We start from the raw sequence: 71,691 nt of genomic DNA on the forward strand, positions 1-71,691 counted from the left end.
TGCCATTGTACTGATTGTGTGTGTGTGTGTGTACATTTACTTATGTGTGTGTGTACATGTGTTTATATATATATGTGCCAGTGTGTATATCTATTTGCCATGGTACCTATTTCCCTGAGTGTGTGTACATATGTGTGGTGTTCTGTGTGTGTGTGTGTGTGTGTGTGTGTACACCCACGCCCCTCTACCTGGTGTGGTGCCTGTGGGCTCCATGGCGGCGGCGGTGGGCACCCCGGGCCGACCCGCTCACTGTCCTCTGTCGCCCGGGTCTCAGTAACGCACCGCAGACCGCGCCCTGGCCCCGGCCAATCAGTGGCAGCCGCCATCGAGAGCCGTGACTAACTCGGGACCACTGCTGCCAAGGCAGGCGTGGACTGAAGCCATGGCACACACAAATGAATACACACGTAAACACACACAAATACAGACAGACATACCGACACACACAAATATAGATACACACACAAATACAGACAGATTACGACACACACAAATATAGATACACACACATACAGACACACACACACACACACATAAATAGATACGCGCATACATATAGACATAAATACAGACGTACACACATAACTACACACACACACAAGCAAAGGTTGGGAAATGAATACATGGGACGTGCGAGGTAGTGATTTCATATTTCTGGTGTTTATGCATCTGTGCCACTCTCCATTGTAAACAGGAAGTCATGCTTATAGCACTGCAGCCATAACAATACAGTAAAGAGGCTTTATGTAAACGGGCGGGGGGGGGGGGGGGGGGGGGGTGATTGCAGTCGTGGCAGAAGTCTGTCGGGAGGCTACAGGACGGTATAGAAATGTTGGAGATTACCTTTTCATCAAGAGCTCAATTTGTGGTAGGCTTACTAGCACAGATATGCTAGGTAGCCAAGAAGAACACCATAATCCATTGATTTTACATATAAAATATAATTTATATTTGCACTTGTGTGTTCTATGAAGTGGGCAACGAACGTCAATGTTAGATATCTCAAATCCGATGGGTGCATAATGCAATGTCTCTTACAAATGGGGAACATCACTGACGGAATGTCAAAAATAAAGGAAGCTGCCTTCCTTTTCAAAATGTTTGTTTGGGCTGCCAAGGAAACAGTTGACATCTCAACTGACGACTATAGAAGATGTTGTTTTTTCTCAAATCAATCAAAGAAAAACCAACATTTTAACATTGCCCCGGTCTTTGAAGCCCACAAGACGAGGCCCAGCCATGCCGCGGCAGGACCCTCTGGCAGAACGGTCGCACACATCGTTATCCCAAGGCGACCACGTTACGTGTGATATTGGGTAAGAAAGAAGGTTTAAAAAACGTAACGCACCTAGCGTCATGCTACCGTCGCGACGCTAAATGTTTGAGGGCAATTTAGTAGGCTTTTTTATTTTTTTTATATCCGTGTGCAGAGAATTTGAGGAACTCGAACATACGACTGGCGACACCGAGGAGCCGCTGAGCCTGAAGCAGAAGGTCGCCTCACAGTTGGAGCACTACCTGTCCGACGGACACCTGGCCCAGGACGGCTTCCTCCTGAAGCACGTGCAGAGGAACAAGCTGCGCTACGTCAGCCTCAAGCTCCTCACGTCTTTCAGCAAGGTCAGGCGTTGTGTCGGGTCATATGACAATCGCATTTCAAACAATAAGTATTCAACACGATTCCTTTGTGAAAGTTATGTTGAATCACCTTTCAAGCTATATCATGTACAGCCCACATTAGCATTTTTTTTGGTGATGTGTGTAATTGTGTTAATGGCTGAATCAAAGCATATTCCTATTTGAACATGCAAGTGGAGTGTCGTAAATAGGCTTTGGCTAGAAACACTATGATGCAAACATCGGATGACTGTCTCACGCTTGTCCATGTTTCTGTATCTGCCCCCATTCAAATAAAACATAAATAAATACATAATAAGTCATCCATTGAAGCTTTGTCTTAGATCAGGGAGCTGACCAGAGACTGGCGCGTGACGGCCGCCGCCGCCCACGCCTCGCCGCTCCTACAGCTCAACGCCGAAGGAACCAAAGTGCGCCGCGTGGAACCGCCGCCGACGTGGCTGATCGCCGCGCCGACCAGCAGGCTGCTGCTGGCGTGGAACCTCCCCAGCCTGCAGGCCAGAGGAGTCCCGCAGGAACCCCCCCAACCCCAAGAGCCGCCCGGACTCCTGGAGACCGTCCTGGGGGTCTTCGGCGTCTACGGCGACGTCACCTCGGTCCGCGTGCTGCACCCCGGTAAGGCGGTCCCCCTGGACCTGCGGCACCACGCCCGGACCCACCGGGAGCTGGGGCGCGGCCTGTGCGCCGTGGTGGAGTTCCACTCCCTGGAGGGGTCCCGCCGGGCCCACCGCGCGCTGGCGGCGGAGGAGGAGGGGGGAGCGCCCCGCGCCGGGGGGGCGGGGAGGCTTCACGTGGTCGCTCTGGGGAGCCAGGGGAGGTCGGCGATGGACTCGAACCCGGAGGGGAGCGCTGACGACGGGATTCCGACGACGGGAAGCCCGGCGCCTCAGCCTCCGGAGGCCCGTCCGGTAGAGGAGCGGAGGAACCCGGAACGCTCTACCGGGGGCGATCCCGATTCGGGTTCAACGCAACCGCTCAGAAGGCCCAACCCCCGGTTCCCCGGGCAGTTTCCCCAGGGCCCCGCCCAGCGCCCCAAGGCCCCTCTCCTGGGAGACCGGTACCCGGTACAGCGGACCCCCGGCTCCTCTGGGGACACGGGGGCCCCTGCGGTGGTTCCGTGGGTCCAGAGGCGAAAGGTCGCGGCGGGCGACGCCCACGGCGGGAAGGGCGGGAAGAAGGCGGCGCCCCAGAGAACCTTACGTCCTCCCGCGGGCCCCGACGGCACCGCGGGGTTCCTGCGCGGGGGCCGAGGCCGGGGGAGACCCCCTCAAGCGGGATCAGTAGGTCGGCGTCTCCTTCCTGGATCACCCCCGCCAACAGATCAGTTAGAATGGAAGAACACTGCAGGTACATGAGCTGCCTGGACGTCGATGTCGTCTGAATACATTTTAGATTTTCTTATGAGGAAAAAAAACCTATTGTTCCGTGTCTTTTTTGTTTGTTTCGAGGTGACGTTTTTGGGTGTAGTCGTGCCTTACTACCAGTAGGGGGCAGCATTTGGCTGCAGCTTCCACTGTTACGTATAGCGCCTTTCACGGCTGGTGGAATGTAAATACACGTATTAACCTATAACGTGTCTTATGCGGCGTTGAAATTGCTGTACACAACACTTTAATGTGCTGTTTGTGCAGCCACACAAACAAAACTTTGCCGCGTATTGGTGAAAACACCAGTAGGCTTTCCATTCTGTAGGCCCTAACCAGGCGTGTAACATTTGTAAATTGCATTGTATATTTGTACTCGGGCCAAGATGGATTTGTCTGGATTTCGCCTAGAAAGCAGCCTTCACAGCTGAATTCCAACAAAGGCTCAAATGTCATTGGGCATCGTCTGAAAGGCTTGTTTAGAGCTTGGCTCTTTCGGAGAGTAGTTTTCCACTCAGCGAGATGACGTTTGGCGGACGGCTGCTCGGCCAATCAGTGAACTCGCATCTTGTGCAAGACGGGTGTCGCGGCCACATTTTGAGCCTCATTCTCGGTCCTCCTAATGACACCTTGAGTGGGATAGGGTGTTTACAGAGAAACTGATTGAGGGCTTCCTTAAAATCTACCCCTGAACCCAAACAAAATGTGTTTATTCACATTTCCAATGCCATTGGAAAAGAGTCAAGCCTGTGTGTACATGATCCTGGAATATCAAATTGGAAACATACAAACTCACACCGACTTTCTCTCTCTCTCTCTCTCTCTCTCTCTCTCTCTCTCTCTCTCTCTCTCTCTCTCTCTCTCTCTCTCTCTTTCTCTCTCTCTCACACACACACACACACACACACACACATGTGTTTGCTATGGTATCTTCGTTAAATTAACAGAGTCACCTAATTGCATTGGCAGCTGTCGGGTAGAAAAAAAGAGTGTTACTTTAAACATCTGCGAACAATGTGTAAAATGCAGGAACCATCAACCCCGGGGTCCTCAAAGGTTTTTTCCATGCAGATATATCCTTCCCAAGGCCAGGAAAGCGGGATTTCTTCTACAAACGGGAAGTTCCTTATTTATTTGGACAGTATCACCTATCCAATAATTCTGGGTGTTTACTCCAAAGAAAACCCCTCATGGGGAGAAGTCACACATGTTTTTATGTGTGTGTGTGTGTGTGTGTGTGTGTGTGTGTGTGTGTGTGTGTGTGTGTGTGTGTGTGTGGGTGTGTGTGTGGACTTTTTTGCGTCTTTCGCAGGTTTTTTTTTTCTGAAGCTGCACCTGCTCAACCTTCTGGGAATCGACCCTTCGGAGAAGTGTGTGTATCTTGTGCAGAAGGGTATACTGACAACACAAACACACTGCTGGAAGAAGCCTGTTGCCTGAAGCTATTCGAGGACACAGGAATGGGTCGCTGAACATAGGAACCTGATTGGGTGAATCATAATCTAGTTTGTAATATATTCAAATTTGTACTTCATGTGGTTTTAGCTTTATGTTTTATTTGTATTCATTACTCTCTGTGTGTTTTGCAGTCTGAATTCAAAGAATGAAGGCATTTATGTCCCTGTTACCTTAATGATTTAAAACATAAACTTGCGGTAGCTTTACAAGAGACAAACATGGGTCAACCCGCAAGTGCTCAGCGTAGGTATTTAACAAGCTTGGATGATGAAAGAGAGCGCAGTGGGATGACATTCAGTGCATATTCTGCCTTCTTAATGTCACGTGTTTACAAGAGCTGCACAGTGTTTATTCAGGAAACGTTCAGCCTTGAGAAGCTTGAGAAGTTATCGGACAAAAAAATAATCCTCATCATCCTCCTCATTTTCAAACCGCTTATCCGGGGTTGGGTCGCGGGGGCAGCAGCTCTAGCAGGGGCCAAAGACTTCTTTTTCCCAAAAAATCACAACACACCTTGGTAAAGGTACTGTAGGTAAGATTGTACAACTTTTACTATGCATTCAGTGTCATTCTTTAGAAATAGCATCTGCTCATAGTCAACTGCCCTCATAATAATTTCCGGTTGATTGCACGCCTGCTATTGTTAAGAAAATTTCAATTTTAGACCGCTCCCTTGTCATTTCTGACCAATCATGACTTATCTTCCCTGATTGGCTTGGGGAATGCATCTTGCCTGTCAATCACATGTATGTGCTAAAACGTTCTCGCTTAAGCAATCACCTTCATCCAAAGTGAAGCCCACCGCCCACGACACAATCAGCCATTTTGTCTTTAATCTCAATAAATGTGTTCCGTAGAGACCTTTAGTCTTTAGCGTCGAGTTCTGTTATAGGAGGTCAAGAGGAGAGGATCTGGCAACCCGCCGCTTATAAATAACCAAGTGGTTAGGACCTGTATTATCATTATTAAACATAAGTGAACATCGTTTGAATGGAATGGGAATCAAATTGTTCTCACATGGACAAACTCCTGTCTTGATTGAGCCAATGTTTGGAAGGGTGTCATTTTTAACTCAAGTGACAGCTGCGGTAAAAGGGTTACAAAATGTTCTCTATTGTACGGCAATATTACGATGTCAACATATTCTATCTTTTATCAATCCTTGAGCATGTTTTACAAATCACCGACATGCTCATGCATAAGAAAATAAACAGAAAAGTCTTCAGCGAGCTCTTTTCTCCTTAGAGTCTTTGATTTCCTCCAGACCCGGGCTTCCCGAAACCTTTTCATGGTGCGATCCACCAGAGGATTTCTGCATCTATACTTTGTAGCAAAAAAAATGTTTATTGCGGCTATCCATTTTTCCACTTTGTCCCCGGCTGCAACCCACTTATGGGTCGCGACCCGCGGTCCGTTCGACCCGTGGTCTGAACGCCTCTGTTTCAGACTGGAGTGGGGCGGCTCGGATGTCTTCAGGCAGGTTCAGGACTCCAGGTCGCCCCGTGGCCGCAGACTGTTTAGGCCAACGGCTCTGTGATCAAATGAAAATTAGCAGTCTGCGTCATGCGCACCACGTCGGGAGTGCTTTTTCCAGCGTAACGGGACACCGAAGCATCCCATAATCGCATGTAAACGAAGTACAATTGAGTGGAATTAGTCATGGCCCGGGAATGAGACAAAGGGGGTAACAATATCCCTTGTTTTTCACCGTTCAAGCGTTAACCTCAAAGAGCGAGGCTTTTCCACATTTTTGTCCAGATAGATAATGCAACGTAATCCGTTTTAAGGAACTCAACAGCTTGCTTGTAAATTTATTTAACCAGCCGACGTTGGGAAAACGACCTTTGAGCTCAGCAACGTGATTGCGCCGCTGAGTAAACGTGGGGGTCTCCCTGTTTCGTACGAGTGACTCAACACACCTGATTGTGTGTGTGTGTGTGTGTGTGTAGGGGGCGGGGGGCTCGGAGGTATTTGGATTGCAGTTTGGGAGGCCGTGAGGCTTTCCAGGAGACCCAACCATCTGCTACTCGTTTGTGGCTCCGGTGGCCCCCGGGGGCCACGATAGTAGTTTGTATTGGAGGAGGATGTGTGTGAGGTGTGAAGCGGCTCCCATCAGAGGTAACCTCCTCCGCCTTCTCGTCCTCACGTCACTTCTCATGACCCCGCGCCAAACTCCGAAACGTGAAGCAATCACCGACGCCTTGCGTCATGCGTCACTTTCACAGGGATTAGTCTCGCCTTAGTGTCTATTCCTGTTTTGTTTGGTCTGATGGAATGTGTCCACACATCACTTTGTCTGCTTCGCTTTGAGTTCTGTGTTTCTTCTTCTTATTATTCCTCTTATGGGAATCAAGGGATTCTTCCCATTCTTCTTCTTCCCTTCTCTTTCTTCTTCTCCTTCTCCTTCTTTTTCTTCTTCTTTTCCTCCTTCTCTTCCTCTTCCTCTTTCTCTTTCATTTTCTCTTTCTCTTTCTCTTCCTCTTCCTCCTCCTCCTCATGGGTATCAAGGGAGCGCCACATGCCACAGGTGTACCCACTTTTCTAAAACGCCTGGCCGGCCAGACCAGCCTTAAGCCGGCAGACCTGCTTCACACCCCCATTAACCCCCATTATCTCCACCCCCTCCTCCTCCTCCACCACCTCCATCAGCGCTCCTACGGGAGCAGAAGGTACAACATAAATCCTTGCTGAGGCCGAAGCATCCTTTTAGCGAATCCTGTGAAGCCTGAGCCTGGGAGATTATCATGTCAGCGGTAATCCCACGAGCATAACTATGGAGAAGCACCGGGAGGAGGAGGAGGAGGAGCAACAGTTGGGATGGGGGGGTGGGGGGGGTTAGAGAGTGAGAGACAGACAAGACAGACAGGAGGCGGGAGGGGGGTGGGGGGAATCTCTGCTACGCTAAGCGTAAGAAACGCTCATTTCCGTAACGTCGTCCTGCACCGTCCCTCCAGTGCCTCGCTCTTCAGTTGGAGCGCGAACGTTCCCGGAATAAGCAGGCAGGCACAGCAGAGCAGAGATCCCTACCCCGTGGTTATTTACTCCTGCTGCTGGGGCAGAGGGACATAGAGACACAGAGAGAGAGAGAGAGAGAGAGAGAGAGAGAGAGGGAGGGAGGGAGAGAGAGAGAGAGGGGGGGGGGAAGAAGTAAGAAGAAGAGACACATGCTTTTGTGATTTACTGTATGCTGCTAAACATGTTCTGTGCATCTTGTTGAAGGAAGGAATCTGGAAGAATCTTTAAGACTGAACCGGGGGGGTTTTTGGGTTTCAGAGCCGATGGACTAGTCAGTGTCAGGGACAGCTGTGAGATCCACCGTCTGTATCTGTTCCTCGGGTCGGGACCTTACACCTCCTGCCTCAGCCCGCGCTCCATCGTTCAGGCTTTTGCTTCTTAGGAGGGGTGAGGGAGGGGGGGAGGGCGGCGGCGGAGGAAGAAAGTTAACACCGCAAGTTTCGGATGGATGAACGCGGTGAGAGGACTTTGGGTGTTCTTTGTGTTGCCGTCTTTTTTTCCCCTTCTCCTCCAGTGCGTTGCTCGCACACGCCGAGCCACTGGCTCCGCTGAAACACCCAACCCTTCTGTTGTCAATGGATCAAGCCCTGTGTCATCAAGCTTCTACTCGCCTCCAGAAGAGCGTGTGGAGCTCCTCTGCCGTTGCAACATGAGAGACTCGCACACAGGTGCCACCGTGGTACAGGGATAACAAACACAACCAGAGAAAGACGACCAGAAGAAGGACCGCTGTGACAGTGGTACCAAGACCGCCACTGGACCTCCTGCTTACTCCTCCGAAGAGAACCATGCACGGAGCTCCGGCGGTCATTTAAGCGCAAAAAACAACAACCTGAGGGCTCGGACCCTTAACCCTCAACCCAACCTCCCCCTTACCGACTCAATCGCATCCCCCCCCCCTCCCCTGCCCGCCCTTTCCCTTCCCATTCCCATTCCCGTTTTCATCCCATCCCTCCCATGGGCTGTGGGGATGGCGGATTTAGCCAGCCGGCACTTGTCTGTGGAGGTCAGCTGAAGACGACACCGCGCCGCTAAACCTGGATTAGCCGTCCGAACGGTAAGGACACCGCTTCTTCTTTTGTTGGTGTAAGCCGTGGCCGGCTTATTGAATGGGGTGTGAGGGGGGGGGGGGGGGGGGGGGGGGGGGGGGGGGGGGGGGATACTCTGCACTACGAGTATCCCGAAGCACGCGGCAGCGCCGTGCCAGCCACATGTCCGTGCCACCGCCCCCCCCAACGTTCGCCTTTGCAGGAATGTCAGTGGTTGCCCGTGGTTACGAGGTACACAACATCCGCGTGTCGGGCGGAAGTGATTAATAAAGGCCGTTATGTATCACCGCTATGTGCAGTGACACATTCCCACCCGGAGAGATTCAGTTCTCAAGAGATTTGAACCTCAGGGGCACATTTTGCAATTTTTCCGGTCGTCGGTCCAAAGAGATTCCCCGTTGGTAAACATCCTGTAAATATTTGATCTAACTTGTTAATATTATGGGGCGAGGAATGAATGTGGAGCTGGATGCAAGTATCAGAAAAACATGGCATGGTAAAAGTGTCCTCTCCTATGCATACCTTTCTCCTTTTATATAACGTCCCACCTTGTCAATTACCAGGGTGATAATAGCAGTGTATTAAGTCGTTTTACGTCACCCATTCAACTGAAAATAAACTTGTTTCAGACGCGCCAAACCTGCTCTGTTGGCCTCTATCGCATTACTATATCTTATTGTATACAGTATAAGATGTCTTGTGACTCTTCGGTCTTCACCAGCTCAAACAGGGCTTTGCAACGTGCAATTTCAGGCCACATATCCCTCCAAGCAAGCTCCTCTTTTAGTCTTATCAAATCATTTGCAAATACCATCGTCAGCCTCTTTCTGCTGCACTCTTACTAAAAATATTTAGGAAATGTCGGAAGAAAAAAAAAGGCACCCAGGGTCTTCCGAACATTCTTCGTGAAGGACTTGCTAGAGCTTGCTCTTGCAGCATTCAACCGCTGCCAGATGCCCGTCAACCGTTTGTAATTTCAGCATCAGCGTGTTTAACATGGCTATAGGCTTAATAGCACGCTGTTGAGGCAGAAAGGGGTGGGGGGAGGCACTGGCGTGCACAGATTAGCGGGCCGCACTGCGGGGTCACGAACCTCCCCCGACACCCCGCGGGAGAGAGCGTCCTGTCCTCACCTGGACGCGCCAGGGTTTAGCTGCTGCTGGGTCATGTGCCAAGGGCTTCTTTTAAAAGGCAGACGTCAAAACACGATGTGTACCGTCACCGCGAGGTAGAGGTATAGGACAGACATGTCGGGCGAATGACGACACTGCAGCGTCTCAAAATTGGCGTTTCCCCCCCCGCCCGATTGTCGGTTCACACCTCATTACTGCCACTTTGAGGGGCGGTGGCGTTTAGAGTTATGGTGATAACATGTTCAGCTTGGCGGCTCTGGGTCAGTGGATTAGGTGTTTCAACCATAACATAGGGGACAGGTACCGTCTGGCACCATTATCTCTGTTTTGAGCAATCAACGGTTGCATTTCGTTGGAGATTCGATGCTATCTTACTTCCTCACGCCGTGCTTCCCTGTTCCGTGCAGCTGTGCACGTAAACGATCAAAACTCTAAACCCACCATCGTTCTCCACTTAACAGTCCACATTAGAGCGAGCGCATAACTAAAAGCAGGTTGTCTTGTCTTTCTTCTAAGCCCTGTTCGGTTGCATTAAAACCCGGGGCTGGAATTAGAACAGACAATCCCAGGATCAGAACATCCACTTTATTTTTGCGTGCTTTTTAGGACTTCCACCCCCACCCACCCCCTCTTGATTGGTCAAAGCAAACAAAACGTGAAGGTCGTCCCATTTCCTCACTCCCTGGTTCCGATTGAAGGCACCCTTCCCCCTCCTGGTAGCTTTATAAAGGGACCCTGCTGCGGCACTCCGCACTGGGACCTGTTGGCCTTAACCCCTGAAGAAAAGGTGTCTGATGGATTAACACACACACACACACACACACACACACACACACGGTCAGGCCTTGACTCCTTTGCTAGCAGCCAGGTGTTAGCCCACGTGATGACAGATAAAGCCGGCAGGCATTAGTGCTAATCCCGCCCTGATCTTTGGAATATGTCCCTATTACCTTCCCAAGCACTCTCTAGCTGTCCCTTAGGCCTGCCGAAGGCTCGCCTCTACGGGGAGACACCGCGACACGACCCGACCCCTCTGGCGGACTTAAACCCTGGATCAAATGAAACACTTGCTCCTTCTATGACGGCCGGACGGGAAGTTCAGAGACAGTAGGTGACTCTCCCTGCGATTGCTGCTGTCGTTATCTGTCGGGTCCAGCTATTTTTAGCAGTGTGTGTGTCTGCCTGTGTGTGTGTGTGTGTGTGTGTGTGCGCGTGTGTATGTTTGCGTGCGTGTGTGTCTGTGCGCACGTGTGTCTGTGTGTGTGCATGTGTGTGTGCGCTCATGCGTGTGTGCGTGTGTATGTGTGTCTGGTTGTGTGCTCATGTGTTTGTGTGTGCGCATGTGTGTTTGTGTGCGTGCATGTATGTGTCTGTGTGTGTGTGTGTGTGTGTGTCGCGGGAACAGTGGCTCATGTGGTGCAGGAGTTGGCAAACAGAAGGCACGGCTGAGTAAGTAGGTGAGGCTCCTCATGTTGTCTGCTGGCAGATAAGACACAAAGTATCACCGCCGAGCACTGGACACACGTCTGTGTCAAGCTTCAAACATTATGTAAGGCGGATTATCTCGTATTATGGAATGGTGCTGCTTTAAAAGTGTCTGTGTGTGCGTGCGTGTGCGTGCGTGCGTGCGTGCAAGTGGGTGTGTGGACTTTGGGATAAGTCCCAAAGAGGACTGGGTTGGAGGTTTGGGGAAGTGAAACCGCATATCATGCATGTGTGTGGGGGCGTGTGTGTGGGCATGCTGATTCGTGTGCGGGTGTGTATCTGTGTGTGTGTTGGTTTGTGTGTGTGTTTGTGCGCACACATGTGTTTTCTGTGCATTTCTGTATTTGTGTGTGTGTGTGACTGTGTCGTGTGTGTGTGTGTGTCCATGTGTATGTGTAGTATAAATCAGTCAGGCCAATAAAGACCAGCTTGGCCTCTCTTTATATAGCCCATGCCAGGGCCCCAGTGTTTCCGAATATGAGGTCACTAAAGTTGCTATGGAGAGCTGTAAAGCCCAGTATAAAGAAGCTCTTTATGGACTCTTCTGTGTGATCTTCACTGTACTGCGATGATGCCACGGCCATTCAACCCCAATGCAAAGCCGGACACAAGCCATCAAACCTCCCCCCCTCCGCCCAACCCACACACACACACACCCCCCACATACCCCCCTGTGTGCATTTCCGGTCGTCATGCTCAATACAACGCGAACCACTGACGCCATTCATCCATAGTCTAACAGATCAGCGATTCATGTGTGAGCCGTCTGATGCATTCTCCAACGTGTCGTCCCTTGGCATGGCGTTGCGGGCCACACGCACCAACGGCTTGTAATTACATTACCGCCGGCTTAGCTCCGCGATGACCAACCAACCAATTATTCCCTTGGGGGGGGGGGGGGGGGGGGGGGGCACATCCCCCTGCCATTGTGCACGTTTTTTATAGCGCCCATCTTTGAGCTTCATTGAGGGACAGTGGCGCATGCTGCCTCGCCGCGGTGCAAAGCCTCGCTATTTGTGAATGATATAATCCTCTAGGAACACTCGGGAGATTTGGTAAAATTCCACTGCAATACAAACAAAACACACACACACACACACACAGACACACAATCACACACACACACACACAATCACAATCGACTTGCATTATTTGTTTTTGGACAGCTTCCTCCCTGGGGATGGATTTGCTACATTACCCACCGCTAAAACCCCTCCCATGCTGTCAGTGAAGACTTCCATGTGTGCGTGAGTTCCAGCCGCTGTGTGCGCGTCGAGCCCTCAATTGTCCGTCTCCGTGTGAAGGATTTTCTTGCGTTTGCTCAAGGGGGGCCTCGCACGTTCCCCGGGCATTAAAAACAACACAGGCGGCAGCGTGCTCGGGCACATCGGCCGAGACCGGGGGCCCCTGAGAGTCACACACATGCCGCGGCTCCTGCGAGGGGAAGTGTTTTACGGTTGTCTTCTGCAGCTCGTATGTTTTGTAGCGTCTTGTGTTCCCTGGAATGGCTTCTCCGTCTGCTGCTGCGGGGGTGCGGTCTCTGAGGTGTGTGTGTCTGTGTGTGTGTGTGTGTGTGTGTGTGTGTGTGTGTGTGTGTGTGTGGCGAGGTCCATTCCTTGTGTAGCGGTGTGCCTCAGCGCTCCTGGTCTCCTGAAGACAACAGCACCTGCGCCCTTCCAAGGGAGACCGCCGGTCGCTACTCTTCCTGGACCTCCTTCTGACGGATCGGCGAATAAACAGCAGCTCTGTCACCTCTTAGCCCCCCCCCTCCATCCCCAACAACACCATCCCCTCCGCAGCACCACACACACTCACACACACACCTCTAACATCTGTTTATTTATGTCTACGTCAGTGATAGGTATTAAATGTCCCACACTGATTAGACGACCATCGCTTCACACTTCCCCCCCCCCTTCAGAGGGGGGGGGAAGTCTGCAGCTGTGAGCCCCCCCCCCTCCCCCTGTTTCCCGAGTCCAGGGCAATTATAGGACCTATCAACGGAGCCGCCTTAGCGGAGGAGCCTTCTTTGTCGTCGCGGCGATTGGCTCACATCCTCCCCTCCGCTGTCTGTGCGTTTGGAGGGCTGCCCTCGCTTGATGGCGGCTAATTGTTTTATCAAGATGAGCAGCGAGGGCTGCGGGGGCGGGGGATTCTGACGTAGGGGCCTCCCTCTCTCGCTAACCCCGCCGCTGAGTAATTGTTTTAAAGTGACCCGTCTTAATTGCGTAGGAAAAGCAATGATCTCACCCGTACATCATGGCCACTTGTCTCTGAAATTCATTTAGAGCGTTATATGTAATCACGAAGCGCAGGGGATCAGTAATAACCGCGGAGACAGGCGTTGGTGGTGAACCAAGACAAACAAAACAGGAGTTTCCACTTTGGAGCGCGTTCCATCATCCAGCCGGCGAATGGAACGGCGTGCGACTGAACTCTAGGCGGGAACCCGGCGTGTCGGTGATCCATCAAACATGATCCCGCACCACTCACGGGGAAGACGTGAGCGTAATATATGGTTGTCTGCATTAAAACTCTCATTTTCCTAAGCTTAAGGGCTTGACTTTCGCTCGGAGACCCCTTCATCAAAAGAGCGAGCCGTCGTGCTCCTCACAAGGCTTTCGCAAGGGCATACCCCTTGCACAACGAACAAGTTAAGTATCAACTTGCCCGACTGGTTATGTGTTTACATTCCGGATCGCGCCGTGATGCCAGAGACGTTGGTTCGATGACATTTTGTTCGGTTAACAAGACAAATACACAGCGGCACTTACACATGCAGTCGGCAAACCTGGTCTGTCAAAACACTTACAGGGGCCGGTCTGGATTTGCCGTTAAGAGACAACATGCCTGCATCGTTTCCGGGTCTAGGGACCTATTTTGGCCCTGTGTGTGTCGTGTTATGAATAATGTGGGGCGGGAGAGAGAAAAAAAATCTCTTGAAGAATTGTGGCATTACAACAAAGCATGGCACAAATCCAGTGGTATTACCTTTTGTACTTCCAGTTCATGAACTGACTTGACAACCTGTGTGTTAGTAAGAGTAAAGAAAGGGCGTGCATAAACCACACGCGTTCTAGGCCACGGCAGCATAACACGGCATAAAGGTGTGGTTAGCATATGACATGAGGAGGTTCATTGAAGAATAGTTGTGCTTTACTTTCCCTTCAAATCAACAGCTGCTCCCTGAGACAAAACAAACATGATCAAGATTTCTAGGAATAGAGAAAACTATACAGGATATAATTTAAATTCTTTCAGCGAATGCTTTCACCTGAATGTTTTATTTGCTTTCATTTAATGATGGGCTCCTCCAATAAAGGTAAGCAGAAGACCCGATCACCCAATGCATTCACTGGCTTTGGCGCTATTATCTGTTTACAAACCCACTTAGTCCGACAATGAGCTGGCAGCAGTCTCCTTGCTGCATTTAGAAATGTATACCGCCACTGACTTGTGAGGGAACCTCCGCGGTTGGGAGAAAGTTGCTTTTCCCAGCGGCAGTTCGTCACAATGTTAGTACGAGGAGCAGGGCAACGACCCAGCCATTGTTCTGCACCTCACTACGTTCTGGGGCCCACGGCAACACGATAGTATGGAATCTCTCTCCGTGGTTACTGTCAATTCTTACTGTTTGCATTTCATGTTTATAAGCTTCATGTGCGTTGTAGGCGGCCTGTGATCGCCCTGAAGTAAATACGTGGTTATGATGAATTAGTAGAACACACTGTTTTAATTATCTTGATGTTTAACGGTCTCTCTCTCTCTCTCTTTCTCTCTCTCTCTCTCTCTCTCTCTCTCTCTCTCTCCCCACCACAGAGTTTCAATGCTCCTCCACGTTCTAAGATGAAGTTATGGAAAGGTGCTACTTTTGCCTTCATGCTCTGTGGTGCAGCGCTGTCCGTCCTCCTCACTAGAAACATGGCTCCCGTCAGGCAGTCCAAGCCCAGGACTAAATACCCCAGCATGTCGTCGTCCTCCTCCTCCTCTTCCTCGCGTGGAACGCCGTCCGTACTGCCGTCCACGCGGGCCAGCCCGGCGCTGGCGCCCTACTCTTCCTCGTCGGCCCTTTCGTCCTCCAAGACGGCGTCCGGCGAAGCGCTGGACCGGAGGGCCCGCTCGGCCGACAGCGGACGCTCACTCCTCTCTGAGTGTAAGACACCCTTTTTCCTGTTTCCTGTTGCGTTTAAAGGCTTTGGTTTGGGTTGCTTTCGCTCTTACAGAGATTCACCTGGATGCGGAGGTTTGGTAAATGACAAAAGGACTGCATTTATATAGCGCTTTTATCCAAAGCGCTTTACGATATTGCCTGACATTCACCCATTCATGCACACATTCACACACCGACGGCCGAGTCAGCCACGCAAGGCGACAGCCGGCTCGTCGGGAGCAGTTAGGGTTAGGTGCCTTGCTCAGGGACACCTCGAAACCCGCTCTATCTCCTGAGCTACTGCCGAGCTTTGAATAAGCCGGGGCGTTTGGGTCCGGTCTTTGTAACTCACTTAACATCTTAGGGGTCGCATGTTCCCGTGAGGCAAAAGGTGAGAGGGCGGGGCCAGTTAAAGACGAGGTGAAAAGACATTCAGATCACGTCCCACTTTTTTACGACGGAGCGGAATTTTCCCTGGAAGCTGGTAATTAGCCCGGGTGGAAAACCATAGAAGGAATGTGATATGATCCTTTGGGATTTTATCGGAACGTGTGGAAGAGCCAAAAACACGCTAGCCAGCTGTGTACGATAGGCCGATGCATGAAGACGCGAAGGATAGCAGAAACATGTTACGATATCATCGGATGACATGTTGGTTCAACCAGCAGACAGGTAGGAGTCCCACACACAGGAATTCTGATAAATACTTGTCACATATATTACAGGAGGTACAATATGTTGCATTTATTTATTATTTTTACTGGAATAATGCCAATAATGCCAAGGCATCAGCCCTCAATTCCTGGTAAATTCAAGTTGCCAGGTGAGCTTGATGGAGGCTTTCTTCCCTGAAGGAACACAGTTGAATTCTGGCGTAACAAGCGGCGCCTTGTCGTTTTTCTATCATCCGCATCGTATTGAGGGGTCCTTGTTAAGGCCTGTCAGCGGGAAGACCCTGAGATATTGCACAAAGTAAACACAAAACCTTGAAAAACAAACGCCTCCATCTGTTCAAACTTGATATCTCATTGTTTTCAGTTGCGTTTTGTTTGTTTAAAATGTCCCCTGGTAGGGCTGGGGGCCCCCAGCCATCCAGGCCCGATGCCACCAGAGCCCCGGTTAGAACCAACGCGCATGTGTGGCACATCTCGACGTGTAACCCATAACCCATATCTCTCTCTCTCTCTCTCTCTCTCTCTCTCTCTCTCTCTCTCTCTCTCCCTTTCTCTCTCCCTTTCTCCCTCTCTCTCCCTCTCTCTCCCTTTCTCTCTCCCTCTCTCGCCCTCTGTCTCTCCCTCTCTCGCCCTCTGTCTCTCCCTCTCTCGCCCTCTCTCTCGCCCTCTCTCCCCCCCAGTCTCCAGGCTGTTCCAGAGCTTCACCGAGGGTGAGCTGCGGCAGGTCGTGGGCACCCTGCTGGACCGTAAGGACCGCCGGAGCCGGCGCCTGGAGCAGAACCAGGCCCGGCGGACCAAGCGGGCGCGGCGACCCAAGCCCTGCTCCCTGCGCGAGCTGGAGCTCACCGTGAGCGAGCTGGGCCTGGGCTACGAGAGCGACGAGACCCTGCTGTTCCGCTACTGCAGCGGCAAGTGCCTGGACCACCGGCGCAACTACGACATCACCCTGGAGCACATGCGGCGCTCGGGCTTCAGCAAGAAGGGCCGCAGGGACAAGGTGAGCAACGGGCCCTGCTGCCGGCCGGTGGCCTACGAGGAGGACATGTCCTTCCTGGACAACAACAGCCGCTACCACACCATACAGGAAGTGTCGGCGCAGGCGTGCGGCTGCGTATGACCCGCCGCCCCCCCCCCCCGCCGCTGGTTTCTCCCGTCCGCCAGGCTCCGCCCACGTGGTCGTGGGCGGAGCCTTGGGAAACCCCACCACAACGACCACAGCGACCTCCGGAGGCACACGCACTCTGACGCTGCATGAAGACTTTAATGAGGACGTTGACGAATGACCGACGGCTGTGTGGAATACAAACTCAGAGGAGGAAGCGCAATGAAACAGATTTGTGGCTGTTCCCTAATGGACGATGCCTTTATATATTTTTTAACAGCAAGACATTCCATAGAGGGAGTGGAACGTCCCAAGCTGGGACCAAACCTTGTTCACATGGCATGTGTTGGATATAATATCACGTAACATTACAGAAAAGACTATTTATACCCCAAATAAACATTGTTTTTTTTTTTTAATCTAACTATGTAGTGACACTGTGAATTGTAGTGTAAGGACAATTCAGCGACAGGACTGGTTGATATAGTATCCGTGCTCGATAGTCACCCAAAAAAGGCCGGAACACAAGTACGATCGATAGGAATAGGGGTGATTCCTACCGCACAGGGTGAGGAAGAATGCGGCCCTGCTCCACGACGCTTAGTCCTCATCTCTCGACGTCGAACTCTTTGCAGAAGCCATATGCTGAGGAAGAGATTCACGCTCCATTACAAACTGTATGCATCAGTGCAGGACACTTTGGCAACCGATAACGAAACCGGTCGACTAATGTACTTCTGTCTGTCTGTCTCCCACCAGGAACCGTTGATACCATGCTATACCAAGTGATTGTTTTACCATATTGAAGTTGACTCCACATGTATGCATAGTTCTTTGTTTTTGTTACTGAAGCAGTTGCCATGTTATTTCCAGGTATGAGAAGAGGAGTTTGGACAAGAAGCTAAAGATTAAAGAAAACAGAAATGCGTTTCCATAGCTTCAGGAATCATGTTAAGTGACCATTGTGTATCATTCCTCAGTGTTGTGTAGGTAATTTAGGCCCACCTTATCCTTACAGTAGCCATTTCTTAATCAGCTCAGTTTGAAATAATTATACACTCTGCTCTCCAAGAAATGAAATGCTTAGATCATTTTTCTGAATTTTTATCATCATAGCCTTTGGGTATGTGCTACCAAATGTCTGCATGTTATGACCACTTATAACCCGATGGAAGTTTTTTCCCCTCCTAAAAAGCATTGCCAAAGCACAGCGAGTCAAACCCCGAGTGTAATCATAGTTCTTACCGGCATAGCTTTACAAACACATTTCAAGTTGCAGGTGACAACAAGTCCTGAAACATGTATCGGGGCCTGGGTGTAGCATGATAAACGTTGAGCTCACCCAGCCGGTGGTTTTGTGTAATTATTAGAAGCAAATGCGAGCGCGAGAATCATTATAATCTTTTTAAGCAGTGGCATGTTTTTCAGACGGAAAGAGAGCCGACTACTTTGTCAGGTTTGCAATTAAGAGTTCTGTGTTGGTGCCCATCCCTAACAAATCCATAAATTACTATGATCCACCAGGCCACAGTACAGCCTTGTCTTGCCTCCTCTTTTTGTATTGCCTCGCACAATCAAACAGGAAAAATGAGCTGCTGAGATGAACGATGATACATATTTTTCAAATTATTCTCACCCTCGCCCGCCACTTGGTTTGGTTTGAACCCATTGCAACTGTTTTGCCTGAAGTATGATAAATTATATACTTTTTCATTTTGTTTTTGTTTTATTTGTACGTGTGTCATGACGAGGACGTGACGCAAGGTGCCGGCGTCACGCGCCTCGTTTGTTTGTGGATTTTTATGTGTATATTTATTCAGGGCGTAAATTATGGTTTTGCATATTTATTTAGACGACCACACAGAAACAGGACAGCTTGATAACCGTTGAGCAATTGTGCCAAAAAAATGTTATATCTAACATTCTATAAGGACTGCTGAATAAACGTAAACAATTTCAGAGGTATCATTGTTCGCCATTTTGTGTCTCCAACACTCACTGTAAGTGTATGTTATGCTTTGCCGAACTGACAACAATAACTGCCTGTTAACACTCAGTGTCTGACGACAAGAAATTAGTAAGGGAGTCACCTTTACTGAGACCAAACTTGGTTATCGCCTTGAGGAGTTTGGACCTAATCCAGCACTAGATTATCAAAAATAGATGAAAATATGACAACTTCACCCACGTAGAACCTTTTGGCGAAATGAAAGGTTCGCTAGGGTATCCTGGCTAATCGAGCTCCTTGCTTCTTAGAATAAAAGGATCCCTCTCACATGCCACTTATCATCCCCGCCCTGTGAAACGAGCCATTCATATTTTAAGCCCCTTTAAGGTGTTCCTAGCCACATTAGCAGTTCACAGCCGTGACGCGATACTTCAAAGAGGAGACATCTCTCCACCTAAGCGAGGGCCACTAGCTGCAGACACCTTCAAGGTCAATATTGCTGCATGACATAATAAATTGTCAAAGTGCATAAACAAGGAAAATCGAATTTGCAGTTATCTAAGAAGGGTTAGCAGTAACCTACAACTATGCTCACTCATTTATATACTGTATAGATTGTGTTAATAGATAGGCCTTAATTATATTATATTCACCTCACCCTATTATTTATGAGAAAAAAAAATATGGATGCATTTATTCAAATTCAATCAGTCTAAAATGTCATGGTTTAACATTTAATGTTACAATATTATAGTATATTATAACTGGATAATGAGTATAGCGTATACGGTTACAATATAGGTAGCAGGCTACGGCTAATGCTCTTAGCTAATGCCTGATTTAGGCTCTAGGTTGACCCCAGTAAAGGATCTTGTAGTATTTAGACTGTGAGCGTGGCTGGGATTTGTATCTAAATAGGGAACATGTGTTTTGAAGGTACAATCCCATGGTACTTACAAGTGCTTACAGGATAAAAGTGTTGCCTAAATGTTAATCATATTATCATCCTCGTCAGTTTTAGGTAATCCGATGGGAAGACTGCTAGGCCTAAACAAAATGTGTCACTTTTTTAAATCCTCTTACTAGATATAAAAAGCTGTCGTTGTGCCGCGGTGTCTACTAAGGCAAACCGTGGACAGCAGTCCTCACTGTGATACCATTTGGCTTGTATTGCTTGCCCCTGTGTCTTGCACCTGTGTATGTTTTCTTAAGCCTCCCTGTATGGTGCGGTTTCTGGAAGTTGTTCTTGTCCTATTCCAGTGAAGTGCCGATGTGACAGATGATGGCTGGCTAGTTCGAATAGGATAGGAAAGAAAGTGTTCTGTGAGATCAGTAAGGGCCGGAAAGTACATCTTGTTTGCACGATTGTTTTGGAGCTTAGTGCCATGGGCTTATGTGGGCAGAAATCAATGAATGCAGTATTAATGCAGATAATTTGCCATGAATGGACGCCATCGATAACACAGCTACACAATATCTCATTAAAGTGAAAGGTTTGGCATGCAACATGATGTAATATATGTATATATTACCTAACTTATAGTTTAATCTTTTTTATATATATATTCTACTAGAATAAAACAAATTTTGTAAAGTCTGATCACTGAAACCTCTACTTTCATTTAACCATTCGATACGTATTTCACGTTAAAGTAAAATTGCCAACTTACATTGGACTGGGAACAGGTTAATGTGTATCTGCTGTGAAAACTTCTGTTTCCACACCTGTGGTTTGGATTCAGCTCACGTTTTAAACCTCTCAACAGGGGAGTGTATTCAAGATAACTCACAATCTCCCCGTAGTCATTGTATTAATTTACCGCCAGAGTATTGTCATTTCAACAGGGTAATGCCAACGTTGCAATAACAACTCTTCTGCTTTCCCAGCCCTCAGACCAAATGAGCGTTGCATCAGTGGCCGCAGGAGAAAAAATGGAACCTAAACGCAGCCATTTTGTTCTGCTATAAACATATATTTCCACCCCTTGTCACAGCAGCCTGAAAGAAATGGCCTTGGAGGGAGAGATGGTTTACACAGAGAGGCAGAGAGAGAGAGAGAGTGCGAGAGCGAGAGACCGAGATGGAGATGGAGAAAGAAAAAGAGGGGCTGGGAGGGAGAGAGCGAGAGAGAATGAGGGTCTAGGACATTCAGAGAGAACAAATGGGACAGGGTGTTTCAAAAAATACAATAAATGTCCTCTCTTCCATTAAGAAAAAATGTTTCTTCCTTGTACAAAAGTGGCCGACTTTTTTTAGCTTGGCTTGGTCTTTTTTAGTTTTTTTCTTAAAGGGCATGTCTGAATAATTGTAGTAGGCCTACCTTTCACAGTATTAATAATATCTATGGACTTTGGATTGCGAGAGTATATTGCACCACGTTGGTGAGGGTAGAGCAGGCCTAATAATGTTTTTCTAAACACAACGGTTGGCTGGTTTGAAAGTTTGAAGACGGAAGCCATCATCATTAAGCATACTTTGGGCACATCTTTAGCACTGCATTCTTTTATTGAGCCTGCTATGTTCTTGCTTATCTTGCGGTGTTTTGTTATGCATGGGAGCTCACCACATAAACACCCACATGCCTGCCTGGCCGCCCGCATGCACGCAGGCACACACACACACACACGCACGCACGCACGCACGCACGCACACACGCACGCACACACGCACGCACACACACACACGCATCCACACACGCACGCACGCACGCACGCACCCACCCACACACACACACACACACACACACACACACACACACACACACATCCACACCGCACATCCACACGATTAATGATGTTAACACGATTATTATCGCCGGCTGCATACAACCAGCTATGTGCTATGTAAATAGTCCCTATCGTTAGTGTTGTAGCGTAGAGTTTAATGGTGAACCCAAAGCCAAGAACTGAAAGAAATATCACTTAAGGAAGGAGGAACGAAGGAAGGAAAAGGAATGTCGGAACCTCAATCATAAAAAAGATAAAATAAAAAAAGAGATTGGTTTTATTGTGTTTTTTTTAAGAATGCATTTGTGTCACTCTACAGGACAGCTGTTGCTAGTAAGACTGCTGACAGGTACAGCAGTAAACGCGTCAACGTTTTAACGGAGCCTCCTATGTACAGCTGGAAAGCTAGTTCATGGTTTCAGACACGGGGAAGAAAAGACAGGGCAAAGGATGCTCGCATAACGAGTCGTGTCTATTGGCAATAGGCGTGTCTTGGTGGGGGGACGAGAAGACTGCATGATGTACAACTGAAAAAAAAGATGTTGAAAGAAAAGAAAAGAAAAGGGAAGAAAAAATATACGCAACAGACACAACAGACACGTGGCCTTGTCGGCGGCAGGTTGTTCGTATCCCCGCAGAATTACTTTCATACTTATTTCGAGCCATCAACGGGAAAAAGATGTCATGGCATTCTTTCGTTCAACAGACAAGCAAAAGCATTTTTCAGCAATAGGCCTGGTGTTTATTTATTGGACAATGCAAATACTTCTCGCTCTGCAGTTGGTTTCGGCATACCGAGTATAGAAGATAGAATAGGCTAGAATATGTGGACACACACGAACAAGTAAACACTGAAAAGGGTGTTATTATCAGAGGGTTATGGTTCCATTTAATATGCGTGTACGTGTGTGTGTGTGTGTGCATATATATATATATACACATATATATTGACAATGCTATAGCCCTTAATCTATATATATATATATATATATATATATGTATATATATACACACACACACACACACACACACGCACACACACACACACACACACACACACCCACACACACACAGCACTAGACCTACAGCATTGTCAAATGTTATATGTATGGTGCAATTCTATTTCAATATCCTTTGTTGTTATTTTTTCTTTTTAGCTATCCAAAGAAGTGCATTGCTTGTAATAACCTTCCAGACACACATTGTATATTTTCGTCCCCAATCTTAAGTATGGGTGATCCAAGAGATTTGTTTTGTTCAGTAAATTGTGATTGTTTTTGTGGTCCCGCTGTTTGTTCTTGGGTCATGTCCAAACAAATTTCCTCATCCCAGCTTCTGGCCTGACAGCAAACCAATCAACATGACTGAATGCTCTTGCCTTGTGCTACCCCCTAGCGGTGACCTCTATACATGAGACTGACGCAAACCTTTTCATTGGATGTTCATTAATAGCCGGAGGGACTGATGGATGGATGGATGGATGCATGCATGGCCGATGCCAGCAAGAAATGTTTTGGGCAGTGAGAGTCACTGCTGCATTAACAGAAGACAGTTGCACGCTGCAATTAAAGGCCAAATAAATGATTGTACTCCCATGGTCATTTTGAGTTAACCAATAAACAGTGTGTTCTTTAACCTTGAAGCATCATCGAAGCACCATCAAAGGCCTTCAACACAATCAAAGGCCCTGCTTTAGGTAGGATTTAAGAGCTATTATTTGAGTGTAATCTGTTAGAAATGGCATGACCATCCGTCACATATTAGTAAATGAAATGCATTGTGAGAATATCTGTTTCAAGTTTGGCTTAGGATTTAGTTCGATGCATGGGTGTGTCTAACAAACACTGCACCAATTATGTGATCTGCTAAACACACCCATACATCAATCTTAACCGTAAGTCAAAGTAACAACAAGTAGTTACAAAGGAAACCATTTTGGTGGGGGAAATGGAGGGCTTAATAATACCGGTTTGATACCGGCCTATTCACTGTTCCTTCATGCCATCATATTTTACTCAACCAATCTCTAAAGGTTGAAGCACTTTATGAATTGCTTTTCTTTATTTCTTACTATATTTTCTGTCACAAATCAAATGAAGTCCTGATTTCTACAACATGGGAGAATCATGAGACTAAGTAACAATACGGTATGGGTCAAAACGACCCTTTGATTGATGGCTTTATTGTGAGCTTAAATCTGACCGTTGACCTGGTTCTATGAGTGCATAATTGACCTTTGACCTAATGAGTAACAAATCCCCTCCTCCCACCCCCCCCCCCACCCCTCTCCGGGCCCGTAGCTATGGGGGCCATTAGGGAGACTGACCCTGCAATACCCCTGTTCCTCACCCCAGTACATGAACAAACTTTCGTGACACCTTGTGGTTAAAGAAGAACCTGCAACAGTAGATGAAACATAACCACAGGCAGTTTTATACACTCACCATAGAATGGTCAGAGGTAAAGGCTATAGTTAGTCATTCATAATAATAAGCAATAGTCTATGGCTAAGGTATGGCTTGGTTGGGGTGATGGCTTTGGGTTGGAATGTTGTCTAAGTCAAAGAGAGTGAAGGATTTAGATAGGGGGACTTGCTGTCTTTACTTGCTGATTACTGTCAGTGTAGTCTCACAAATCAGATTTTCTACAAGCTCAAATTTGGTTCAATGGGTTGTTTCATTTTGGAATGCTTCAAATGTATTTCAACCAATCATCATCTTCCCGTTATCGGTCTCCCTTCTTGGCCAGCAGAAAACACAAAATCTGCCACTACTGGTAACTATGGTGGGAGGAAAAGCTCAAACCCTGACCGGGCACCAACGTCCTTAGACAAAGTGTCTGTAAAGGTTTTGGGGGTTAAATACAAGCGGCAATGCACCCTAACAATGGTATGGAAAGCCCAAATGATTGTGATGTCCACCCCGACTGTACTTACCTGACTTCTGAAACATCTGGATTCAATTAGTTTGGCGGCTGACTCGATGACTCATCATGGCAGCGCTTCTCTATGGTCTTAAAATAAGCTGATTTATTTATGACTCTTACGATACCTAATAATTAAATTAGGTAAATGCAACTGACTTTACAACGGGTGAGCACTCAACCTTGAGGATGGATTCTCACATATCTCCAGATACACAAGAACCGGCCCCTTCTTCCTTTGAGTCCTTCCTAGGTCCCCCTCAGGCGATGGGATTCTTCCGACGCAGAAGCATTCAACACGTAGTACATTATGAGTTGAAGGACCACGGAAGTTGTAAAGTGACCATTGAATATTGAGATGAACTGTTGTTTCTGAGACATTGCAGAGACTCACGGCATGCATGCTCTGGGTCCATAGTGTGTGTTTGAGTTTGTTAAATGAGCATGTGGTTCAGGGAGTTTGGGCTCATACATCAGACCCTTCAGACCCACGTGGTGTCTGTCCATCTCTAAAGCATTCAGAGTGTGTTTAGCTGCATTACTTCAAGATTCTTATTTGGATTTCCTGACAACTTCTGGATAGATTGCCCATTCAATATCCCTCTTTGAGTAAACCTGAGGAACAAACAATCCCTAGATCACTAGTGAATCACTAGCCTACAGTCTGGTCATCCTTTGGACCATACTGTACAATAGTAGTGCCACCACCAGACAATGGCGAGCAACACTAGTGACGATAATGTAATAATAATACAAACATAAATAAATGAAGAGGGTTTTTCTAAACACAACCAGCAGAGAGGATGTAAGGGACATAAAGTTGGGGCCGACCTTGGCAGGTTACACTCATTACAGATCTTTCTTGGCTTGCCATCGGGTCGCGGGTTCAAACATGAAGACCCTACAGTACGTTTATCTGTAGCACAACAGCAACTGTTAGGAGGACTATTCTTAGTAAAGCTATAAGTATTTTGTTGGTTGGTAACTGATTTCAAATTTCATTGAAGATTGATCATCAGCTAAAGAACGCTTTTGCAGAACAAAAAGCTATATTAAACATCAGGGAAGCTGATCTTACTTAAACACTAGAAGCCCAGCTGCCTATGCTAGACAACATATCGATTTAAAATGAACATTTCTCAAACATCACAAATATGTTCTCCTTTATCCTAGAAACAGATGGTAAATAGCTAGGATAAAACACACATTTAGTTTTGAAATAACTGTCAACAAATTCTCGTTCATAGTAATTCAGAGAGAAACAATGTTCACTTCAGAAAGCTAGAGCTTTGCGAGAAGCTTAAAGTGCCAATTTGAAGATTTTCCCGGTAAATAAATGTCGGTTAGGGCACTATCTTATCTTTCACCAAATGAGGTAACACAATGGTGATTACTATGGCCCACTGATGACAGTCCTTGAGGCAGTGTTATGAATGTTACGAACTGGGTGTCGGTTGCGACATCGTTTGGATCTATCGTAACAGTTACAGCTTATCGCCAAAGATGTCGCCAAAGACAGCAAAATGGAAATATAAATTTAGATAAAGAAGATCTATTTCACAAAAAAAGAAATTGTGTAAGAACACTTCTTCAAAAAGCTCTCATAATGTGTCATTCTTAATCTTGTATATCCTGTGCTGTTTCCAGCGTAATCTCCGATCTCAGTCTCTGCAGGTCATCACCCCCACACTACCTGTTTGCACTCGGGCACGATAATATCAAACAGGTTTGATATAACGTTCGGAGGTTCCCAATTTCAACTTTGTTGTAGAGCTCTTGGCAGCCCCAGAAAGATGATCAAACTATTTTCCATGATTCCTCTGTTCGTTATTTAGTAAACATGATCGTTCCAAACAATTGACTTGGAGCTATTGTATACATGGCAAACATTTTTTAAATTGAAAAGTTCCAATCTAATCTCACGATCAAAGCAGAATCATATATTTTGCACTGTTGGCTATGTTTCCACATACAAGTATTTGACCCGGTTCTTCAGTCCACAACACATCAAGTAAGGCATCAATGTGTACTTGCCCAGACATGTGTTGTGAGTCAAAATTCTGGACAAAGAAGAATCAGCACCTCTCAATCAACCGATGTGCAATTCCTCGAGTGTCCTGCGTTTTTATACTTTGCGGGTGGGAAACAATTTAAAATTGATACAAAAACACTTTTCTGAAAAAAAAAAAAAGGCATCACTATCATCACACACTTGCATGCCACGTGGGCAGGGAGGCTGGATTGGGGGTCAGGTTGTTGATTCATTAGCCTAATTATTAGGTGAAAAGACTAACTATTAGGTGAAAAGTCTAATTTGGCTCCCAAAACCAGGTCAAAGGTCAAATTTCACCCACAACAAAGTCATTAATCAGAGTGTTGCACATTTTTGACACATACAGTAGCGTTGCTCTCTCTTACCGGGACCTGGCTGGCATTAAACAGCCAGCCACTCTGCAAGACCCTATGACCTGCCAGAATTTTTTGTCAGCCCTAACTAAATTGTTGTCATTTTGACATACATCCAATGAGGCAAATTACGGGAATTATGCACACATAACTAATTTATTTGACTAACAGTCTATTGACTATATTCCCTCATGAATCAACTTTTAGTATCATCTATAATTCTACCTGAAGAGTTCATGTTTAGCCCTGCTTTCTGAAGGAATTATGAACCTGTCCCATTAGATAACTATCTAGATAGATAGACACTACCATAAAAGAGAATGACTGTTCACTGATATAAAGTTTCATTAAATTCCTGCTCACTTAAATCAGTGCAGGAATTCTTATTTTAACATTTGCATTGCACAGTTTTATCGTTCTGCCTGCCACAGCTTAATTTATTCTGACACGATGGTCTTATAAGCTTTGCCAAAACAACTCACGTTGACTGAAAGCCATGACTCCTTTACAAAAAGTGGCTTTTTATAAGCATGATTCGACGTCCAGATAAGAAAGCCTGTACAGATGCAATGTCTGCAGCTGTAATCCGTGCATCCTTTCACTCCCTCTGGGAACACGAGTGGCTTGACGGTGTGAACTGAACAAGGACTGTCTGCGCGTGACCAGCATGTCGTACAACTCAGCTCATGTCGCAGAGATAGACCTATCACAAATATGCAGTACGAGAATTCAATAAAACTCCATTGATACATGCTGTATTAATTATTACAGACATTAAGATTAAACCTTTGAGTTGGTATTTGGTAGCCAGAAATGGGCTGTGATTCATAGGGTTGAAAGATGCGACTGCTTCAGTTTTCTTCCCGTCCACTGTTAAAAATGTCTCGAAATATAAACAATTTATGTCAGCATTAGATGGTAGACGTTGTAAATAAAGAGAATAACCCCGTTCATCCGGTTATCTCAAAATTATTTCCCAGACAGTCTGTACTTAACTTAAATAAATCCTCGAGATTCGTTTCTGTGATGTATGGAATGAGAAACATTTCAGGGTTTTGCGGTTGTTTGTAAACATCAGAGGATCTATGCTAAATGGGCTTTTTTCACGTGCAGGGAGTGGGACAGCTGTTTGAAAACCCTCCAGCTCGTCAGACATAAACCAGTGGCAAAAGATAACAAGTTAATAGAGATATCGAAGAGCGATAAATTGTTAAATAGCCTTTGGCCCTTCTGGCTTCTGGTAATATTGCCCTGGTACTAATGAGATGTTATGAGTCAATAATACAGGGTTATCCTGTAGAGACAAAAAGGCCTACTGTATAGGGCACATTCCTCATGCTCTCTCTAAACGTTTTCAAGAAGCCTAAAGAAAGTTTTCTTCTGGGTCTACTTTTTATTAAGTCCTATTTTTATCTATGGCATATATATATGGCTTTCATATATTTAAATCAAATGATTCTGCATATTTTATATTCATGAGAAAAGGAAAGACTATTAAGCAGTCGATCTTTTTTTTACTCTAACTCCAAGCTATTGGCAAACCTGAATTTCAACTATTAGGACTGACTCAGAGCCTGCTAAATGTTTTCCTTTAAACATATGGAAATCGTGAAGCATTGCCAGTGCGGCTCATTAAAAAATGCCATTGCATTATGTAACTCTCCAAGTCCAATGCATCCAACTTTTCTGTAAGTTAACGAGTGTTTATTTTGGGAGAGACCTTGCTTGACAGAGCACTAATTAATTTATTCAATAGATGGGCTGTTTTGGAAGACGTCTATTCAGATCATGAATGCAAAGTACGACGCTTCCGATAGGTCTATTTCAGCGATTTACAGACTGAAGTAAGCAACGGTTTCTAACAGTTCTAGCATCCCCTGGTGGAGTAGTGAATATTAAATGTTCATAAATGTTTACAGAACATGAGTCATTGTGATATCTCAAACAAAAAACATGTTTACGTCGAAACAACTTCACAATTTTCATATTTTCCGTCACGCTAGAAGTATGTGAAATTAAAACAATTGATCCGTGAGACTGTGGAAAGCTTTGAGGCTTAAGATGAAATGGCAAAATTTGATAAGTCAAGGTTTAGCAAGATGAATAGAGTGCACTCACAAAAAAAATTAAAACTGGATTTAGAAAAGATCAAATATCTGACTTTAAAACGGATCAGATTACTTCAGAAACACCCATCTAGGTTCCAAATTGAAAATTGAACCTCAACATTGCAGAAAAAGGAAGAGGGCATTTTTGTTTCAGACAAACAAACCAAATGAAGTGTCAAATGTGCCTGGATGTTTGCCTACATTTATAACGATATAAAGAGGAATTTGACGATTCAAATGTGCAAGTTTAGTACCGTTTGTGGGTCTCATGCAAACTACTCAATCCATAAAAACCTCTAAAGAAATCCCCCTTAAAGTTGGGTTTGGTCAAGGATGTGAAATAAGAGACAGAGGTCAGTCCAAAATGTTTTTATTTCTGTAAAGGGGGGGGGGGGGGGGGGGGGGGGGGGGGGGGTCAGTCGGGGAAGTTGAGAAACATGGTATGCTACTAAATGATATATTCAAATGTACATGGCATTTAAGGGAATTAACAGTTAACACTCCAATATTCCACACACAAAAATAAGTCCATCATTCCAAGATGTAGTTTTTCTTTTTTTTTTCTTCTCCCAAACAGAGATGGATTAACAGTTTTACATAATATTTCGAAAGTAAAAAAATATGTATCAACACAATATAAACCCTTAGGATGTTTTGGACAGAGAAGCCGCTGACTTGCAGAATGTCAATCAGTGTGGAGTTAGACTCGAGAGAGAGAGAAACTAAACAAAGCAAACGGGAAACAAAAAAAAAACACACGGGGGGGGGGGGGGTGACTAAGACACATTCCACCATGTTCGGCCAAACCTTCCGGGGGGAAGGGGGGGGGGGGGGGGGGGGGGGGGGGGGGAGGAAAGCCGCCTCATACCATCGAACCCGCGACTCGGGAGCTTTTTGCATTGATTACGTCCTTGTGTTAACTAGCCTAACTCACTAGGGAAGCGGAGGGAACGTCCGTCTGACGACCGGTGACGTGTACCTCGGGGAGGGGCAAACAAACAGTGCATATGTGTTAAGTTGCCTTTATGTGAAAGGAAAAATAGAAAAACTAAAAAATAAATTATGCTTGCTGGGAAAAAAACCTAAAAACAACTACATCAGTGGAACGAGTAGAGGGGGGATTGGGGGTCGGCGGTGCTGGGTACAGAGAAGGGTGGAAGCCGGGTTCGGTCGTCGTGGGAGACGGCGTTCCGGCCGGTCGCCCGCTTGCACGGGTCGGGCTCCTCCGGGAGCGTGGCGGCGTTCCCGTGGGTCGTGGCGGGGCGACCCAGAGTAAAAAGGTCCCCCGAAAGTAGAAACTGCAGTCTTAACATGTGCCATACGCGTGTGCATGTGTGTGTGCGTGTGTGTGTGTGTGTGTGTGTGTGTGTGTGTTCGTGTGTGTGTGTGTGTGTGTGTGTGTGTGTTCGTGTTGCGTTTTTCTAAAATGTAGAGGAGAACACCCTTACGCTCATCAATATGATGAGCAGACAAGTCCCAAACCAAAGCCTTGAAGTCTTTTGTATTTTTTTTCGCTATCGAAAGGAAGAAAAAAAATATATATATAGTACTCGAAAAAACGAAAATAGTAACACAAAAACAGGTGGGTGGGTGTGGGGGTGGGGCAGGGGAAAGGGGAAAGGGGCAACGACTCCAGATATTAAAGTTGAATGCAGAGAAGATGAACTGCACAGTCGGGAAGAGGGGGGGGGGGGGGGAGGTCCGGGCCTAAGGAATAAGAGGAGGAGGAGGAGGAGGAGGAGGAGGAGGAGGAGGAGGCAGGGTGGTCTGGAGGGAGGGTGAGTGGGTGACAAGTGGGTCAATGGGTGGGGTGGGTGTAATTCCTGGAGCTAGACTTCTAAATATCCAGAGGAACTGGTCTGGAGGACCCATGTTGGTCAACGGGTGTCCATGGAGAGATGCCTACAGCGAAATGCCTCCAACAGCAGCATCATCCTAAGGAGGCCGTCCCAAGAGGGAGGGGGTGAGACGCTATGTGCCTCCTGCCGCCTGGTTTTCGCCCCCCTCTGAGTTCCCTGGGGAGAGAGAGAGAGATTGTGTCAGAGAGCGAGAGAGAGAGCGAGAGCGATTGTGTCAGAGAGAGAGAGAGAGACAGAGAGAGAGAGAGAAACACAACGGACAACAAAATGAAGGGTAAAGACATGAGTGGCCTCGCCTTATCTTTTTAATTGGCGGTCAATGACAAGTCATTGGTAAATGACAAAAAAAAAAAGCCTCAATGGTAAATGACCAAAATAGACGTCTCTGAATATTGAATTGTCCAATGTGGCCTTTAGTCCAGCAGAGTGTGCTGTTGCCTTGCACATCATAATCAAAGCTTCTCACAGTTCAGTTGGGGTGAGAAAGTTAAAGACACACACACACACACACACACACACACACTCAAGAACCCAACATCAGATCTAAACGAGAATAATAACCTATACCTCAAAATGCGTCACAACACATGCGTCACAATATGCTCTTTTGAGATTAAGGGTTATCATCCAAAACTCTAAAAGATAATTCAGATTGCAACATCCTTTCAGTAAACAATACGGCTGTACAAAAAATAACTACACTGATGAATGCAAGTAATGCAATACTTCCTAGTAGAAGAACTCAATCTCACAGTTGGTGCCTATAGTGTAGTTGGATTATAGTCAATTTGCATACATTGTTATGTTAGTTCCTCCACATTCATAGAAAAAACTAAAAGAACAATGGTGGACCTGTCTCACCAATCAGACCGTCTCCCTGACAAGTTCTGCTAAAACAAAGGACTGCTGGGTCCCAGTTCAGTAGAACACCAGGGTTAACCTTGAGCCCATACTAAAGGTATGGGTGTATCATGTGGGAATACATACGATTACAACACGAGAAAGATTCACACAAAATACATCTTAGCATTGGATAAAATATTTACAGAATTTCGTCAACCCTCAAGAATCGCAATTAAGGGTTGATTATGGTCCCACGTTCACGCAACGCAAGGGGGTTGCGGATAGGGATGGCGAAAATGGAAGATATTCTTGACCGACCACCGAGCCTCATTAACCGCTTAACCGATCAGATTAAAATGTGCCATTTGAAATAACCATTTCGAGCCGTGCCAGCTGCCTGCTATTTGGTAACTGCCTCTAACCGCGGCACGACCTGTGTTTGAATTGGTTGAGACCCTGCGCGGGATTCACCAGGGGCCAATCGAAAGAGGGCAGCGTAAGGAGCTGCTCATTAGAGAAAATGACAGCTCTGAAGAAACGCCGCTTGTGTAGTTTTGAGGAGACGGAAAAATTGAGTGTGAGGGATAATCTTTTTCACTTCACACAAAAGGATCTTGGAATGAGATGGCTAACTGTAGTCTTATAGCGTTTAGACTACTGTCCATAATAATCTAGAGATCATATTCTCCGCTGCTTGCATGCGGGAATAATTAAGACTTGAGGAGAAATTAAATAGTGGGCTAGAGACGCGCTGTCCGTCCAACTTCCAGTAAGTCACCTCGTCTGATCGTCTTTTGGTGTGAAGTGAAACCAACACACTTTTTAACCGACAAGCGACAAGATTGATCGGTTAGCGTTGATACGGTCAACCGGCGGTCAAACGGTCATCGGTTAACATCCCTAGTTACCGACCCTCCTTGCTTCAACCGCAAGGGCCTGACGCCCGCCTCCCAAAAATCGGAACCCTCCGTCGAGGCGACGCAGCAAGCAAGGGCTGTGATTGGTCCGCTCACTAAAGTGAGCGGACCAATCACAGCCCTTGCTTGCTTGCCTGCTTGCTTGCTTGCTTGCTAACCCGACGCAGAACCACAAAGGTTCACGACCGCGTTCGAAGTGCGTGCGTGGTGCTGGCGTTGCGTGACCGTGGGACCACAATCAGGCCTTTAGCGCTGTGAAGCCCCGTCCCCTATAGGCTCCACTAGGACACGGGCGTGGAGACAGCTCACCTGTGGCGGAGCTGGCCACCTGGTCCTCGTCGCTGTCCTCCTCGTTGGACTGGGAGACCTCGGCCTCTGGGGCGACCGTGGCAGGGACCTCGGGCTCCTGGTCCGCCCGGCTCTTGAGGGCCAGGATGCGGTGGTGAAGCGCGGCCGCCAGCTGCCCCGTGTCCTTAGAGCTGGCCTGGAGGGCGCACAACGCACGGGGAAGGGTGAGCGGACATGCGCAGGGGCGTGTATAACAACAACAACAACAATTAACAATAATAATTATTCACGTTTGTGTGTTTGTGTTTGAGTTGAGTATATACTACACGTGATATACTGTGTTCACGTTTAGTAGGGCTGGGTAAAAATATCGATTCGTCAATGCACTGCAATTTATTTGTTCTCGATTCAATTTGGATTCAGAATTTTTTCGAAAATTGATTATTTCCATTAAAAGAAAAAAAGAAAAAAAAGAAAAAAGAAGCATACTCAGACATTGTAACCTAGGAGCGAGTATGCCTCAATGTACATGCCCTTTTACATTTGTCCATGTTATGATTATTACTTTTATGCTGCAAGTTTAGCTCAGGAACAATACTATACAATGGTGTATTCCCTTTGTGCTAGTTAAAGCACGATGAAATGGTTAATTCATTTTGAAATGGTTAATTCTAAATAATATTTAGGTATTTTTGTCATCTGCACGTATTATTGAATCGATATCGAAGCAATTGGATCAATATCAAATCGAATCGAACCAAGACCTAAAGAATCGAATTGAATTGAAAGGTACCTGGCAATACCCAGCCCTAACGTTTAGTATATACTACACGGGAACACACAAATAAGAGATTGCCGAGATTTATTTGTTTTTATCAGCGGTTTATTTGTTTTTATAAGCGTGACGAGACGCCCATCACGCGATGAAAACAATAACCCGAGTTAGAGATCTCAATCATGGGATACTGCCCAATATCCCGAGATAGCGAACCATCTTAGGAGGTTCATGTGAAGCATATACTAATACATGGTATTTGTGTAGCGCTTTCCCCGCACTCAAAGCGCTTGACATGGGTAACAAAGAACAACCGAACAAATAAGTAAACAAAAAGGAATGCCGAGTTGATGGGGGTTGATTGTCTAGGAGTAGGCAGAAGAGAAGAGATGGGTCTTGAGGTGGGACTGGAAGATGGTGAGGGACTGGGAATCACGAATATGTTGTGGGAGGGAGTTGTATGGGACGATTACGTCTCTTCCCCCCACCCACGTCGCCTTGGGTCTCCTCGGACCAATGACGGTGAGAAACAGTCACCGCTCTAGTCTATGGTTTTAATATTTTCAGATTTGTTCTTCCAGCCTTCTTTAAAGACTGACGGAAAATGAAACATTTGTGAACCTTTTGTGAAAACATCCTAATTTCAATAGTGAAACTTGCAGTTGGAAACCGCAAGCTTCCCGTGTGATGGTGTGACAAGGCCAGCTATAGTGTCCTATAGTCATGCGATGTGGGCGGCAGTAGCGAAGGAGGTAGGGCGGGTTGGCTGGTAAACGCAAAGTTGCTAGTCCGAACCCCGGCTCCTCCTAGCTGATTGTCGAGGTGTCCGTGAAGAGGCTGCTCCCGACGAGCCGGCTGTCGCCTTGCGTGGTTGACACCGCCGTCGGTATGTGAATGTGTGCATGAACGGGTGAATGTCAGGCAACATTGTAAAGCGCTTTGGATAAAAGCGCTATATACATGCAGTCCATTTACCATAGAATGTGGGGGGGGGGGGGGGGCGGCACTTACCGTTATTAGGAAGACCTTGACCCCCTGGTCCTCTGTGTCCATGGCAGTGATCCGCACGCTCTTCTCGCTGGCCTTGTCCACCTGCATCTGGGGCCAGAGCTTGGTGTTGAGGATCAGCCGTAAGCTTCCCTGGGTCCTCATCACTGGGGGAGGGGGGGCAAAGGTTAGGTCATCACCCGGTGGATTTTGTCCAGTCCGACCTCATCTCGAGCTAGGTTACCGTAGCTCAAATGCCCAAGATGGCCGCAGAATCAGGGGAATGGCTGCAGCCCTATTTGCATTGGATTAGCATGTCCTCGAAGCACTAGAAGTGTTCTTTAGAGTCGAGGATAAACAAGGCGAGTAATTTGCCTGCAGCTACGGATCATTTCCCTAGGAAATGATTTAAAGGGTCAAGGTCAAACCTTCCCTTTTTTTGGGTTCAACTCAAAATAGCTTGAATGTGGGTTCCCACACGATTTGCATCCAACTCAAAGTAGAAGAAAGAAGAAGTAGTAGCTGGAGAAACGCCCTTCTCTACAGGGAAACAAGGGCCCTGAGTGGCAGAAAATATGACCGGCAGTAGAAGTTTCACTTCAAAAAATTGACCTACATGACAAACTGCCGTGGGATTACATCCCTAGGCGGACCGAGTCCAGCCTCACATTGCTGCCTGAGATGCAAACGTGGCAAACATGTCCCGATCCCATCACGACTAGGGATCGACCGATTGATCCCTAAAACCTTTTTTTTAGGACCGATATGCAATAGCATTTTTTTTTTGATATTTGTTTACACAATCAAATTACACAATGATGACAACAAATGTTACAAGAAAAAAATTGACATTTGTTGAGCTGTCTGTAAAAACATGATATATATATATATATATATATATATCTCGACATCTGATCACTAATCCTGACTACCTTCTGAACCAGGGCAGAGTGGCCCAGACTCAGCTCCTTACCTAGGCGGGACTGTAGCGAGCCGTCGTCCGTGGACGCCATGTCGTTGAGCCGCAGCAGGCCCCGACCCCGCTCGATCCAGGATTGGGCCGTCTTCTCAAACACAAACAACTTGCATTGGATCTGAAGGGGGAGGAGAAGGGGAAGGTGGGAGGGTGAGCCGGAGAGATAACCACTGGCCGTTATGAGTCCGGGAAGAAAGGGGTGCCAGAAGGGGCGGGGCGATTCATCGAATTCTGATCGCGATTTCGATTTTAGCCTCAAACATTCACAAAACTAATATAAATCGATTTGAAACGAAAAAAATGTTTTCTTCATTAAACGTTTTATAGAAAGTGCAGAACAGCCTGATACATATCTGTACATTATTTTCGATTTGAACATTTTCTATTTGACTATTTTGTGTATTCTTTTGCGAAATTTCAAAGCTCTCAGTTACAATGTGTTTTTATGGGAGAGACATGGTGAATAAATACATCATGTTTTCAAACTCAAAAAAAATCGTTTGAATAATCGTGATTTTATTATTGCGCAAAATAATCGCGAGTATGATTTGCACCCTGATCGAGCGGCCCTGGTTGCCAGTGCGGCCGTGCGCTCACCTGGAGAACGTTGCTCTCTGCCTCCTCGCCAGTCTTCACCTCTACCTTCTCTAAGATGCACTTCTTGGCTGTTGCTTTGGTGTAGGCTGCGGCGGACTCCTCCAAAGACTCTGCAATCAGCCCGTCCCCCGAGAGAGGATTAGACCACTAAACCACCTTGTGTGCGTTTCATCCACCAGGGTTAGAGTCCCTTACACAAGGCTTCTCTATAAGCATGCATCCATGCGTGAAGGTCCACTCGTCCAACTTCAGATGGAAACATGCTCAGGCTCATGGTTGTTAGGCTAACAATCGATGAAATTTAAGTAGTAGTAGTTGTCCCTCAACAAAAAGGTACTTGGGGAAAGAAATGCATCACATCAATTCAAAGTCAACGGCCACCAACACTCTGATGCAATGAAACAAGCAAAACATGTGTTTACCCTTCTCTGGGGTCGCGACCTCCTGTGGAACGGGTTCCGACGCTGGGGGTCCCAAAGTCATAACATTGTTCTCCTCTGTGGCCGACGCCCCCTTTGGTGGACTCTGAAACATGTTCATTTGGCCATTGAGTAGACTATGCTTTTATCCGAAACAATATGCAAGTCAGTCAGTCAGTCAGTCAGACAGACACACACACAAACACTTCAAATTTGTTTGGCTGGACCTATTGAACCTACTGGAGCTCTATTGGATGCAACCTTGTACAGACATGTCCTTCACATGTCTGTACATCCTTGCCTTAGTCACTACAGCTGGGTCGTACGCGTTCACAGCATATCAATACTGTGAGTGACTAAATCTTTGGGGGGTGGGGTTGAAGCTGAGGTCGAGCGTCTTAAAATAATGCCTGTTTCCTGGTCTTATCGGCTTAACATTAAAATAGATAAAAACAAACAAACTTGCGTTCAAGCACAAATCCCTTTTCTGTAAATGAAAGCAAACCTTCAAGAAGACCTTGAACCCCATGCCCGGTCACATGCTCGCAGAACGAACAGCAACAGAAACGGTATCAGTGTTACGGCACAGCTCGTTCCACTTTGCTACATCGGGCGGAACTAAAGCCTGTGCCGGGTTTATCCATACTTTCCAGAGGACGGATAAAGTCCAGAAACAGGGCTCATCGTCCGTCACTAATGATCCCAAATACAATCTGCTCTCAAAACAAGAAGCGCTGAAGCTCACCAGCACGCGTTCCGACATGTTCTGTCCGAAGACGAACTTTGCCCCGGAGTCTGCGTTGTTTGTAGCATTTTTTGAGCTGCGGGAAAAAAACGGAACAAAACAAAAACGTTGGATTTGAACGTTCAAACCCCGACAGAAACGTTGGGGGAGCGGATCACACCACCAAGACTGATAAGGGAAGAGGAGTCACTCCTTTGCATCCAACATCACCTTGGAGTAGAGATGTACTGTAGGAAATAATTGGTGCCCTCCAACTCCTGTGGCGAGGACTTGTCTTCCGTACTGTTCTCCTCCAACTGGGGAGAAAGACGTGTTAGCAGAGTGTACTCACTTAAAATACTGGAGACATTCATTTGAACTCAAACCCTGTATAAATAGCATGCGAGCTACTGTAAACAGCCCAGTAAAACGGATGTGAAATGAGGAGACCTTTGCTCTGTCCTTGATATTCTGACCGAAAACGAAAGACGACGCGACGTCTGTGTCGTTCTTCTCTCCTCCGTTTCCATCTTTGTCGGGGCTCGCCGCGTCCTCTTCGTGTTCGTGTTTCTGTGAAAGAAGAGGTATCCAAGAGTGAGTGCATCAAGGTGACGTCTTAAAAGGTGGTTGACAAGGTGGTGCACCACTGGCATTGCAGGCATTCTTGCAGCGGGTCCTCTAACCACTTCCCTGCAGAAAACATCTTCCTGTGTGATCATCTATCCTCCAGTTTGACGCCTTATCAGCCGGGTTTATGAGCCGGCGAAATGGTGACGTTGCAAAGGGCTATCCCATGTTGGGCCTCAGAATGCCCGACACCTAACCTTATTTTCATATTTCGGGCTTGACGCTGGGAGCGGCCCAAGATCACAGTGGGTGTTCGCTGGGCGGCGCTGCTACAAACAGACCGCAGGGTTCAATTAAGGAGCGGGCTGCTGCTACTACTGCTGCTCACCGACGACTTGGCCGGGCTGCCGGCATGCTCTGTGTTGTTGAGGAAGAGGGAAGGTGTCTCGGCCGCCTCGTCTGAAGACTTCTTGACGCCGTTGGTCCCACAGCTGGAGTCTGCAGGCGGACAGACAGGAAACAGAATCATGACCAGAGACTCTGATGTGTATAGAACATACGTATTGAGTGTGGAGGCGACAGAAGGAAAGAAATGCTTGAAACTTTGGTGGTCACGAACCAAATGTCCTCAACAAACATGTTAATTTTTCCTGCTGTTCGTGGACATTCAAAGATGATGACGGTCCATGAAAATGAGACTGAAAATCAATGGATTTGGCCATCATTTAAGTTTAGGACAGGGAATTGGTAACAGAGAAGAATCAAAGAACACATCCTGCCAAACTACAGTTACATTGGTTTGATGTGATTTCAATGACTAGGATAGACCGATTAGCAGACTCTGGAGATGGGAATAGTTGATTTTACCCAAACTCTGATAGATAACATGAATAAATTCATTGTTAATATTAGTAATGGTAAACTGCAGGGTTATGTTCTTCAGCAGAAACTGAAACAGTGCACTGTGACAATGGATGATAAGAACACCCATGTTGTAATAATGAAATTATAATATTTGAGATAATGCTAATGGCCCTTAGACACCAAGCAGATTATCGGTCGTCGGACAGTCTGGCGAGAAAAGGCAGTCGGACCAATTTGGTTATGGCCGATTCAATCGGCTGAAAAGAACACTGACGGCTTGAAAAGATCACAGACGGCTTTGACGACGGCCAATCGCACAGCACACAGACTCAGGTCACTGATCTCCCCAGACTGTCTGACGACCGATAATCTGGTTGGTGTGCAAGGGCCTTGAGGCAGCCTCAACAACGAGGAAAAGACAATATTGCAGCTATAGCCATATTCCACCAACAAAATAAATCCAAGGTAATGTGTAGTCAAAGGGATAGAAACCTTTTCAATCGCAAGAGCCATACCAAATTGAACTACTTGAGCCACTTACATGACACTTGATCCTGAAAGTACCAAAGAATAGCTCTGCATAATTATCACCCTTATTTCTCACTACCTTCAAGGAAAGATATTCATTTCATGCAAATGAGACTTCAGCATTTGAGCAGGGAAAAAAATATGCTTTGTTATATTCCCCCTTTCTGACATTTCATTATCCCCTGATGTAGATCATGGTATAATGGTAAATATATATTTAATTTGATCTGGTAATTACCCTAGCTTTGTGACTTTGCCCATGGAAATGAAGCATCGCATCCGAGACAATACATTTTCAGCATTGGCCGATCAGCCCAATGCAATCACTGAAGGAGCCACAGGTTCTACTACCCCCCGTGGTCCAGAATGAGCCTCACACCATAGGGCAGGTCGGCCTAAAGCCACTCACGGGTCTCCATGTGGGTCTTGGCAGGCGGGGCCTGGAGCACTGCCGGGCGGAGGACACTGCGCTGCAGCTCCTTCGGCTTCTGACTGGGGAGGCCTGGAACGACCGCAACACACAGACACATCAGCTCACCATACTGCATGGGCCGGGCTAGGCCTCATTCCAAACAGATCTTATCCATTGCGTTAATCTGCAGACCCGTTGTTTCGGGGTAACTGAGGGAACATGGGAGTAAAACGTACTGTAGAAGTGTACTGGTCCCCGAGACCAGGCGGGCCGCAGGCTCATCGAAGAACGGTTTGATTTTAAATCACTCTTCATAAACAAATGTAATAATACGGACAACGGTTTTTTTCTGTGTTGCACACCCTTCGGCGGGTTCTTTCTCCGGATGGAAATGCATTTCTAACAACCTTCATGCCTAATGATGGGCATGGGAAGGTCAATGATCTGATATTCAACATTGTAGTTTATCGTGCGACACTGATAATCCAACAGAAATGACGGCAACACATTCCTCTTGGTAGAACCCGTCAGAAGAAAGAGAAGCCTGCGACCCGTGAGCGACTTACCTGAGCTGGGTGCCTGTCCGTGTATGAGAGTGGGCGGCTTCAAACGGAACCCCACGGGCTTCTCCTCTGGACAGACGAAACACAACAGCCGGCCGATGTTAAACACACCGAGCCAACGGAAAAGAAAGAAGAAACAGCCTGGTTACGGAGGCTGCGACCAACAGAAAAATAAAAGAAAGAAAAGAGACCCTCAGTCTGCCTTTGCACCTTTGTAACCAGGAGACACATAACCACGGCAACCCCCCCCCCTCACATTGAACCTTCCAGAGGGGCTGCTGCTTGGACCAGACACAGGGCCAGGGACTTCTGAACCACTGGGACAACACGCTTTCTCTCATTAGTCAACCTGGGAAGCCTTAGTCTACTTAAGGGCTGTACCGCAGAATTCCACATGTAATGAAAGTAAACGAAAGCCCCCCTATCCCTCGGATGGCACTCCAGCGAATCGTTGAGATTTAGAGTGGGTTTTTGCTTTGGGCAACACACCTCAGAACCCACCCCATGCCTCCGCAATCTTTAGACAGGAGGACCTCCCAAGGGGAGGCGGGACCCGTGGCCATGACCACCAATGGCGGGGAGAGCGAGAGACGGCCTGGCCCCCATAGGGAGTCACTCACCTGGCTCCGAGTCAGAGTTCCCGGTCGGAGACTGGCAGAAACTCGAGGGCATGAATACATTGTTCTTGGGCGCTGCAGAAAGGAAAAAAACAGGAAAAAAAAAAAAGGAATTGGCATAACACTCTGCATACAAATCAAAATGAGCACATCTTATACAGGAAACGGGGGGGCATGAGACTTACCCGAATGTGAAGGAGGGAACTGCTGTGTTAAAGAGGACGTTCTCTCCCTCTTCACAGGGGGGCAATAGGTTCCTTCGTCTTTGTCGGAATCTGCGTGGGGAAAGGCGACAGACGACGGCTCGTCAAACGGGAGAGTGGTGATAACACAGCGGACACACTCGGGACATTAAAATGGAACGAGGAATGTTGACTGAGAGAATGATTATCATGTCCGAGATTTACCCTCGCCATCTTCCGCACTCGATCCGTCCGCTGACCGCTGGGAGGGGAGAAAACAATATGTCGGTTAAATGTTTTAAAATAAACTGATGGGAGGGAATGGTGGAGCAGAAGGATGAGGATACAGAAACGGTTACGTGTACAATGAAAAACTGAAAAAAATATTGGCTTTTGCCATCAGTCATCGCCAGGGATCTTGCGATTTTAGCGCATAATTGTATTAAGTATAAAGCTTATAAAGTACTTTCTATAACCTTTTAATGCTCACGGAGGTTCTTGTTTCCCTGTACGAACTATCAGTTGCAGCCCAACCCTAATCTGTATTGAATGAGCAGCATGATAGAAACCTTTTCAATAATCAATGACAACTGTAAACTACTTCAGTGAGGTGTAGTATAACCCATGCGGCCAATGTAAAGAAATCAGTCAGTCACTAACTGCCAGGCATCTGATAGTCAACACCTTTCGACATCTTTGACAACTGTGCAACTTTTAGTTGGTACATAGCCCACACAAACATGAATTATGTTTTTTACGTGACTTGCATACATTTTCCACGACGGGTTCAAGCTTTTTCCAGGATACGTGATAAATTTGAACATTTTCCATGACTGGAAAACAACTTTATAAAATCAGGTTTTTGCAGGATGCGTGGGAACCCTGCACCTAACAAAATATGTTTTGTGTTGTGTATTAAAGGGCCAGATTAAACCAAGACCTAAGTGCTTAGGCTATTCATTTTTGCTGTGCCATCTTTTACGTGCATGTGACCACCATGATTATTTAGTGGTCAGTATACCCGCCTGTGCCGTGGGAGGCCGGGTTCAATTCCCTGACGGGGAGCCACAGAAGGCCTTGGTTGTTTTGGGGGAAAAGCCCTACCAACACATTCCTAGCTATAGCCGTTAAAAAGAGCATGGCATTGAAATTGGGTTTGGCACAACATTGGTGTTTCAGTTGTGTGTGGGCATGAGATGCCTTGCAGCAGCATAGGTCACGTAGTCGCAATGCTAGGGAAGCATGTGCAATATTAGTGGTATTTTTCTAAACAACATTGTAGATCAGTATTTCTTATTTTCAATTCACAAAGACAGACTATTGATTTCAAGTCAATGCATTCAGTTATAAATAAATAATACATTAAATTCCGAAAGGAAAATACATGCATCTTTCTTGAGGCACCAACCCATATCTTAGTATATCTTACCTTCAGTGCTTTATCTTTTTGGAAGACAAACACAGGAGGCGCTATGGCTGGCTTTTCTGTCAAGAGAGGATGTAGGCTGGTCATATTGTGTGAAAGTTAAGCAAACCAAGATCCATACACATACAGATTAAAACTAGTGCCCCGACACAATTAATAGCATCAATAACAAAGTACAGAACTGTATACTCCTGAGAAATCTTCGAAGAACCAAACAAACCCATCTTGTCAATGGTCAGGGCAAAAGCTAGCTGTGCCTGATGAACTAAATAAGTGCACACCACAACAACAACTGCAGCCGAATATAAGGCGTTTCTTCCGTATGCATCTTTCCGATATTTTCCACAGGTCTACGACACTTGTTTGAATGCATCAGTCGACATAAACTACGAGTGTTAAACAAACACGTTGTTTGTTTTGTTTTGTATAAGAAGCATGGTAGTCAACTCGCTGTTTAAGTAGATGTGGCCTGTTTAAAAGGGACACCTGTCACATCGATCGTTGTAGCGCTGCATACAGCAATAGTCCGATGGGAAACGACAAACATAGCGACGGACGTGGATACTACTTTGAATGGCACTCCCAACGATGGATTAGACGCTTGAAGGGAACAGCAAACCATGTGAACGTGTGACCCATATTTAGCCCACTTGGGATCTTTAGGCCCATTTACCCCCCCCCCCCCCCCCCCCCCCCGTCGACCAGTCTCCTCATTTACGGAACAGACGTCAAATGACGTTCACTTCTATAAAACAGTAAATAAGAGTCGTCTTCGCCCGATGTCCCATTATATACTAGCTGATCCATACCAGCAAATAGTCTCCACCACCGGCAGATACGGAGCGCAGCTTAACAGCTAAGCTAGGCTAACTTGCTAATGCGCTCACTCATAAGTAGCTAGCTGGCTAATACGTCTGACAATGAGTCATCTGGCGTGACTTGCAATGACACCAATCACTTGGTTCCACTCTGAAACAATTCACCATCCAACGTGCATCTCTTCAGATTATTACACGGACGTAGAGGGAAAGCCAGAGCCTTGGGTTGCAAGACTTGACATCACTGGGCTCTCCTCAACGCTGTGCCCGCGTAAATGGACCTCAGACAACCCACCACTGGGACCTGCCTGGAATCAATCCATTACAAAACTATCATTTAACACTCTCCGCCATTGCCTGCGGGACCGACTAGTGTGTGTGCACATGTAGCCCGTTATGGATCTCCTATTCTGGGGCGATCCTGAACTTTGAACCACACCGCGAACCCATACACTCGTCCGTCCACTCGAGGGCGTTCTTGGGGAACACAGTCCTCTCCAGGTGGTAGCCGACGCCGAAGCGAAAGCTAGCGTTAGCTCTCTTACGTTGATATCTTTCAATTTGCGAAAGACCTGAAAACGTCTCAGAGCCGTGGGTGACCCAGTGGACTAAAATAGTTTGTTAGGTTACCAAAGACGGAACCGGCGCATATCTCGCCCATAGCCCGAGTCTTTGTTTTGTTTTCTCACACCGCCACTACTCACCTTCGTTTGCCAAGTCCGCCATTTTGCTTCTACGCTCACACCCACAACCCACCGCGAAGATAATACGAGCTGAAGACTGGGATATGGACCAGAGCCGAGCGGTCCGCCGGTGTGGTCCACCGCTGTACACATCGCGGGGCTGTACATTTGGCATCGCGTTGGACACAATCACGCTCTTTCGGATTTATATGTTTCTAAAAAATAAAATAAAACGATACATTGGGGGCGTCTCCGTGTTGCAGTCTAATCATAAGGGGCTACTTTGTTTTGTTGAATTGTATCAAAACTTGGTCACACAAATTTCAGACTGCTGCAACTAGAAGATGCTGCATTGTTCATGACCGATTTATCATGCGTATGTGTTTTCAATGAGGTTCAAATTATTTATGTATGGTAAACCTCTAACGATGAACGTGGTAGAATAACGCGAGGGGTCTTATGAATGAAGGTCCTCGTGCATGTCGAAGCTAGTAAAAAGGGCCCCAGGCAAGACGGGGCCCATTCTGGGCGATTAGTTAGGGTCCAATATTTTCTCACCGTGTTCACTATCTTCAGTGACTTTATTGTTTTTAACTTCCCCACTAGGTGGGGATACTTGAACCAGAAATAACCTGGGAAATTATTCTACAATCCGGTACTGGTAGGCTACCACCATTGACGGAAAGACATTACATATTGACAAGGAATGGATTTAATACAAAAGTCTATAAAATAGTTGTATTTTTTGTTAAATTAAATACATTACATTATATTATATCTAGTGAAATAATAATAATAATAATAATAATAGTAGTCAAATGTCATTTGAGTGCCCCCGGGACACTGATATGTGTCCCAGGGGTGACACATATGACACATGTGTGAATGTGTAGAGTTAATTCTTTATACAAACCAAATCTGTCGGGCCAACTAACAAAATGGACTACAGCACTACAGTCATTGTTGAGATATAATGTGATTTATTTCTTATTTTTGCATTATAACGGTTTCATTTAGGTTTGGGGTGGTTTTCATTTTAAAACAGTTTAACAGATTACAAAAATATTTGTAAGGTTTTATGAGACCAAATGAGAATGGGGGGGCAGGAATGTTGATAATCTTTGGCTGCGAAATAAGTTTGTACATGCAGGATCAAGACACCATGGATGCTTCATAAAAAAACATTGTAATACTACAAATACAAATTTGTTCATAAAAAATACATCCATTTAATTCCAAGGGGAATCAACCCTGCCTGCTTTTCTTAAACCTTCAGTCATTGAAATCCAGTTTTCACAGACATGGCATTGAAAATGGGTTTGCCACAACATTGGTGTTTCAGTTGTGTGTGGGCATGAGATGCCTTGCAGCAGCATAGGTCACGTAGTCACAATTCTAGGGAGGCATGTGCAATATCAGTGGTATTTTTCTCAATAACATTGTTGATCAGTATCTTATTTTCAATTCACAAAGACAGACCATTGATTTCAAGTCAATGCATTCAATTCTAAATAAATAATACATTACATTCCGAAAGAGAATAAATAACAATGTTCATATAAATTTGTGTTTATCAGAAAATTGATTAATTGTATTCTATGCGATGTCCTCATTCTCCAAAACCAGAGGGCAGGAATGTTGATAATCTTTGGCTTAATAATAATAATTTAAAAAGGGCTTTCCTGCCCAAATAATAGTTAAACAAATAAAAAACCAATGAAACAGCCTATTGTAGGGATAATTACCTCATACAGTGGCATCCTTTGGCCTGCATCCAGCCCCCATGGCAATGTGTCATCTTTTGACAGCTATGCCTACTCACTCCCATTGTCCTGGTCCAATGCAAGTCATCCTTCCAGATCAATAAACATGCAAAGACAACCAGGAATAAGAGCCAATAGATCGCCACAACTTATATGAGACATTGTTGAAACCACTTGTTAATGGCTGGTAACTTTTCAGAACATTTACTGAGGCTGAACGCAAAGAAAGAAAAGCTCAGTGAAATGCCTCATTGGCACTAGCCGTGTGGTTGCGAGTGTCAACAGAGAGTAAACACAGAGATCCCCTATCTGGTGTCTATACAGGGCCTCTCGCGACCCACTACTGGGGGTCAAAAAATGCAGCTTGATGCACCACATCCACTGTGAAATGCAAACCGCACATTCACGAGCAAGAATAGAAGCATTGCGGCGGATTTGATATGACATTGCCGACAGGGCTCTTTGAAAGCACATCACCTCTCAACTATAATTAACGATATGCCTGTGTATTAGAAGCTGAGGTCATTTTACGACAAAGGAGATAAACAACAAAGGGAGGTTTAGGCGTATGTGATTTTATACAGATTATATATATATATATATATATATATATATATATATATAATTATTAGAGTAGTAGAAGTTCATGTACTCCTGCCACGCTAATTATTGAATTGAAATTGAAAGTTAAAATGTTTTATCATAAGCATTCCTTGGCAACACGGGTTGCTTAGCGATTGACTTTTATAATGTGATAAAGATTATTTTATACCATATCTTTGGGAAATTCCACTTTCCATATGAAGCCCAATGGGCAGCATGAGTAGGAACATTTCCTTTGAAGTACTTTGGTACTTTCCCAAAACAATAGAACAATATAAAACTAAACCAAACTTTTTTGTACATGCAGGATCAAGACACCATGGATGCTTTATAAAAAAACATTGTAATACTACAAATACAAATTTGTTCATAAAAAATACATCCATTTAATTCCAAGGGGAATCAACCCTACCTGCTTTTCTTAAACCTTCAGTCATTGAAATCCACAGTTTTCACAGACCTTAAACACCATTGTTATGGCAAGGACTTTTATTTACAGTAAGTCAGTGTTTTTGTTTCTCCATACTGATCAAAGTCAAATCAAATAATTGATTATAACTGACAAGCTTTTTATCAGCCATCCCAACCTTTCATTCTGGGACAGAACTAAAGTATTGTCTCAGCTTGTCAGCAACAGAGACGTATTGAACAAATCAGTTGGTATTTAGGCACAAGCTATGTGAACTAGGTGGAAGGGTTGCACTTTCCATGAAGCAAAGTGAAAGGACACAGAAATGAAAGAGAACGAAAGGCACAAAGGTGAGTTGTTGAAACATGATGCTTGGCACAACGCCCAACTCACAGCCACCATATAAGAGAGCCTTACCTGCACAAGGAAAAAGACAGAGCTGGGAAGGGGTGGATAATCACACAACTCTGTGAAAACAAAAGGTATGTGATCTTATTAATCAAAAGATATTTTTCATCGAAATCACGAATGTGTGTATTTGAGTTATTCCTTTATTAGGATATATATTATCATCAATTATGATCATAGAGCATTACATTATAATTGTTTGTAATTCATTATATTTACAATTTTGAAACGTGTTTAAACGTTTCAAAATATAATACTGGAAGTCAATGATGAAAACTTATTAAATTGGTGTAGACAAAGTCAACTTTTACATTTTCCTATTGGCCAACGAAAAAAACAAAGAAACTTAAAAGTGAAATAGATAAGATATTCCGGATTTGCCTTTTAAATTAAAGTTAAGAGATCAAAGGAACGTGGGAGATATTGGTTCAAGGTCCACGCAATGTGGGCGGGATCTAGCCTTGATAAGGTGTACTGATTGCACACATCTTTTGTTCAATCTCAGTCGCAGTGTTGTAGAGAACACCCGTCACAAGCAGAGTCATGCAGTTTCCGATGCTCTCCTTCCTGGTCATTCTCTCCTGCCTTTATCTCACCATGGCACAAGGTAAGGGACTTTCCTTAAAGCCGCATTTTGTACATTTTTGGACTGCAACTATTAAAACCATTTAAAAAAATCTGAGAAAGAAAGTTGCTCAAAAACTTGTCCATCCCAGGACTTTGAAACAACTCTAGCTCAATACAGGTGGCTTATGGTAAAAACATGTATAGTACAGGTTTTAAAGAGTACAACTCCCTTGATTTGACTCATTACCCTGTGGGAAATACCATTTTCATATTCCATATTTTTTTAAGACAAAAATGGTCATGGAGTTATATGGCCCAAGTTGTTGAATTCTATATTTTCTTTAGGCTCCTACGATGACTGCTGCTTGGAATATTCTCCAGAAATACGGCATAAATATCAAAAGTGGGTGGTGAAGTACAGGATTCAAGAACGCGAAGGAGGCTGCCACAAACCCGCTGTAGTGTAAGTGCAAATAGATGGAGGGACGAATAGAAAGACACGGAGACATGGAATAAAGACCTGAGCTATGAAACATATGCGGTTATCAGAACTAAAATTCCACATGTTTTCATGTTTTCAGCTTCACACTCAGGAAGGGAAGGCTCATTTGCGCAGACCCTAAACAACCCTGGGTGCCGAAATTGATGAAGAGGGTCGACCAAATGAAGACCTACTCTATCACCAAGGTCCAGAAAGAGTTCATTTCAGCATCTTTCAACCTGAATGTGAGTTAAAAAGCATGAACTTCCCTCTTAACCAATGTTTTCTTTTGTTGCTTTTACACAGAAGCACCAACATCAAGGGCCAAAGAGAGGATGAAGCCATACTCTCCTACAATAGACAATTTATTGTCCTTACCCTGTTATCACAAAATCCCCCTGGACACCGGGGACTTCAGGGGTTTGATGTTGGTCAGATATAACTATGGTTTGCTGTTTTTTCATTTTATTTTATATCCATGGCATGAAACTTTATATACATTGACAATATCTAGTGTGGTATGGAGCATTGCATATCTTGTGCTAGATGTATTTAGGGGGTGTTGGCTTATTGATGTCCAAAATGTCTGGGGAAAAGGTTGCAATAGTTGTATGATGCAGTGATGGACTAAACATATGCTAATAAAATTGGCTGATCTTTATTTTTCTACGTATGCAAGATGTGTCAGCCTATTTTTTTTCAAAGACAATCAGAAAACCTCATGGAACTGTCAAGAACCATGATTAATTACTTTACAATAACGTTCCCCAAGGTGTAACTGATAGAAAGAGATACATTTATTCCTTATGTTCATGTTCACATTTGCCATGACTGACGGCATCGCCATTGAGATATTGGTCAGAGTGCTATAAAGGGAAAGTTGGTTCAAAATGTATTTATAACTAGGTAATGCTTAAATATAAGGGAAAATTAAACATCTCCAAATGTTTTCTTGAAGGGTTAGGGTTGGCGATTAAGCTTTTTCCCAATGATGAAAGCCGTTGCATTTGCAGTATAAAGAATCTTTAGTGTTATGTGTTGCCAAATTCAAAGCAATAAAATCGATACAAGCACATTGAGATATAAGGCACATAATTAATGCTCTAAATGACCGATAAGCGTTGATTTATTATATAGCAACCAGTTCCTATTAGGAGGTCGGCTTTGGACAACCACGCTGAAATGGCTGTGAGGCTCTAACAGGAAAGTTATATATAACAGCTTCCAAAGTGAGACACAATTCATTTGTTAGTCCCCGTTGTTTGTTTGCAAGGGTTTGACTTTGTGGGAAAATCTTGTTGTTGTAGGCAACTAATGTATCCCGTCACCACGTCTCTTTGGCCCAAGCAGTGTCTTTAAATAAGGTGGCCCAATGGCCCCTCTTGGTCATATCAGCTACACACTCAATGCATGCACACGCAAAGAGCCTGCATTTCATTTCAACATCTTATGCTGTCACACACGGTGTGACAGCGTTATCATATGTCAATCTTTAACGCAGCTTGTTCTTTCCCCTTGAGATACCGTTCCTAGGTTTTAAGTGATCTGTGAAAGGGAAAATAAAGAAAGAGAAAGAAGATTGTGAAACCCTTGTAGATGTTTTTGGATAAGACAGTGATCACAGTGTGTCCAAACGTGGGGCCCACTTAGGGCCGACAAATTGCTGACCTGCTGCCACAGATATTTGATGATACATTTTTTATAAATAATAATAATAATAGATCAAATTTATATAGCGCTTTCCCCAGTGCTCAAAGACGCTTCACAATCGCTTCATAAGCTAAATCATAAGAAGAAAAAAAAAGAAAAAAGAAAGAAAAAAGAAAAGCTAAACAAAACAAATGACGCATATATAGGCCTACGATTCGACCTGTTTAAAAGGTTCTCATAAATGTATTGGATATAAACAGACTGTCTAATGATTTTAAGCTTAGACCAAACCGCAACTCGCACGATGTACATGATGGGAATTTGATAGGTTTAAACGGTGTAGATGCAGAAAAAGAAGTTGGACATTTGCTAACCAGAAAATGGGGTCACAGGCCAAAAAAAGGTGTTAAAGGTGAGGTTAAATATGGTAAAGATGTCTTCCAGAATGTTTTTTCTAATTATAGCTTGGTAGCTTTTACAATAACATGATTTGATAAACAACATACACATTGTAATATTAGTGGTAACGACCAAATTACCAAGAACACATGTGACCCCTTAAGATTATCTAGGGTGGGGTCACATATTTAATCAATGCGTGTGAGAAAAAGGCGTAGTCTATGTGAAAGAGCTGTTTAGAACGGCTTCTGCTGCTATGGATACTATAAAGTCATTAATAAATAAACGACTGTGACGACAATAATGATTAACAACATACAACAGCTTACAATCTTCTCTCGCTAAATATTTTTTCCACCCATGTCAACATTGTACCAGATTCAAATTGTCATTGTGTGTTTGCGTGTGTGGGCATGTGTGTATGAAAAACACAATTTATTTCTATTGCCTTTGGCTTGTGTGTGCACATTTTACTCTATTCCTTTTCATATCTTCCCAGACATTAAACTGCCACAACAACACCCGTTTTTAATAACATGTAATAACGGTTAATAATTTCCTTTAGCTGGATGCCGGCGGATGATGTCATCCATCCATTTGTCTTATTCTCCCCAATGCAGAGCCGCCTATTGATTGGTTTGAAGTCTTCTTTCTGATTTTAGTTGTGCTGAGTGCATCCGTGCATGTAACACAATTTGTCATGATACATTTTCTGATTGTTCATTCTTGTTCCACCTGAATACATTTCTGTTTTTGATGCAAGCGGGAAATATGATCGGATTTAGGTGGTTGCGCAGTCAGCATAACTCATGGAGTGTTTTATGCCATTATAAGAGCTGGATGAAAAGTAGGGCAACGAATAATTCAATGCTATGCTCTCTACACTCCAGTAGAACATTACTACATATAGACCGGAAATGGGCTATGCTTTATACACTGCCGGCTCTCTGAAAAGTAACTTATGTATATGGTTGTCTGAAAAGTAACTTATGTATATGGTTGTCTGCGGAAATCTAACTGTTTACATTTCAGCGCACTGGAACTGAACCCTCAAACATTGTGATAACGGCTTGAAATCCAACACCAGGTTAAAGGACTCATTTATCATCTTGATGTTGCGTCCCAACAAGCGCCGCTGTTGTCCCCTGCGCCTCGACACGCAGGCGGAGTTTCACACGTCTGTCTGGTCCAATACAGCGGAGAAGAGAATGAGGCCGAACTGGTTTTCTTTTATTACGAGTGATTTTTTGTGAGTATTGTGAGTGAATGAGATGTGCACCAGCCGATGGAGACAGTGATTCTGAATTTGTAAGGAACTGTTAAATCATATTGATGAAAGGAATTAGGAGGTTGTTTGTGTGTGTTTGTGTGTGTGTGTGTGTGTGTGTGCGTTTGCGTTTGTGGGAAGATAATGTACAAGCAAGCTTTCGGTGCATTTATTGTCGATTGAAACCAGCTGCTGGTTCCGGAGCGGCGCATCAAACACTGTATCACATGTGAGGCAAACACTTCTTAACTTGTTGAGCTATCTCTGCCTTTTTAATTAGAAAACCAAAAATGGAACCTAAATAGATTCATTCATTTCGTAGAATTTGCTCTGAGCAAATATATCCATCTACTAAGAATGAATTGTTTCAACAGACGGACTCATTATGAAGAGAATATTGCTTTGTATATAATGTGGTGTATAAATATGTTGCCCAGAAGCCATGCAAATAAGTATTACCAGGAGTAACATCATTCTGAATGATAAGAAATGATGATTATACCTGATGGAATAATGTGCTATCACATTTGATGGTAAGATGTGCATAAGCTTAAAAACCCCACATGTATTTAATTACATGCATTGGGAATGTGGTGTATTTTCCAACATTTTCAAAGTAGTCCATCAATAGTTTGAAACATTTATTAATTTGCATGAAAAATATGTATTTAAAAAAGAGTCAAACATTACTTAAACCCCCCAAAATATGAAAATACAGGATTGCCTTGTTACTTTCTTAGCCTGAACGATTTGTGTGCACTTTCGGTTCTACTGACAGACGGTAATGCATAATGTTAATAATTGTCTAGGCTAAGAATCATTTGCATTCTACATTTGTAGAAACAAAACCTCAAGTCTTTAAAAGGGATGAAAAATGTATCCAGAATTTCTTTGTAGGTTCTGACCATAGACTGTAAAACATCCATTTAATTTCAGCTGCGGTCTACATATTAACAACGTCATCCATATGGTTTGATAACAGTTGTTCGGCCCAACACTAGACAAAATGCTCTTTTGCTCAACACTAGACTAAATATTTGAAAAATGAACCCCACTATGCAAAAACGTATTCTCAATCAACATCAAAATGTAAAAAATGACATTTTAAGTAACACATTAACCCACACACAACAGTAATTCCTTTTACAAGAGATTTAAAATACAAAGCGCATGCATGTTGTATTGTTCCGAAGCACCGACTGAGAAGCTGCAATGCATTCACTATTTTTTTTCAACAAAGTGCCTTTTGACGCAGGGAACAGGTAACGTGGTCGATATTTATTATTTATTTATTATTCCCCGAAGGTGAATAAGGTGAAAGAGGTGAATAATTGTTTTAGTATATAGTTCACGTGAACACAAATAAACAAGATAGCAAAATATTTTACTGCTTATTAGCTGGGCGAGACAACCGTCACGCATCATCCCAGATTTTGAGATCTCAATCATGGGATATTGCCCAGTATTCCGAGATAACGAACGAATCAAATTGCGCCATCTTAGGAGGTTCACGTGTAGCACATACTGATCACTGATATCTGCTATTACTTTATGTGTCCACCTGAGTAAACCACAGTAGCACCAGCTGCCCGTGGGGCCCCTCCCACAGCCAGGTCCCCCATCGTGTACCTCAGCAGACCCTACATGACCACGCAGACCACCGTGGGCCGGCGGCCGCCCCCGCCCCCGGAGTCGACGCGCTCCTGCCCCAACCCGCCCAGCGACACGCGGGACCCGAGGCCGTCGTACCCCAGGGCCCCCGCGGACCTCCTCTTCTGGATGCGGTGGTGCAGCACCCTGTAGGTCCCCGTGATGGGGCCCCGCAGCGCCGGGCTGCGGTCGCGGAGGAGGTGGAGCTCCGTGACGCCCAGCGCCGCCAGGGCCGCCTTGGCGTCCGTCTCGTCGGCGCTCAGCGCGCGGGAGGCGTCGGCCAGGTGTCCCGGCGTGAGGCCCGGCGGCGGGAAGGCCTGCGGGTACTCCACACCCCGCAGCCAATCACAGGCCATGATCCGCTCCACGGTCGGCCGGTCCGCCGGCACCCGCCTCAGGACGTCCGTGAGGAGTCTGTGGCAGGGCCGGGCCACGTGGGCCGGCACGGCGAAGCACCCCAGCAGGATGGAGCTGCGCAGCGTGTGCAGGTTGGTGCCGGCGAAGGGCAGGGCGCCGCTCACCATGAAGTAGAGCAACACGCCCAGGGCCCAGACGTCGGCGCTCCGGCCCACGTAGGCCTTCTGTCCGAAGAGCTCGGGGGCGGCGTAGGGCGGAGAGCCGCAGGGCGTGGTCAGGGCGTCGCCGCGGCCACAGGCGGTGCTGAAGCCAAAGTCGCCCACCTTGACGCAGCGGCTGGCCGTGAAGAAGACGTTCTCGGCCTTCAGGTCCCGGTGGACGATGCCGCTGTCGTGCTGTGGCAGGAAGAGGGATGGGGGGGGAAAAGGCAGAGGCTTACATTTTTATGACTTGAACGCTTTTATTGTCTATTGTTGTCTGTAGACGTCTGTGGTGACCTGGAAAATGAGTTGACGTTTTACACAAGTTTCTTTGTAGTTCAGAGGTATCCGGTATCTTATCTTTACCTCAGATAAGTACTCCGGAGCATATGTTTAACTTCCTGTTGGGATGTTGTATATGTATGTAATAGATCAGAGATTATCGCACACACATACCTCAGGCCTGGTGTGTAAAAAAAACACAATATACCTACTTTTATCAAACAGCTATTAAATGCTTTTAATGCGGATCAACACATAATTATTGGTAGAGCATATCATGGTTCTTGTATATAATATGTATATATCACTTAAATATAAATATATATTATAGAATGGAACCCTAGAATAATACAAAATGTGTCTACTGCTGGTCTGCATAGATTTAGAAGTCGATTTATTTGATTGACTTAAAGCTGGCATTGATTTTTTTAGCTACACAGACAGTTGTGCTACGTGTGCTGAAAATAAGAAGAAGCTCCCGCTGTTGCAGGGATTTACCATGTGTTTGACTGCAGACAGCACCTGGGCGAAAGTGAGCTTGCTCTCAAGGTCTGACAGGCGCCCCCTGGTGCAGATGTGGGAGAACAGCTCTCCTCCGTCTGCATACTCCATCACCAGGTAGATTCTCTTGAAGGTCTCCACCACCTCGTACAAGCGCACAACGTTCGGATGGGCCAGCTTCTGCATGCAAGAGATCTCCGAGTGGAACAGTTCCTGGCTCTGCTTCTCAAAACGCGCCTTGTCCAGGATTTTCACCGCCACCCTCTCTGTCCATTTGAACCCATGGGAGGGAGGGAAAATAGATGTTGGCACTTACTACTGGACCCTCCTCCTCAGGGTATTTAAACGTATTAGCACTTTGCCTTGTATTTTCACACTGGCAACTACGGATGTGTCTAGTGTTAATGTGATGTCTTTTGTGTATGCCCAGTCAGACTTGTTGTCTCCCTTGTTCAGTGCGGTATTGTACTGTCCTATGTGAGCCAATATCACCAAAATTAATTCCAGACGATTTGCGTCGTTTCGCAATAATAAAGACTTGACTTGCCTAGAATGCATTAAACAGCTTTGCATTTATTTACGAATGTGTTGTTTCTTGCTTTGTCTGTCCTCCTATCTATCCAGTGTACCCCTACCTAGCTATGAATATGTTTGCGTAATATGTGTACACAATAGGGACACTTCAAACCAAGGATTTTCTCATCGACAGTACGCTGCCTGAGTGCTCTTCAGCAAGGCGTCCTTTGCTGGGATTCCCTCTGCACAAACATTAACAAGGGTCAGGTGAGCTCTCACCATTGGTCAGGTCGTGTATCCCGAGTCGGACCTGGGCGAAGTTTCCAGACCCGATCTCCCCTCGTAGCTCGTAAAGAGACACCCTGCGCCCGAAGGTCACCTCGTCCATCACCCTCTCACAGTGCTTCAGGTCGTAGACGGCCTTCTCAAACACGCTCCTCCGCTTCACCTCTCCCTGTACCTCCGAGACGTCCGCCTCGGACCGGTTCTCTTTGTTCCCTTCTCTCGGCGCCCCTTTTTTCCCGTGTTTTTCCGCTTTTGGGAAGGCGGGCGGGAAGGCCTCGACACCACGGGAGATGGCCTTGTGCTGGGCTCCTTTCCCTGGGGAGTGGAGGACGAGAGGGGAGGTGGACAGAGCAGGAACACCGGGGTATTAATGGAAATATATGGGCATTTCTTTCAGAATTAACATAACCCCAAATAATCAGCCTGGGGCAGTGTGGCGTCTGCGGTGAGATGTCTGGGAAAGCATATGTAACTTTGTTGAGAATTCGTGTGAGGGGAGGTGTTCATAAATTCGACCAATTTTAGCCAATCATACAGTCCCAATACTCAATTGCAATAATAACCATGCTGCTATCACTGTTCAGTGAGGTTTTGAGTACAACAGATTCGATGCAATCATTTTGTTTGTATCTTAGTATCTTCAAAATAATAGAAGAAAAAACATCTGTACTTACATAACAATTTCCCCTTCGAGTTCTTCTTATTCTTCTCGGCGTAGACGATGCTTCCGTTCAAATACATTCTCAATTCTGTCGGTGTTTGTCGTCATGGACAACTTGGAAAAGGCAAGGTTTTCTTTGAGGATTGACTCCTGCTTGATTAAAGGGATGACAAACTCCAGACCTCGGATGGCCCCGACGGTCCACTGGCCACTGTACCGTGAGGAGCGTTGTGGTGGCACAGAGCCAACAGCCTCTCCTGCAGGGTACCTGGTCGTATGACCTGCTCTTCCTCTACGGCTCCTGTCCGTTCTGGCTGACGTAATCCGAACCTGACGTTCCTCAGCATCCAAACTCTGTAATCCCTGAGTATGCGCCTGTAATCCCTGGGCGCTGGAGTCCATAACAGGGGCAGATGAGATTAGTCCTTAATTACAATGTAACGGGCTGCATGTGATATAATACAGGGCTGATAGGCAGTGAAATTATCTGTGCCTGAAATTATCAAATACATTCGAAGACAACATGGAGGATTGCCTTTCTTGACAACAATAAAAGGAGCGGAACTCGCAAACCATGTAGCCGATGCAACAATATGTTTTTATTGCATAAAAGTGCTACCCAAAGTGCGTGCAAAACATTTTCAGTCCCATTCAGACCATCCTCAGTGCAAATAAAGACTATAGGCGCTCTCCTGAATACGGACCGCAGCAAACTTGTGACCTCTCCGTGGAAGGTCACAAGTGATTTAAAAGGGGGTGGAGTTGCTCATTTCCTTGTGTGCTGCGGCCGATGTATTGCTTTATTGCTCTATATTGCAGTACTTCAATGGTTCAATGTCATTCATCTAAAATGTCGTGAAAGAAAAACGAACCATGCACCTTCTAAGTTGTGTTTTTACTCAAATTTGGGTTATTTACATTTTGTGTCTGCATGTTTTTCCTATTCCTACATGGGTCCACAGCCCTGCTTTACATACAGCACCGGGTTCAGGTGTCTAGTTATATTATGGCGAGGCTGCATTATGTCTGGAGGAAAGTCTGTGACCAAGCCTCTAGCCAAAAGGTAAGACCTTAGCTCCCAAAGGGCCACACTCAATCCTCAATAGACAGTACATGTGCCGTCTATCTGTCTGTCACACTTCAGCACTACCCAATCCTCTGCCCTAAACAGGGCTAATATTATGGATTGGATTGCAGAGGGTTCAAGGTGGATACACTCTGAACTCATGTTGCAGGTGATGTGTCACATAACAGTATACCTCATAGGACATTGCTTGCATCGTTACATCATGGGCAGGAAATATACACTTTGCATTAAAAAGGTGAGCTTAAACATGTTATGGTTCAGTAATGTTGTGATGTCCATCGTAACAGGCTACAAAGAGTTAGAAGCCTAATAGCCTCAAATTCTGAATCTAGGCCGGAAAAATTATCTTCAATGTGTGGATTTCAGACATTGTGTTTATCAATGGCTGATTTGGAGTAGATAATTAGATTATCTCTTTATGTTGAATAAGAGTATCATGTCATGATGACAACGTATCTATCCAATGATTCTAAATGATTTCAGGGAGCAGCCATTGAAACTCCTGTTAGGGTATCGCCTTAGTCAAAGTGTCTGGCGGCTGACGACTATCCTAACGATGATCCGGTGATGGAGGGCCGCCATGAGGGGATCACATTAGCACATCAAAGCAATGCGGGACTCTGCTTTAGATGTTGCTCCAGAAGGTATCAGGATGCTATGGCTAGAGGCTACCACAACGTCTGCGATTTACTCAAATTCAGTTGCATTTTAAAGTTTCATGTGACTTTTTATGGATATTGGGTTGATAAAAACACTGCATGTTTCCCCGATAGTTTTCCTGTGTGAAATGAGTTCAGGGGCCAGAATAACACCAAGTAGCAGTTGATTTTAGGATTCCTTTCTATTTTTCTATACCACGCGTGGTGTCTTCTTTATAATTTCCTCTTTACCCAAGAGACGACGAGGTAAATGAACAAAGATAAGAAAGGATAATATTATCTAAAAACTAACATAGATGTTAGTTTGTACACAACATGTACTTATCTCTTGACTATAGTCGCTCCCTCCTTGAAACCTTTGGGATTCCAAGGGTCGGCCATTTGGCCCCACGTTGAATAAACACAAAGGTGCCTGGGTCCCTCCAAAAGGGAGCTTCACAGCCCCCATGCTGAGCCTTGTTTGTGTGTTTAGGCCGGGGTTTTGAGGTGCTAAACACCTACCCCCCCCCCCCGGAGATAAAAGATGATTAATGCCTTTGAATGAGTCCCGCTTAAAGGCTCAGGCCTACTTAAGCCCTTCATTAAGGTCCAAGCGAGAGGGAATGTCCACACATTAGAGACAGGGCATCTCACCAGAGCCTAGGAGGAACAAGAGGTGAAAGCTCACGACGTAGGGAGCTCTGGCCTTTGAAGTGGACCCCCGTCTGCTAGGAACTCCCTGAGGCACTGGGAATGGAAATTTGATTACTCGCACTTTTTCCTTCTTCAGCTTCTTCAGAAAGGAGTTCCCACACCATTGGAGGGAGACGTTGTTCCCTTCCAGTGTCATTCCAGACGGCAGCAGCGGCAGTGAGGTCCTGTATAAATATCAGAGGCTTCGATAAGCTCAGGGGACAATCTGGGACTGGCTGCTGAGCAGGAGATTACGGACAACAGCTATGGATACACATGGGTCCAGTCTGCTCTATCTCACCGTACTCTACCTCACCCGTGAGTACTGTTTGTTGTGTGTTTTGTTGGCCCTTAGGTTGACAGCTATTTGCTGATTGGTGTTCATTATTTGTCTTAGCCAAGACACGTTGTAATCATTTTTATTTTAATAATATACTTCTACAAATAGTTGTGAATTAATAAATGTGCCTTTCTTGTTTTTCTGGCCCTGAATTAAAACTAAGCACTGAGCGAATATATAGAGTTAAAACTAATGTTTTTCTGATCTGAGCAGCTGTCTGTATGCAATGTATTAACCTGTTAGGTGTGGTTCTCTTCAGTGGCAGAGGTGTGGAGCAAGCATGGGGAGCAGAGAAACCTGTTTGCCCTGAGAGCATGCTGCAGAAGACAGAGCCACTTTGTTTACATTGGTCAAGGTAAAAGGATTGAAAACCAGTTTAACACAAAGATTAACACAACCATTGTTTTGTTTGAAGTAAAACCTCAATTGGGTTCTCTGTATGAGGACAATGGTCTACTTTCATTTTCACATTTTACAGGATAGTTAAAATATAAGAAAATTATTTGCATCGTCTTTTCTTATTTATCAATGAATGGGAAATATTTTCATACCAATAATGTATATTTGTGTGTTGTTGGCAGACATCTCTGGGAGTCCGGTCAGCATGGACGTGGGTATGTGCCGTTCCCACTGTGGGAGCGCGTACAGGACATCAAACGATCGCACGCAACAGGATTACCTCAAGTATTCCTCAATGCTGGAATTTCTCCGAAGCAAAAAGGTGAGTTGACCCTGCAATTTTAAAACAGCCACAAGGGCGCACTGTTACCTCATTATTGTTCGCGAAGGCATAAAAACTTAGTTAATTGTTAGTTGACATTTTAGGAAATTACTATTCTATTTCACTTTTTGTCTTATACTTTCTTTTCAGTCTTTCCACGAAGATATGGCATATTGATATAGCTTTTTGCCAATTATAAACACAGAACTACTCATTATCAAAACCCAAAAGCGTAGTACTTTTATTTGGTATCATAATCCAACGATGCCATCAACCAAGGAACACGTTTCAACATGTCTTAACAATACGATTTCTTACTAATAGATGGGGCCGCGAACGGCGTACACGGAGAGCGCTGAGCACCCCGAGCACACGCCGTCGTGCGGGGAGAGCCACGTGTGCGAGCCCACGGGGATGAGAGTGGACCGGGTGCTTCTGTTTGAAGGGCCACGGGAGGTCGAGGTGATCCAGGAGTGCCATTGTGAAACAAAAATCACCCAGTGTCTCCGGACCCCTGCATTGAGGACCTATTTCTTTGAGACGCCGTACGAGACTGTTGTCGACGTCGGAGGATGCACCAAGTCCAAGGGCTCCCCAGGTGTGTATGGCCTCCAGGGTCATAGCTAGGCCTACCTGCATTATTCAATATGCTTCAATATACTTACAATTATTCCCATATGTGACAACTGAAGCACGAGTCACAGACAATATATTATAGGCCACTAACCATTACAAGAGATCGTATTTAAAATGGCGACCGGTTTCTGTTTACATTGCGCTGCTTTGTAATTGGCCCGCAGTCTTGAGGGGAACATACGTCAATATAAGGCTAAATTTACTGTATGTTCCGGTCATTTTAACAGAATCTTGATTTTATTTATGTCTTGTCACACATACATTGACACTGTCAATGTTGTGTCTATAATGTTGTCCTACCAAAATTGAATGGCCTCATAATTAACGTTATTCCTAAACCTTTTCCTCCTGTGAAAGGGGTCCCTTGGGAAACCTCCCCTCATTGAACATCCCTTAACACTAAAAAATAAAACCCTCAAGTCAAATAAAACTACATCAATTGTAAACTTGACTTATTCCTGTGTGCTTCTCAGATGGATTCTCCTGTGTCCCCACCAAGTTTGCCTCAGCCATAGTCGAGACCCCCAACAAACTGAACCTCGTCCAGACGGCGGTGGCCTGTGAGCTGAAGGAGAGTTGTTACCGAGTCCCATCTATCGAGTACTACTACGAAATAGTCGACCAAACAGACGGAATCAAAGAGGAGAAACTAAAGGTCGGTCCAAGCAAAAACGTGGATGTTTTCAAAGGTCTTCATACTATTTGAAAAGTTCACAAAGCCTAGAGTTTTTTGTTTTTTTTCTACCAAGATTAAAAGGCTGCTTCTGATTCGGGCCAGTATAATCCACATGTGCCCTTTGATAGGCTAGTGTACAGGAAGCTGCAACTGAAAACCCCTCAGACAGGGTAATTGCATTTCTTTAGGCACATCAGGACGTCTAGAGGAGAGTACTCAATCCCCAATAGGGCTAGTGGCTGGCACCGCACACACTCATGTGTTAAGTGCTATAGGATATCACACATGCATGGCTTCATTGGGCCTACTATACCAATACACATTACACAATAGAGCCGTCTGGCCGGCAATAACATTTGGGAAAAAGCCAAATGTTTTAAGAGTCTTTCACTTTCTGGTTAAAAAACACACGAAAAACAAACACATAAAAACTAAAAGTTGTGTTTTAATTTGTTTTTCACTGATCAGAAAGAAGCCATTCAACATAGATGTAACTGCAGCTCTATACTAGGATTGTGATTCAAACTATTAGATGAGGTTCATTGAAATGTACCACTCAATCCTTTTTTTTTTCTTCACAATCCTCCCCCACATCATAGTCATCAGTCATAATCAGAGAGCATGGGCTTCGTCAAAACCAGATTTCACGTTGTGGTTTATAAATAAACCCGGAGCAGAAACAGAACCAGTAATTGGGCCAGCCCTGCATCAGAGCCGTCTGCCAGCCTTCACACCGAGGGTGTGAAGAAAGAGCAAACACAAATGGTGTCGCAGGTGTCAAATCAAAGCAGTTGCCATGTTAAACAGCACATGGCCCGCCCCCTACCCCCTATCCCCTATCCCCCTGCCACTCTACCCCCACCATCTCCCCCCCACGCTGGTCAATATTTGTGAGCTAGCTGTTGTGTGCTAGCTGCTGATGGCCCGCTCTGTGTTTTGCAAATTCTTTCCACAGGAAATAGACGTGGGCAGATGTATGGGAGGCTGCACCGCAGGAAACCGATGCCTTCTCAGGTAAGCATGAACACAGCTGGCCCAGAGTCAACACCCCCCCATCCCAGCCACACACAGACCCCCAGATCCCACCTTCCCTTCTCCCAACAACTGCGTGTGAGCGGGGTGTTAAATTGATCCTCCTTATCCCCAAACACCAAATGTGTATCATCATTTTTGTACCAGTGTAGAAATTATTTCAAGTCAGTTCATTCATTCCTGTGCGACCAATGCTTGCAAAGCAAACCAGTATTGAAAAATGGGTGTTGTCACAGTGAATAGACTTCTGAAAGGAGTAAGTAAAGTAAGAAAAGAGGAAATATTTACATTTTATTCATATTCTTATGCAAATCAACATCCCATTGGTAATGTAGTTTGCTAGCAAAAGATTGGGCAGTTCATGTATACCCAATGATTTACTTGGATGCTATGCATGCTTTGGGTTTCAGGCTTGGGTAAACCAGCCAATCCAAACAATCGAAAGTTGATACTATTATAGGAAATCCTTCTATATTTCATTGATAGCCTATTGTTTTATGGTATATATTATGGTATATTATGGTATAAAGTAAATAGATAGACCCAGGCATTGTGAATCACGTCACAGTCTATCAGAAAGACACAGGCCTGATTGCTTACTGTCTCAAAATGAAGATTCAACAGCAAACTAGAACCGGGGCCATTTCAAAATCTATTAATAATTTGAAAAATAAACATTTATTTTAAAAATGATTTATTTACAAAAGGCCTGCGCCTTAGCTCCAGCTGGTCTGTCTGGTCACCCTGACGTATAGCTTATGTGTGTTGGTGGGCTGTGGGAGGACTAGCCTAATAAAATGACTACATTTCTTTACAAACATCTCCATTGTTCCACATTATGGCAGTCCATATAGTGTTGTAGTTAATAAAGTCAAACTCAGACTCTTATTTACTAATATAACAAACCTGTTGGCAAAATGTATCTATCAGAAACGATGAATGATGTATATGTGAAAATGTGTGTTTAAATGAATGGAAATTTATACTTTGTTTTTTAATCGTACTTCAAGTGTATTCAATCATCGTTTTCTGATTGCAGGAGCCCCTCTGATCCAGAAATATGTCGCCTTTGGGCTGAAAGACCACAAACCTCTTGTGCTCCACAAAGCCATGAGAGCCACACTTTCCTGAACCAGCATGGACAGACCCGCACCGTTCTTTCCATTACCTCGTGCCAATGCCAGAACTAAATATAGCGTCCTCCAGTGGAGCGCACCTGAACTGTTCACCGCTAGGACGGTTGGGGACGTGTACTTCTAATGCGGTTTTAGTATTTTTGATACAATTTTGATATTTCACGTAAGCCTTTCGTCTCTACTCAAATAGTATTGTATTATATGTAATATATGTAAACTATATAATTTGTAAATAAAACCTATCCTAAAGCTATGGATAAAGAGTTAGTATTTATTTCATTAAGCAGAACCTTCTGGTGCGACTTTCACAGTAAGGTCAGATTGTACTACATGGAATGGATTTAGTAGGGATGATTCTAAAAGCCTTCTTAAAGAACAAGCGGCGTAAATACTTTGAATGAAACAATAGAAAGGCTCTAGGAATAACATGTAGGCCTGACACCTACCACGCCTGTTAACCCTCATAATGGCTACAGCAATAAAAGACCAAAGGACAAGGCCTTGGTAGAGGATCTATTTTCAGTTATAACCAAAGGATCCAATTGTTAGTTGTCTTTAAACACGTGTCGGAGAGCAAAGAGTTTATTTTTTTTGTATAAACGTGTGAAACAACAAGTTGTGTTATCCTTTGGCTACGTGAGAAGTTTATGACTTGGTTTCAGGGTGTTAGGTGGACAAAAAACACTTTGATGTCCCTGATAACAATTATATTGAGGGCGAGTGAGTTCAGATTTTAAACTGCACATCGTGCGTAAAGATCAAGGATGACACATGAAACGGCACTTAAAACATTCAAAGGACTGTTTCTCGAATCACACAACTAGCTAGACTTTGATCGTTAATTGGGTTTCAAAAACATTGATCAAATGTAGCCCCACTCGTTGATTAGAAGCTTTCATTTTCTAAATATCAATGCGTAAAACAAGCATCTGGAAATGTTAAAAGGTTACAAGACTATTGCCATGCCAGTCGGTGTTGAATCTCTATAAATTCATTGAATCAGTGATTATCCACATATAACTGGATAAGAAGTTATGCAAATCCCACGATGTGTAGCCAACGACACCCTTCTATTTAAGGAAGGAATGGGAGTCCCGCAAGACACTGCCCCAATTATCCTAAATTAATGGATTCCTTCAGCAGCGGTTAACCTCCCATGGCGAGCAGCAAACACTTCTCAGCAGCCCAAATCTGATTTCGTCCGTTTTGTCTTTGCATTTTCTACATCCTTAACCAAATAAATATTCTTTGCAGAATGATACGCCTGGCACTCCATTTATCAAAATGTCTCAAGGGTCGGTTGGAATTAGTTGATTTGAAGTTTAATTCCAGACGTCTGCTGAATAAATCTGCAGTGGGGTTCACACCTTGTTAACCACGCCATTAGTATCCCTTTATATTCGCTGATTGGTGATTTACATTTGCGACCAAATAGCATCTTTACTACTGTTTACCTAGGCCAGGGGGACACTATAAACGGGGCCTGAGTATTTGATATATAAAGTCGACCTTCCAGGGACCAACACTCACTCCAATTCCCAGTTCCTGGCTGGTTCGGATGCAGCTGCAAACCATGTCCGAGATGCTCCTCTTCGTTCTCAGCGTCGCCTCTCTATTGTGCAGGTCTGCCGGGAGGCCCTCCGTCAACTATTTGGAGAACCACTTCGAGACAGAAGAGGTTCGCTCCGAAGCCATCAAGAGGCTTTTGGAAGTTTTTGGAATGGACGACCCCCCTCATGCTCGGGGCCACAAACAAGCGCCCCAGTATATGCTCGATTTGTACAATACAGTGGCAGATGTGGACGGCGTTACCAAGGACCCTTATCTTTTGGAAGGAAATACCGTGCGCAGTTTCTTTGACAAATGTAAGTTCCACGGACAATGCAAACGATCCGTCCGTTGTTCATGCTGTGTATCCTCGTTCAATTGCCGTATGACGTGCACTGGGAAATAGAGCCACACACTGGTGGATGGGTTTCTCATGTGGTTTCTTTGTTGTGTTTTTTTCGGATAGTGCGCAGTGAACAAGAATACAGGTTCAATCTGTCCAACGTGGCCAGAACCGAGAAGGTCCTGAGTGCTGAACTGCATCTTTTCAAGTTGCGCCCTCAGTCAACCGTTACATTCAACAGACATCATTTCTGCCAGGTAAACATTTCATGGATCAGACGTGGAGGGCAAATAACCAACAACAATACTGATCCAATCGCCAGGCGAGGAGAGCTATTTATTTCAACCCAATCAATCTTTTTTTTTTCTCTTCCCGTTCAGGTCAGCGTCTATCAGGTGCTTGATATCACGAAAAAGAACATCACGCTGGACAGAAGGCTGCTGTCCTCTCGGCTCATCCCCATCCACTCAAGCGGCTGGGAAGTGTTCACCATCACCCAAGCTGTAAGTGTGCACTGCCCTAAAAAATAAGTTACGGATTCAAAATATTTCGCAAAAAATAAACAAATAACAATCGATAACAAAGGAAACAAGACTTCCTGTATTTAGACGTACCGTTGATAATTGTGTTTGTTATTCATTTTTTTCTATGCGTTTTTGCTTAAAGGTGCGCTCCTGGATGGTGGACGAGGGCAACAACCAGGGTCTCCAGGTGGTAGTGAAGACCCTGGGCGGCAGCCAGGTAGACATGAAGCTGGTGCGCTTCGCCTCCGGACGCAACCACCACCAGAGCAAGCAGCCCATGCTGGTGGTGTTCACCGACGACGGCCGGCGCTCCACCACCCTCGAGGGAAAAGGTAGGAGACGTGCTAAGCTCGCCAGATCACTTTGTTTCATTATCCTTCTTCTACCGTCGGATTCATACACTTGTGTTCGGCAGTGGTGCCGTGTAAAGAAGTGTGTAGTTAGTTATGGACTTCTGTAGGTGTGGAAATACATTGTGCACAAGTTAGCTTTGATGGCCGGTGAATCAGTAGGTTGCATTATAATAATAATCAAAGCGAAACATGACCAACCTCACCCCTTGATGATGGTGGTCTCATCCTTGTCTACTCCCGCCTTCAGACGGTTCCCTTTGACGTCTTATGATGTCCGCTCACTCTTTGTATGTACTATTTGATTCTAACGGGTTCTTCCCTTCCCCCCCAGATCCCATGGACACGCCCCAGCTGCCCCACACACCCATGGCGGCGGGCCCCCCGCCCTCTCGCAGTGCCCGGTCCCTGGACTACGGCGACGAGGACCCCGGCAGCCCGGCGGCGGCCTGCCAGCGCCTGCCCCTCTACGTGGACTTCGAGGAGATCGGCTGGTCGGGCTGGATCGTGTCGCCGCGCGGCTACAACGCTTACCACTGCAAGGGCTCCTGCCCCTTCCCGCTGGGGCAGAACATGAGGCCCAGCAACCACGCCACCGTGCAGTCCATCATCAACGCCCTGAAGCTCACGCGGGGCATCGAGACGCCGTGCTGCGTGCCCGACAAGCTTTTCTCCATCAACCTGCTGTACTTTGACGACGAGGAGAACGTGGTGCTCAAGCAGTACGACGACATGGTGGCAGGAAGCTGTGGCTGCCACTGACCTCCCTCTCGCTCTCTACGAGTCACTAGCCGCTGAACTCTCTCTCCCTCGTTCTCTCTCTCTCTCTCTGTGAGTCACTAGCCACTGACCTCTCTCTCTCGTTCTCTCTGAGTTACTAGCCGCTGACCTCTCTCTCTCTATGAGTCACTAGCCAGTGACCCTGCTCTCTCTCTCTCTCTCTCTCTCTCTCTCTCTCTCTCCGTCTCGCTCTCTCCTGATGGGATGGCTCAGTAATTGATACAGCCCATGCTACAGCACACACTGCATCGATCAGCATCGATGCCGTGTAAATATCCCCGCAGTCTGGATTTGTACATTTGATTAGTGATGAGTGAATTCATTTTATTTTTTTATCTCAATGAATCATAGTTTAGAACAACGGGCTAGAAATGAGTTATGTGTTATTTGTTAAAGTGGCGTTGTAATATATGTATATACTTATAAATTATAATATATGGCAGTGCAGCAAGTGATATCATGTGAAAAATGTAAATGTGTATATTTTATGTTTTCCATTGTGAGCCAAAGTTGTAATAAATGGTGAAGAAAAATAACTTGTCAGTGAACTTTCTGTACTCCCCGATGCCTCATTCAAAATTAATGGAGACTTAACTAAGACTTAGTGCTGTCCATGGATCACTTTGTAGCATTCTGATTCCAAAAAATGTAAAAGCTACCTATTTTATTTAATTATATTCGTAACATCAATATCTAAATATATATTATGTATTAGTCATTTTGATAAAGAACCTACAATTATAATGATAAGTACATTGGGAAATTATCGAATTACATCACATTGCTTATAGACGCCTTTTTTATTATTATATTATTGGTAATATAATAACTTGTAATCTGAGTGGCCATGTAATGCTCGTAGAAGACACCTCATTATAAATGTGAGAGAGTGAGCCAGAGTGCAGAGGACATTGGGTCATCAGCCAGAAAGTGGCAGACCGGTGATGCTTGTGGCGTAGCAACGTGGGGGCCAGGGGGTGCCATGGCCCCCATAGGTCAGAGGATGGCTACCCCGCTGCCCCCTCCCCAGTCGGAGACAAAAAATAATATTTATTTTTAAGTATTTTCATTTTAAGTCTTTGAGTGCTCTGAGCGACGCGGTGCGTGAGTTTTAAAATACACGTTTTTGACAATCAAGTGCCACCCCAAATAAAAGACCCAGAGCTGGCCCCCCCCAGAAATAACGTCCTGGCTACGCCCCTGCTTGTGAAGGTACAATACACGGGTGGCTACCATTCAACAACTTCATGGCCCTGAACCACCCTCTTCCCGTGGGACATAGGGTTAAAGAGATTAAAAAGAAAAGCTTTCAAAGCAGAAAATAACTGAAAAGATTGAAAGAAAGTACTCTTCATGTAAAACAATATTCAAGGCATGGCGTCACACGATGATATATCAAAAAGAAACGTAGTCAATGTAACAAAAGCATTTAGTTTATCCCCAATTTCTGAATCTCTCGCTAAATCTTGCAAACGCTTTGTTCGTTTTCTACAAAAGACAACGACTGATCCGTAGTCACGAGATTATCTAACAACACATCAATCTCCGGACCTGATGAAAGCAGTCAGCTCATCAAACGGTCTATTTGCCCACTACAAAAACCCTGGCTCCGCACTGCAGTAACCTGAGCAGGGCCAAGGCGTTGGTCATACAGTGGCACTAAAGGGGGTTGATGGCACTCAGCATGATGCCGGACGACAGCCCTGCCTCTTTGTCAGAGGGGCGCCCATTCTCTGTAGAGAAAACGATGAAATGCTGCCATTATAATGGAGGAACCAAAGGCCCCCAGGGTTGCTGGATACCTGATATGCCTCTTGGCTGCGCAGGTACTCTTTTGTCCTGGTATTTCATATCTGACATATCAACAGGGCCCCCGATGGCATTTTAATGTTGCGGCGAGCAATGGAGATGCTACCTTGCTGGTTCGTGCACAGACATGGGGAATAAACAGACCATATTTTCGGCACAGCAGCTTGATGCCTATCAGGTACGTGTGTGGGTGTGTGTGCGTGTGTGTGTGTGTGTGTGTGCACGCGTCAGCCCTTGCTCAAACTTTGGTGATTGTCACGGCCTCTTGTTTTAAAAAGAGGAATTCTGTGGGCCGCTGAGTGAGACTTTGCTTGTGCCGGTCCTCTTTCACATTGAGGAGAGAAGTCATGCTAGAGAAAGGTGCTGACCCCAATATGGCTTGATGGTTTACTGAGAACAGAAGACCGGAGCCAGCTGCTTAAGATGTCATGGAATGTTGTATTTTGTTCATTCATCAAACCCCATTGAAGCAGATCTGGACGAGCTTGTTGACTTTAAATTAAACAGGATTTTCTCTCCAAAAACATATCTTTGAGATGAGGAGGTTGCTCAGAAGTCAGAAGTTTCTTAAGTTCAGAGGTAAACAGAAAGTTAGTGAAAGGATGATTGGTACTTCAGTGCAGCATTTCTTTTGTTAAAATACATCATTGAAAGGATTTATGTATGGTTATTTGTGTAAAGATTATATACGTCAAATCCCCTTTTATTCTTTTATGTATTCATCAATCATTTAAAAGTCTTACTGCCTTTGCAGGATTGCACATATTTTACAAGAAAAGAGATTCTCAGGTGAGCAACTGTATAGATTGTAATGTGAATGTCTAACCATTGTGGTGGAAGATAATTGTTATATCTTAACAAAGTCATTATTCATCTTTGCTCAACCTAAATCAATTGTATATTTCCTTATTCAAATGAATCAAATGTAATTTTAAACAAGAATTGATTTTAATCAATGGTTTGTGTTGTTATAACATAAAAGCAATTGCATTCAGGGTAAATGTTACTGTTACTTTTTTACCCTAACAAAGTAAGGTCAGAGTCTTACGTACCTTTCCAAAGGCTGTTCTCTCGCTATCGGGACCTGGCACCTCAGCTCGTTCCTCTTGACTACACAGACCAGCCAGATGTGAAGTTACCATATGAGTTGATTGGCAGCATGCCAGAGCTGAAGGTAGGCCCAGTAGCACACACGCACACACGCACGCACACACACACACACACACACACACACGCACACACACGCACACACACGCACACACACACACACACACACACACACACACACACACCACAGACACACACACACACACGCACACACTGTGTACCCGCTATCCCCGTGTTGTCAATACATAATTAATGGGCAATTAATCGACAAAAGTATATTCAAAGGATATGTGTTACCCGACGCTTTCAAACTTAAAGTAAACCTTGATGTTTCTAAAAGGTGCGCTTATCGCGATAAGATAAACGATGGCCTGCGTCCTCACAAAACGAAGACAGTTAACCGCGTGAGAGAACAGGGGGTCGTCCTTGCCCCCATGGCCCACAGAGAGGATGAGGTGAGCCTGTAATGATCAAGAGTCTGTTATTTAACCAGACAGCCGTCAGCCAATCAAATGGACGATACAAATACTAACTCTACTCTGGATGTACTGTTTGGGTCACCCATCTTAGTGTACACTGTCGAATTTTCAAGATTTCTATTATAAAGCAGGATTAAAAGTCTGAGTGCATTAGACTATATCATGAATAATAGTGTACATATTGTACAGTATAAAAAACGTAGTATTTAGAAGAAAAAAAAGCTGGCTAAATAATGAGGAGAGGGGAAAGACGCTGGGAAAACAAGTGAGGATCACTCAGTAAAAGACAGGATCAGCACCTTGTTCCATGCCTTCAAACGAGGATTGACTGCTGATTCAAATGTGGAATGAAACCAGCTTCTGAAAGCCTGAGGTCGGTCCCCTCTCGTTTCCAGGATAACCCGTTCCGCCAGAGGATCGCCGAGGTGTTCTCGGAGGACGGCGAGGGGAACATGACCCTGGACGACTTCCTGGACATGTTCTCCGTCCTGAGCGAGATGGCCCCGCGCGACCTCAAGGCCTACTACGCCTTCAAGATCTACGGTGACTACGCCCGCTCCACAGGTCAACCAGGGAACCAGCTCCACAAAGGGGGTGACCGTGGAGGATGACTTCATCACGCAGCCAACTGAAGTAGAACGATATGATGCTTTATAGAGGGCCTCTGGCAGGCAAGCAAGACAGAAGAAAGAAAGACTAATAGAAACACAATCCAATAGATGACAGATAGACAGATAGACAGATAGACAGGTAGACAGGTAGACCGGTAGACTGATAAACCGACAGACAAGATAGATACCCCTAAATGTAAATGTTAATAGATAACAATAGATTGACAATCTAATAGATATATAGATAAACAATCTAATTAGATAGAGATAGATAGATAGAGCTGGATAGATAGATAGATAGATAGATAGATAGATAGATAGATAGATAGAGAATTAAATAGACATTTACAGACAGTCAAATCTGATAGATAAACAGAGAATGCAAGTTTGCAGACAGACAGACCGATGTAGCTATAGATAGAGTTAGAGACGCTCAGACAGAGAGAGTGAGGGTTACAGAGCTTTAAGCATGATCCAGGGAGTTATTAATGATTCATAGCGGCCATTATACAGGCAAACAGCTTGTGAAAGCCCCGCTTGCGCTGTGCACCCGTGTCCCCCCACTAATTAAACAAAGCTGACAGATGAAGATATTGCAGGCGCGTAGCTCTAGTCATGGGTCAAAGGAAAGTTGCCATCTATTATTCAGCATCCATGGAAAAACAGTAAGCAGGCCATTGTTCGGGAAAATAATGCGAAATCCCTCAGAGAGCTCCCTGTGGATCCGTGGAGGTCTAAAGGTCGATGTTGTCAGTGTGTCGCATGTATTATGTCCACTATCTGGTTTTATATCCGCTAAGACGGGATATATTATATTATTGAAGGATTTGTTTCGGAGCAAAGTAATTGTGGCGCTTGATCAACACAAAGGCAAAGAGGATAACAGAAAATTCACAGTGCCATCAATTACACACTACAAATGAAAATGTAACAAACACACATGCGCACACACACACACA

General features: G+C 45.2%; 6 protein-coding genes across 7 annotated transcripts in view; 4 read left to right on the forward strand and 2 right to left on the reverse strand.

Annotated features, from left to right (window-relative positions):
* Positions 1 to 8,401: 8,401 nt before the first annotated feature.
* LOC307086462 (uncharacterized protein) lies at positions 8,402 to 17,096 on the forward strand. The gene is made up of 3 exons (XM_079751682.1): positions 8,402 to 8,532; positions 14,962 to 15,295; positions 16,647 to 17,096. Exons 2-3 carry the CDS (start codon positions 14,989 to 14,991, stop codon positions 17,081 to 17,083), a joined length of 744 nt encoding a protein of 247 aa, XP_079607808.1. The 5' UTR covers positions 8,402 to 8,532; positions 14,962 to 14,988; the 3' UTR covers positions 17,084 to 17,096.
* Positions 17,097 to 30,475: 13,379 nt separating this feature from the next.
* Positions 30,476 to 44,299, reverse strand: ranbp3b (RAN binding protein 3b; the record flags this gene model as incomplete). 2 transcript variants are annotated; one of them, XM_079751639.1, is made up of 17 exons in its annotated part: positions 30,476 to 31,193; positions 33,107 to 33,281; positions 34,872 to 35,014; positions 35,821 to 35,941; positions 36,421 to 36,530; positions 36,843 to 36,945; positions 37,585 to 37,660; positions 37,795 to 37,880; positions 38,014 to 38,133; positions 38,519 to 38,628; positions 39,932 to 40,024; positions 40,501 to 40,566; positions 41,118 to 41,189; positions 41,300 to 41,389; positions 41,522 to 41,558; positions 42,726 to 42,781; positions 44,245 to 44,299. In XM_079751639.1, 17 exons carry the CDS (start codon positions 44,264 to 44,266, stop codon positions 31,150 to 31,152), a joined length of 1,524 nt encoding a protein of 507 aa, XP_079607765.1. In that variant the 3' UTR covers positions 30,476 to 31,149. The 2 variants fall into 2 exon arrangements, with proteins under 2 accessions (XP_079607765.1, XP_079607764.1); XM_079751638.1 differs by lacking the exon at positions 44,245 to 44,299 and having other exon boundaries at positions 42,726 to 42,809.
* A 9,111-nt stretch (positions 44,300 to 53,410) lies between these two features.
* On the reverse strand, positions 53,411 to 56,302 carry LOC307086490 (serine/threonine-protein kinase NIM1-like; the record flags this gene model as incomplete). The annotated part of the gene is made up of 4 exons (XM_079751717.1): positions 53,411 to 54,172; positions 54,758 to 55,026; positions 55,556 to 55,876; positions 56,236 to 56,302. The coding sequence occupies 4 exons, from the start codon at positions 56,300 to 56,302 to the stop codon at positions 53,411 to 53,413; spliced, it is 1,419 nt and encodes a 472-aa protein (XP_079607843.1).
* A 2,604-nt stretch (positions 56,303 to 58,906) lies between these two features.
* Positions 58,907 to 63,336, forward strand: pnhd (pinhead; the record flags this gene model as incomplete). Its single annotated transcript, XM_079750546.1, has 7 exons — positions 58,907 to 58,958; positions 59,240 to 59,335; positions 59,562 to 59,701; positions 60,026 to 60,299; positions 60,811 to 60,992; positions 61,969 to 62,027; positions 63,085 to 63,336. The coding sequence occupies 7 exons, from the start codon at positions 58,907 to 58,909 to the stop codon at positions 63,233 to 63,235; spliced, it is 954 nt and encodes a 317-aa protein (XP_079606672.1). The 3' UTR covers positions 63,236 to 63,336.
* Positions 63,337 to 64,763: 1,427 nt separating this feature from the next.
* On the forward strand, positions 64,764 to 66,708 carry admp (anti-dorsalizing morphogenic protein; the record flags this gene model as incomplete). The annotated part of the gene is made up of 5 exons (XM_079751353.1): positions 64,764 to 65,046; positions 65,196 to 65,329; positions 65,453 to 65,575; positions 65,739 to 65,928; positions 66,281 to 66,708. 5 exons carry the CDS (start codon positions 64,764 to 64,766, stop codon positions 66,706 to 66,708), a joined length of 1,158 nt encoding a protein of 385 aa, XP_079607479.1.
* A 1,954-nt stretch (positions 66,709 to 68,662) lies between these two features.
* Positions 68,663 to 71,691, forward strand: part of cib3 (calcium and integrin binding family member 3) — a gene marked incomplete at both ends in the record, with an annotated part of 5,879 nt that continues 2,850 nt past the window's right edge. The window contains 4 exons of the mRNA XM_079750547.1: positions 68,663 to 68,713; positions 69,290 to 69,324; positions 69,598 to 69,709; positions 70,517 to 70,664. Coding sequence (XP_079606673.1) covers positions 68,663 to 68,713; positions 69,290 to 69,324; positions 69,598 to 69,709; positions 70,517 to 70,664 — 346 coding nt within the window. The remainder of the gene's footprint in view (positions 68,714 to 69,289; positions 69,325 to 69,597; positions 69,710 to 70,516; positions 70,665 to 71,691) is intronic.

This window comes from Pollachius pollachius, assembly GCF_949987615.1.
Source record: "Pollachius pollachius genome assembly, chromosome: 14".
NCBI classification, from domain to species: Eukaryota; Metazoa; Chordata; class Actinopteri; order Gadiformes; family Gadidae; genus Pollachius; species Pollachius pollachius.

Excerpts from the sequence above, each read along its gene's own strand:
- LOC307086462 (XM_079751682.1), top strand. The coding sequence starts at position 14,989 with ATGAAGTTATGGAAAGGTGCTACTTTTGCCTTCATGCTCTGTGGTGCA. Across the intron at positions 15,296-16,646 it reads ACGCTCACTCCTCTCTGAGT|TCTCCAGGCTGTTCCAGAGC; the intron begins GTAAGACACCCT and ends TCTCCCCCCCAG.